Here is a 72,089-nt window from a genome sequence, read left to right on the forward strand (position 1 = left end):
TAACTATGCCTATCAGTAGTTTGTGCCTTCAGTAGTTTGAATCTTTTATTTAACTGGCAGTATTGGCGCTCGCTGTATTGCAGTAGTTCGAGTAACGAAGATTTTTGTGAGGTAAGAACTCATGAAAGGTATAGGTTATTGTTAGTAGGGATTACTGAAAGTCAGACTGCGTTGCGCTAAAAATATTGTGTGTCACTTTAGTGAATGTCTGAGTACGTTCAGTTTTGCTCAGCTGTTAGAAAATCAAATAATGTAAGAGGTTTATCTGTATAGTAATTCATTAAGTTTTCTAAGTAGTTGCTGCTTTGTTTCCACTCAATAATTCCTTTTTTTATCCTTATGTTAGCGTAAAGACACCATTTCTCGTCGCCAGTAATGATACGGGATAGAAATTGTCGTTGTTGTTCACGACCAAAAGGATGACGAGCAAGCAGAGATGCATTAGTTTTTTGTGATTTTAGCGTAAAGCGTACGGTATCCACACGATCGATTTTGAACCTTCCCTACTGTCTGCAAATGTCGCACAGTAGTGGAACGATCACGCACCATCACATTTGCCAGTTCGTGAATACACTGACATCGAACATTGCAGAATAATGCGTTTAAACGATCTTCATCAAGCCCCGTACGTCTTCCTGAATGTAGAGTTACGAATGTCAAAAAGATCTTCCTTAAAACGAGACAACCATTTCCTTGTCATGCTTTGTGCAATGGCACTATCCCAATACATGGCGCAAATGTATGTGGCTGCCTCCACTGCTGTAATCCCTCTATTTAACTCAAAGAAAAATATGTTGGAAATGTTCCGAGTTTTCCACTTCGCATTCCATTTTCTATCGTCCACAGCTACACTCACTACCTCCAAAGGACAAAATGTAAAGTCAATTCTCCCCATTCAGCAGAGCTCACAATTCTTCATAATGTAAAGTCGTTTCTCCCCATTCAGCAGAGTCACAATTCCCAATTGTTTTACACCTTTGTGCGAAACTATCCTGTTTGGCTTCAATCCTGTAGCTACACCCATTTCATCTAAGTTCCAGATACTGGAAGGGGGGAGGAGAGTGCTGAGAATCAACATATAACTACTGGAAAAACAACATTTTTTGTATTAAATGTTGTCATTCTTCCGAGACTTGTGCTTTCAGATTGTGTGATGGAAAGATCATAGTTCTCTCCAAAAACCCTAAATGCCAATCGGCCCCAGCGATTTCCTTTTGTGGCCAAGATGATGGCATTTTCAAGTTAAAGTATTTTGCACAAAGACACCCCAGTTTTCGTACTTCCTCTTTGGTCAAACCGGACATAATCTCGCTGAATCTCACGATATAATGCCCAAGTATTTATTCCTGACTGACTGAAAACACTTTCATGTGTTTATACTACCCACAAGTAAGGTTTCCGTCTGTTTTCTTTTTCTTTTTGATGAAGGTACAGTAGCAAATAATAAGTTCTTTTTCAGTGTTTCTAATAGAATACTAGCCCTTTTCTCCATCTTCCAGAACCAAAGTGACTGCTCTCTGAATCACGTCTAAAGATATCAAACCTTTTTCTGATTTTCGTTTGGAATGATGCATTTTCTTTACCTGAAGGTAAAAATGTAGACTGAAAAAACGTAAAATACAAGAACAACTAAAAGGAAAGCATTACATTATCCACTAGTCAAACATTCGACGTAGTGAATGCCCCGCTTCGCACCGCAAAATAAATCGCAAATTAAGTCTGACAATGACGGAGCCATAATCAGTTATTACATTGTTTTATTACAAAAAGTAACAATTTATTACTTGTGAAATATAATGTTTGTCAGTGAACGTGTTGTTATATATACAACGTTTTTAAAATTATAAACAGTTACTGACAAATGATGATTTCGATTAAAGAAATCGACCACAAAGAAAAACGTCTCCTCGTGCCGACTCTGTCCGTCAAAGTGAGGATACTGTGCAGTTGAAAGTGCTTCCATACAATGGCAGCACTTGATGGGATACTTCATGAAAAAAATGCGGATGTTGCAATTTACCTCAGTTGCAACATGGCCCTCTTTCCCCTTCATCATATCTACCTATTTAAGTCCTATTCTGATGATTCCTTCGTGGTGCTCCTTATTTTCTTAGAGTGTATTTCACCTGTTTATCTAAGGAATTTCACCCTCGGTTTCGATTTCACTTACTTCTGTGTCTATGACGTCGTATCTGCTGAATATGTCGAGCAATGATATACTTTTGCAGGTACATTCAGTGGTGTTTGTGAAGACCATCTGCACAATGTGCATGAATACAGTTAGTAGTGAAGAAGTGATACAAACATCTGTACGCGTGATTTCCACACTCCGAAACATCCCTAGATCCAATGTTTCCGATGTGAGAGCGAAATGGAAACGTGAATGGATACGTACAGCATCAAGGCGCACAGGCCGACCTCGTCTGTTGACTGACAGAGACCGCCGACAATTGAAGAGGGTCGTAATTTGTAATAGGCAGGCATCTAACCAGACCATCACACAGGAATCCCAAACTGCATGAGGATCCACTTCAAGTACTAAGACAGTTACACAGGAGGTGAGAAAACTGATTTCATGGTCGAGCGGCTGCTCATAAGCATACATCACGCCGGTAAGTGGCAAACGAAGTCTCGCTTGGTGTAACGAGCGTAAACATTGAACAATTGAACAGTGGAAAAATGTTGTGTGGAGTGATGAATCATGGTACACAATGTGGCGATCCTATGACAGGATGTGGGTATGGCGACTGCCCGGTGAACGTCATCTGACAGCTTGTGTAGTGTCAACAGTAAAATTTGGAGGCGGTGATGTTGTCATGTTCTTCATGGAGGGGGCTTGCACCCCTTGTTGTTTTGCGTGTCACTAACACAGAACAGGCCTACGTTGATGTTTTAAGCACCTTCTTGCTTCCCACTGTTGAAGAGCAATTCGGGGATGGCGATTGCATCTTTCAACACGACCGAGAATTTTTTCATAATGAACGGCCTGTGACGGAGTGGTTGTATGACAATAACAGCCCTGTAATGGACTTGCCTGCACAGAGTCCTGACCTGAATCCTACAGAATACCTTTGGGATATTTTGGAACACTGACTTCTTGCCAGCCCTCACCGACCGACATCGATACCACTCCTCAGTGCAGCACTCCGTGAAGAATGGGCTGCCATTCACCAAGAAATCTTCCAGCACCTGATTGAATGTATGCCTATGAGAGTGGAACTGTCATCAAGAATAAGGATGTGCCAACACCATACTGAATTCTAGCATTACCGATGGAGGGCGCCACGAACTTGTAAGTCATTTTCAGTCAGGTGTCCGGATACTTTTGATCACTTAGTGTGCTGGAGGAACAGGATCTGCGAATTCGTGCGTTGTGTGCTACACCACTTTCTTCCCCCCACACCCAACCCTTTGACAGATATTTTGTTCTTACCCTCACAGCGATTCTCTCTTGATAGTGATGTGTGTTCCGAGATTACCTGAAATCAGTCCACTAGTTTAGAAGATGATGTGTAAGGTTCACGATAGACCCATTGGTAGAACCATAGATCGGCAGATATATCGATAGATAAATATACAGGTAGATCTGTGGGTATGTCGATACATATATCGATACGGTGATAGTTTTCTTGACCAAAGTATAGATGTATCGGTCGATATTACGTTCGGCAGATCTTTAGACCCGTGTATCTATTGGTCGATCGGTAGGACGAAAGACCACGTTGCCGATAGATCGATAGACTGACTGTATGGTCAGTGTATTCATCGATAGATAGTTCAGTGATGGGTGGATGGGTGGATTGCACAACGATGGACTGATCCATAGAGTGGTCGACGGATCGATCGACAAGTAGATCTACCGATATATCGTTAGATTGAATGATATACAGCGGGATCTATAAATCCTTAAAAAGAATCGATAGATCTGTAGACCAACGGGTAGATCAACATTTCGTTATATGGAGCAACAGTTTGTCGGCCGATTGCCGATTGATCTATTGGTCGATCAATAGATCGATGAAATGTAGACCGACAAACGTATCGACAGGCATGTAGGCCGATAGATCGATCTGTTGAACGACATACCTGTCGGTGCGTTTGTTGGTAAGTCAATCAATAGGTAGACATGTAGTTAAATAGGTCGCTATATCGATCGTTAGGTATTTCTATTGACTGGTCAATAAATCGTTCGATTAGTAGTTCGATAGATCGACTGATAGTTCTGCCAGTAAATCGAAGTATTGCAAGATCGACAGGAGAATAGATGGATAGATCATTGATCGGTAGATAGATTTTTATAATATGCATGGATCAAGTTTTGAAATTTGGATTATGAACACAGTGCCAAGTGCTGATGAGAGCAGCAAAATTATGAGTTATGGAGGAACACGTGTGTGTAGAACAAGAGGTCTTTTGAATATATACAATTATTAATTCGTCGTTATTTCCATACATCCTACAAACTAATGAGTAGGATATTAGTTCTGTAAATAAAACAGCCTTTTGTTTTCATATTCGATATTTGTCTATCAGCAATTGAAAGGAGTTTTATTTACAGAACGGATATTTCTGTCCTTGGTGCAGATGGTAGCCACACAAACAAACTTGTTGGTGAGTGGGAATTTGTTTTTCAGCCCATGCATGTTGAAATAACTGCAGATGGGCTGCAAATTGCGAGTCGCACGTTTAAGAAAATTCTCTAGTTGCTAGTTTAAGTATTTGGCAAACCCTTGTGGCGTGATTTAACTTCCAATTATAGAACTGACACACGAGTGAAAAAATTGAAACCTCTCTCCCCCCCCCCCCAGCTCCCCCCACCACAATTTCATTTCTTAACTGGGTCGACATACACCAGCCAGCTGTCAATCGTTAAATCTACCCGTGTGTTGCAAAACTTTCCCAGAAGTTGACTTCCCAATGCTGCTACTAATTGGTCATATTAACACTGAAACCTCCATGCTGTAAATGCCATCGGGCTTGGTGCCTAGAGGTCGAGTGTGAGCGTGGAAACTGCGAGGTCGTGGGATCGAACCTCTTTATGATGTGAAGATACAGCAGGAACGACACGCGGTTCGCATTCCACGTTGAACAGTAGGTTCTCTTTCCCCGATAGGATTATTGCCGTAGGTCAACGCACTGTGTGCGGATCCCGAGTACGACTCCGACAGTAGCAATAAGAGGAGAAGCCCGCTCGTGGTATGCGATAAACTCAGCCAGAGTCGTGCCTCCTGATCGTAGCTGTGCAGACTGCCCAAGGAAGTGTCCGCGCACTGTCCTGCGACGTAGTTTCCGAATTGTCGACTGTCTGTACTCCACAGAAGAGTGTTTCATACTTGTGCGCTGTGTTGAGACCCATGGCGCTTTAGGCTACAACCTATAGCTTGTTGTCCCACTGCTCACGCTCTACACAGAGAATATCTATGGTTTAGTCAGTGCCCTGGAGGAGGAGGAAGAGGAGGAGGAGGAGGAGGAGGAGGAGGAGGAGGAAGAAGAAAATCAGTAATTCCAATTCAGAGGGGGAAGTTTATGATACCCGTACTGATCTACATTTTGCGCCACCGAGTGCTGAGGTAAGTAATAAATGAAATAAATTGTAATGGAGCGTTTGAAATATTATCTCGCCTAAGTCAACTTTCGTATAACTGGGCGGCCCGAGTGGCCGTGCGGTTGTAGGCGCTACAGTCTGGAACCGAGCGACCGCTACGGTCGCAGGTTCGAATCCTGCCTCGGGCATGGGTGTGTGTGATGTCCTTAGGTTTAATTAGTTCTAAGTTCTAGGCGACTCATGACCTCAGAAGTTAAGTCGCATAGTGCTCAGAGCCATTTGAACCATTTTTTTCGTAAAACTGTTAGTAAAACGTGTCAAAAAACCGTACCCATCACGTCTCTGCAAAAGCGTGTTGCGGGGTTGGTACGATCCAGGAGGGGAAAAATTTGCTGGAAAAAAGACTTACTGGTGGTGTCAAAATGTGACGTAGCTCTTTATAATCTTTAATGTATCAGAACACCACATTCAGGGAAGACTTGTGTAAGAATGTTTTTAGAAGTTTCTCTTCGAAGTAAAACCATAGTTCAGTAACACTTATTTCCTGTTACAATGGCAACATTTCGTCGTAAGTGACGGAAAGTTGGCGAGTAAAACAGAAGTGGTATTTGGCGTTCCCGAAGTAAGTGTTATACTGCTCTTGATCTACACAAACGATATACGAGACAATCCGAGCAGACTTATTAGATAAATTGTAGAGGTGCTGTCATTTACCGTCTAACAAATTCATCAGAATAGCAAAAACAATTGCAAAATGATTTAGACAAGGTGTGGTGCGAAAAGGGGAAACTGACCGTACATAATGAAAAATGACAAGTCATTCAAACGAGTACTGAAATGAATCCGTTAAATTTCGATTACATCTTAAGGCTGTCAATTCAACTAAATACCTACGAATTACAATTAGGAACAACTTAAATTGGGAAGATCACATAGATAATGTTGTGTGGAAAGTTAAGACACTGCGTTTCATTTGCAGAATGCTCGGAAGATGCAACAGGTCTACTGAAGAGAGCGCCTACACAATGCTTGTCTGTCCTGGGCTGTAGTATTGCTTTGGAGTGTGGGATTCTTACCGGATAGGAGTGACAGAGCACATTTAAAAACTCCGTGAAGGGCAGCTCGTGCTGTACTATTGCAAAACAGGGGAGAGTTTCACGGATATGACTCGCGAGTTGAAGGGGAGGGGGGGGGGGGGGGGGGGGGAAGCGGTGGTAGCAATCATTAAAACAAAGGTGTTTGGCGTTGCGGCGACGAGATCTTTTCACGAAATTTGAATCTCCAACATTCTCCGAATGTGATAATACTTTGTTGAGACCGACTTACATAGAGAGAAATCATCATTGTAAATAAGTCTGAGCTCACACAGGAAGATTTACCATGTGTAAGAAGTTTGAAACCGGAATTTCCCTACAGATGGTGCTACCTGTCAGTGTAGGACCCGTGAGACCGCGTCTGCTGTGCCATGTTCTTCCTGTAACGGCTGACGAAGGGTGTCAGCGCTTAAGATCCATACATCGGCATCCGTTTCAAACCCATTAACATGTCTAGTTTTGTGCCTACGAACTACGATGTTTGCTGGACTTATGTTACGTAAGAATTGAAGGTTGGAGCACTTCCTTTAGAGAACTAATGGAGGAAATCACATTAGCTGAACAAGCCCCAAACGACGAAACATTCATTACATTACATTACATTACACAAAAAAAATGGGAAAAAGATTTTTCCATGTAGACGTTTACTCCATCAATTACGCTCTGTACAAAGATTAATCGAGACTTTAGTTCCAACGTACTTCGAGTGACATGTGGTCTATTTTCAGAGATCAGCTTAAACTTGGAAAATTCCACAAACGTCGCTTAAGCACTGAGGATGCAAAATTTAACCCCGCAGTTCTCGCAATTACATTCCGTGGACCTACTCTAGCGATAAACATATTCGCCGAACTGACCGTTTGGACCTCCAGCCATAACTAACGGTTTCCCCCGAATACACAAATGTCTGAGATAAAGATGGTTAAGCATTACATTGCATTCAAATACCTGTATCCGCCGGACTCTCAATAATCGCTCCTCATCGGAGAGGTCGCCCCCTGCCAACTTAACTGAGTACCTTTCAGATACCTGACCCACGGGAACTGTGAGCCCCTCTGTCTTGCCGCTCAAGCTATCAATATTGGCTTAACGGCACGTGCAGGCAACCGATACCGGCTGTCACGAAAATTCACATTCACTCATTCCAGCTGCGCACAGCGGATTAAGTAATTGTACAAAGATACAGGAAGAGAAGCTGCACAAATACGAAAGAAAATATTGAGAATAAGAGTACTCACTTCTTTCCGAGAGGCTTATTTTCGCAGTCATATAATAGGTGACAATGCAAGACAGAAGTAACTTAACATAGCGGAAAAATGCGAGATAAATTTGATAGATCTGACTCAACATTCGAGTTCTGAAACTCTTTAGTTACATTAAGAGCCTCTACATGATGTGAAATCAAATTTCTGGTGTGCAATTAGTGCAACAGGAATTGGTAACCGATCTTTTTCCACAGAAATTCAACAACAATGTCAGTGGTAAGAAGTTTGCCCGAGTGCAGTTTTGTACACGAGTGAAATTTGGACGATAAGCGACTCGGGCAAGGTATCAGCTTTCAAAAAGTGGTGCAAGAGAAGAACGAAGCCGGTAGATGAGATTAGTGAATAAGAGGTACTGACCTGAATCAAGGAAGACAGAACTTCATGGCACGCAGCACAAGAAGGTAAAGGGTGATAGAATCATCCTGAGACATGATTAAATCGTCAATTTGGAAACAGAAATGTGTAGCTGGTGAATCTTAATATTTTTGAGTGAGAAGGTTCAGCAGGATGTAAATTTTGAAAGTACACAGATATGAAGAGGTTTGCACACAGTGTATTAGTGTACGTGTGTGCATCAAAGCAGTTTTGCCACTGAACACGGTAGTACACGTTCTTTTGACGAACGAAGTGCAAAATAAAACAGAAATAGTTATCTTTCATCCGAAACAGTAGAGTTTTCATTAAGTGTTAAGAGACTTTATTCCACTTTGTCACTAGCAAACGCTTTCAGTCGTTTCATTTCAAAGCTTTGTATATGTAAACGCCGATTTCATAAAACAATCGGAGTGTTGTACTAAGTTGTGTCTGCAGATTCCAATAGCATGATTTTAAGCCTTTCTGATAAGTCATGAAACCTTAATTTTATGATACTTGACTCCTGAAGACTTCTGAACTTTATTTCACAGTATTATTCTCTATACACCTTGGCGCGTCATCAAAAGAGTGTGTTCGCATAACACAACATGTAATGTCAGCAATGTTAGTGCTAAGTTTTATAAACACGTTACCTAAATCACATGACATAGTATCCACTTCCAACCAACAATAAGCGACAAAGTCCGGCACTGTCTTACGCCTCAATGTTTCTCCATTCGCAGTGTTGAGTTCAGAGTATGATTACGTTACGGAAGACATGTGCATGTGTGTGTAAGCAGTGGAGTGCAGAATTCAAGGGTTGATTTAGTAAATTGGGCTAGGTGCTAATTTTGTCGGCGTTTTATCTTACAAGTTTTAAGAGAGCTATTTCACAAATTGTATATGAAACCGTTTATTTTTTGCACTTGGTATCTAAACACTTGCAATTTGGAACTTCATTGGGCGTCTAATACATTATTACGTGCAAGTATAATTTCGTACAAGGTATGACGACACACGGTGTCTTTAAAGTTCTTCTCTGATGATTAATCTCAACAGTAGCGTCCAAAGATTCAAGCAAGACTGCAACTGTGATCTCTTCACATTTGTCTGTCACTTAGCACCGTGTCGTATTAGGTTGGCCACTTCTAAAATTCTATGAGAAGACACTTTTCGAAGCACTTTAGTTTATTGGTGGAGTCAAATTTTTAAAGAGGTATGAAAGTATAAATTATACTCATTTTACAGTGCAGTCACTAAAATTTATTATCATGGTAGATTTAAATTTCTTCAAACTATTAACACAGTTAAAACGTTTCACAGTAAAGCAAGTCTAAAATGCACGATATCATGCTGTCGCGACGAAGTTGCCACTAAAACAGGCCAAGTCTTGCAGTTATACAAATCCATTTTCACAGAAAGATGATGTATTTTTGTCAACGTTAAAGATATCCCGCCTGTCACTAAACGGGGCCACAACTTGATGGAATAGTGACGTGTCTTCTCGCGTAAAGTGGTTTGTCAGTGCTGTGAGGGAGCGCCTGCATAGGTGAACAGTTGTGGTGGTGGTGGTGGTGGTGGTGGTGGTGGTGGCTGCAGCTGCTACTCCGGGCCGCTACTGTCGGCGCAAGAAGCGCCTCTTGAGGATGGTGGAGAACCAGTCGAGGCCGAGGCGCCGGCGGCGGAGCGGGGGCGACGGTGGCAGCCGCACCATCGTGGGGGCGGGCGGCAGGGAGTCCGCGATGCGCTGCAGTGCCTCCTCGCTCCGCAACAGCAACGCCTGCGGCAAGCGGATCAGCCGTCACACAGTGGTAGCACCATTACTGTGGTCTCACACCTGTCTCACCTATTCACGTCCACCGAGTCACAAAATATGACCGTCTAAAATAATGTGTCGTTAGCTTACTTTTCTTCTCAGTGTTATATAATCTCAGTTATTACGTGTTACCATGATATGGTATGATCTTATCAGTTACTGTGTACTCTGCATGCACTTAAACTTTTTTCATAACCAAACGACCATAAAAAATAAACTATATAAATGAATAGAGCGACATTTATTTTCTGTGGAAACAAAGCTATGAAACACTACTGAACGTAAAGAGAGTGGCAAAGTCTTCTAGTAATTGCCTTTGCACAGAAATTATTTGAAAGTGGACATGATAGGGTTTAATCTGACAAAATAAGTATCTGCACTCTAATTGGTAGAACCCAACAAAAGTTTTGAAACACAGATTTGTGTCTACAGCCATTTATCGGGGTAATTTATTTGCGAAACTCTTATTCGTAAATCTAGGGAAGCCAGAGACGCTCAGCGTACAGTATCGTGTAACAGGGAAGCAGATTCAGCAGATACCTAACTAAGATATTTGGGAGAAAGGTAAGTATTTGCTTGAAAATTTACGTCGAAACTTCCAGCATTTACAGAGTCGTGTTTCCCGGAACAGAGGTGGGTGGTTGTGCGCTCTTCTCTTTTACGTTACTTGGGTTGTAGAGTTTTTGGTGAATAATTAAAGCAAAACGGAATGGAACAGCTTGTGGCAACGTCTGTAATGACGTCACCACTGACAGGGCAGACAGCACGAGAGCGCTGTGCTGGTCGCAAAAGCTTTGTCAAGTGAAACTTGAGCACAGCCTCGCGAAAGAACAAGGTATTTGACTGGAAGATATGAAGACACTAGCTGATGTTTCGTGTGACTAAGAAGTGGTAGAAATTAATATGTGCACCAGTAAAACATAACTGACAGTGGTTACTGTCTTAATGACACCTGCTATTGGGAACCATAAAATGAGGGTCCCAAATCAGCCTACTTCGATATTCTTTTTGTCAGTACGTATTCACAAGGTAGTATGACACTAAGAATTACCCGTACTCCAGCAGTGGCTGAGTAGCGCTGTGAACTGCACTCACTGCTCAGTTGCTTCTGAGGTACGGATAATTCTTAGTGTTTTACTATCTTGTGAACACCTTCTGATAAAAAGAATATCGAAGTAGGCTGATTTGGGACCATTATCAAATGGATACATAAAATTCCGTTTTGAAAATTATTTTGTTTGTATCAGAAACAAACCTGCGCTTGCTGTCGTCATGTCGCCACTGGGGGTCGGAAGCAAAACTTGAGGAGCACGGCTTGTTGGAGCTGACTGCAGTTGTAAGGTGTCAGGCAAATCTAACACCTTCCACGAAAACTCTACGTGATAGCAAATCCGATAGTATGTCACATAGCTCCGAATAAATCCAGACATTAAATCAACCAAAGTAATACGATCAACGAGTGAGCAAACGGAATTCCACAGACTAACATAAGAATGCCTAAATGCATGTCATACCTTCCCACTGTGAAAGAGACGCAGTTCCGAGGGGAGAAACGAGAACAGAAACAGAGCAGGACTGTGTAGGCTAGAATGCCCTACAATAAGGGACGGACACAGACACCGCCGGCCGATCGCCAAGAACAGCCCCCAGCCCATGTTAAAAGATAGAGCCCTCCAGAAGAACAGTATAGATCTTACGATAACACTAAAAGGGCTACACCAGCTGCAAGTTTTAGCGTGATACTATACACGTCTCTGTTACGTAGCAAAGATTAAAAACATTGCCCCACCACCAAAAGTATAACGTTTCTCATTGGATAGATAGACGTTTTTTGTAGGCGGAGCTTAAGGTTAACCTTTGATCTCTGATTGGTCAGTTGAAAGCACAGCCAGATACCTTTTTCTTAAACCCACTTCAGTAAATTGTAGTAAAGAGAAGTTAGAGAGTTGCTACCGAGACGGCGAGGTGTGTGGAGCTGCACTGCCCGCCGCCGCTGACGCTGCCACTGCCTAACCACCGACAAGGTAATGAACGCACGCGATGCTGCATAAGAGCGCATAAGGCTTCACTCAGAACTGCAGAAGTCTCATCTGTTACATCCCCTTTTTACGTAATACTCGTATCGATCAACAATTAAACTTCGTGGTATTCACATTTGCTACTGGAAGTCAAAATCTGAAACGCGATGATTTTTCTGTTATATAATTATTGAGAAGCCACATCAGCCACTGTAATTTACGAAAAGTTAAATAAGTAATTAAAGATAATTGAGGGTCACTGTAGACCATTTTTGGTAGTTTTCTCTTTTATGAAACTTAATTTAAACCTAGATTATAGATGTGATATGGCATAGGTCACCCCTCGATTCATTGTAGAACTTTGAAACCCATTCAAGGAATATTCGTTCACATTTTTTTTGAACACAGTTGGTTTTTATCATCCTGTATTAAAATATTTCCTTTTCACGATAGTGCAATTTATAAACAATGTTTTGCGAGTAGAATAAAAATTCCAAAGGTAAACTTAACTGCTTTTTCGACGTTATTTTACCAGCTAAATAAAAATAGGAAAGCCTTGAACCCCTTCCACTAAATTTAGTTAGTATTAAGATTCTTCTACAGCGAGTGCAGTGGAGCTGACGCTGAAATCATTAAGTATTTGATTATATCATCGCTAGTCTCACTGGACTCCTCTGAACTCTACAAGTCATGTGTGGTCTGGCGTCTCCTTACCAGCAACAGGTCCCAGGTTCAAACTAGTCAGTTCCCTAAAAACCACGCTCAGAGCGTCGTTGCGCGAAAGTGGTAGGGAGACACGACTTAGAACAGACAGACACCACGCAGAGTGTTAGACAATTACACAGTGCAGATACTTAATTGCACATATCTGCCGAAACATGACAAAGTTCGGATGACGACTGGTGATGGATAAAAGTATATTTTTGGAGTGTTATTTAAATGTTTTAAGGAGATCATTGGTTTCATGTAGTACAGACATTTTTGCCCATTACCTTTTTGTGGACTGCCAATTTAACTCATTCCACTGCACACTGAACCACATGGCAGTTTATTAGTATAGCTCCGTTTTCGTAAGTCTTACGTGTGCTTCCACAATACCGTAGTGACAGCCATTTCTCTAATCTATGTCATAACTAAGAAGTACAACCACTATCCCATATCAATCTTCCTTTCCATACTTCACCCTTGTGTTCTCTTGTGGGTACCATCACCAATTTAGTGTCAGTAGTATTTACTTTTTACTAATGCCAGTTTATTAAGCTCATGTTCCTTGTTGAATGGCACAAGATCAAAACACAGTATTTGAATTATCTACGCAGAAACTCTTATAGCGTTCTGCACCATTTTACTCTGTATACTACACCGTCGTGATAATACATAGTTTATAGGTTCTGATTGGAAACAATTATCAGAGGGCTGAACTGTCTGTTCTCAGCTCTTTGTACCACTCTAACCCTGAATTTACTTAATGATCCCCTTGTATGGTTTCTTGTAGATAACAGAATTGCTAAATGGCCAGGCTATCATTCCTCAGTGTCACGACCTATCGATAGTTAAGCACTGTCAGATCACTGTTGCAGAAACAAGGAAAAAGCATGTCAAATTTAAACGAACGCAAAATCTCCAAGATTGGCGATCTTTTACAGAAGTTCGTAACTTACCGCGGACATCGATGTGAGGTGCTTACAATGGTTTTCACAACTAAACAGTCTCGAAACCTGGCAGAAAATCCAAACAGATTCTGGTCATATTTAAAATATGTGAGTGGCAGGACACACTCAACGCCTTCTCTGTGCGATAGCAATTGAAATACTATCGATGAGATTGCTGCCAAAGCAGAGTTACTAAACACAGCCTTTGGAAATTCATTCACCAGAAAAGACGAAGTAAATATTCCAGATTTCGAATCAAGAACAGCTGCCGATATAAGCAACTAAAACATATCCTCGAAGTACGGAAGCAACCTAAATCACTTAATGAAATCAAGTCTTCTGGTTCCGACTGCATACCAATTGGGCTCGTTTCAGAGTATGCTGATGCAATTGTTCCGTACTTAATCACACAAAAATGCTCCCGCGACAAAAGATCACTTCCCAAAGACTGGAAAGTTGCGCAGGTCACACCAATATTCAAGAAAGGTAGTAATGCACTAAATTACAGGCCCATATCATTAACTTCGATATGCAGCAGGACTTTGCAACATGTGTGTTTGAAAGTCATGAATTGCATCTAACAAGGGAACCTTGTAACAACAACAACAACAACAACAACAACGCTGTACTATGGTACATATAAATTTTTTTTCCTCTTCTGAATTTTCGATAAATTAGTGTAATCGATGTTCTGATTTCATTTCTTTTTTTTCATGTCATTGTGTTAAGAATACTGTAAACAAATTTCGATGTGAAAATTAATGTTTATGTCAAATGTCAAACAATATTGTAACAGAATTGAAAGGTAAGAAACGTTGAAACTATAGTAAGATGTTTAAAATTGTGATTGTGCGTCTGGTCCATACGTAGGTAATGTGTTAGAATATGTAGAATGTAAAACCACGGGTGAATACCCGGCTTGTAAGGGAGCGGTAAAAGGTGGATGGCAGGCGAGCGCGGGAAAATGCACGCGGGCGCTGCACGGCATAACGGGCTCAGCAGTAGTAGTCGGAGTTGGGCATTGGTCTGAGCAACACGTTCTGGATCGAGGAGGCTCTTCTGGAAGACGTGGTTTCATTGAGCCTCGGATATGCCGTTCCAACGCCTATACAGCATGGCAAAATTCCACATGCACTAAATGGAGAAGTATTGCGACGCCAAGAAGAAGTAAAGTGCCGATACATCAAGAGCCACTGCTGTTATTGTATGTGTGCTCTGTGCCTCGCCATCTCGCCGCCTACCAACCGCCGCATCGGTACGAACAGGTTGAAACTGTTAGTACTGTATTCGTGTGGAACCGTGTTAATTTTGTTTCATTCTGTTCAATAACAACTTAAATTTCACCAGAACTGTCCTATCATTTAATTATCCTCACAACTAACCTAGACAGGGTCCTTTCCAAATGATGTGCAATCCGAGTGCCCCGAAATGAAGAATTAAAGTTTATGTTAATAATAATTGCCTGCAGACCTAGTTATGTTAGAATGATGTGTAAAGAACTATTTTGTTAATGAACCACTAGACGAATAACAAAGGTCTGACAAAGTTGGAAGATAATTTTGATATTGATTTAGTAATGAAGTTTAATTATTTTGAGACAGATATAATGGTATTTAAATGAGCAGGAAATAAGATGAAAAGAGTAGTAACTCATATATTGGAAATCTTGAGAACATAATGATTTCAGTAATCAAATTTTTTAATACAGTGATCATAACAGTTTCAGGGTCCCCCTTTTTTATTCATTTGAATTCTGAAGTGTTCTAAACTGATTTGACCAGCAAAGTTAAAGTCAATATAAAAACCAAAATTTATCATTGTTTTACCTTTATCAAAATTGACATTGTGTGTGTGTTTCGAAAGTGTTATTTCTAGGGTAACCTATGCCCGATTTTAATCAGATCAATAGGCAGTACGAAGTTTTGTAGTAAACATAGTGTAGTGTCACGTATCTATGGTTTATCCATATCAGTACAGAATGTGAAATTATCAGGCCGGCCGCGGTGGTCTCGCGGTTCTAGGCGCGCAGTCCGGAACCGCGCGACTGCTACGGTCGCAGGTTCGAATCCTGCCTCGGGCATGGATGTGTGTGATGTCCTTAGGTTAGTTAGGTTTAAGTAGTTCTAAATTCTAGGGGACTGATGACCACAGTTGTTAAGTCCCGTAGTGCTCAGAGCCGTTGTTTGAAATTATCAGTTCAGTAGATTTTCTGGTTCTAAAATTTACCATATTATGCAGTGTTCTTACGTGTTTTTTGCATGAACGTACATCTACTTGTACAGGGAAGAAACTCAGTTAATGCCTAATTAGGCTGGCGACCGTATTATTAACAATTGGTAGCATCTTCTGTGTTGTTTCTTGTCCGTCCTGACGTGTAGTTGCATTTCGGACTTGCTTGACGGATCATTGTTATTACAGAGTGGGTGTAAGTCTAATTTGCTACCATTCAGGTACACGCGGTCAATATCTATACAAAAATCCTTTCTCATAAGGTGAAGCCCGTCAGCTTACCATAGTACAGGCTTTAAGGAGTATCGTGTGCCCTACGCGCGCAGCGTTACAACCTCCCTATCGCACCCCCCTCAGATTTAGTTATAAGTTGCACAGTGGATAGGCCTTGAAAAACCGAACACAGATCAATCAAAAAAGCAGGAAGAAGTTGTGTGGAACTATGAAAAAATAAGCAAAATATACAAACTGAGTAGTCCATGTGCAAGATAAGCAACATAAGGAGTATGTGAGCTCAGGTGATGCGTGGCCCCGTGGTTAGCGTAAACAACTGTGGACGCAAAGGTCCTTCCTTCAAGTCTTCCCTCTACTAAAAATTGTAATTTTTTATTTTCAGACAGTTATCTGTCCGTCCGTTATGCTTTCATCACTTTTTGGGAGTGATCATCACATCCACACGAAATCCTAAATCGGACAAGATAGAGGAATCTTTTTACCCATTCGGCATTCGACAACATATTCCTGTCATGTGACGAACATTCCGTCACCAGTGTCGTATAGAATATATCAGACGTGTTTGCCTGTGGAGGAATCGGTTGACCTATGACCTTGCGATCAAATGTTTTCGCTTCCCATTGGAGAGGCAAGTCCTTTCGTCTACTAATCGCACGGTTTTGCGGTGCGGTCGCAAAACACAGACAGTAAATTTATTACAGTGAACAGAGACGTCAATGAATGAACGGACAGATCATAACTTTGCGAAAATAAATAAAGTTGTCGCTCGAGGGAAGACGTGAACGAAGGACCTCTTGTTCCGCAGCTGCTCACGCTAACCACGAGACCACGGCGTTCCTGGGCTCAGATTATCCTTAATGTTGCCTATCTTGCGCATGGGTTACTCAGTTTGTATATTTTGCTTATTTTTTCATAGTTCCACATAACGTCTTCCTGTTTTCTTGATTGATCTGTGTTCCGTTTTTCAAGGCCTATCCACAGTGCCAACTTATAACTAAATCTGAGGGGGGTGCGGTGGGGAGGTTACCTTGTAAGAAAAAGGTATACTGACAGTCAACACGGATTAAGAAAACATCGTTCTTATGAAACAACTAGCTCTTTCCTCGCACGAAGTGTTGAGTGCTATTGACGAGAGATTTCAAATTGATTCCGTATTTCTGGCAGACTTTCGACACTATCAAACAAGCGGCTTGTAGTGAAATTGCGTGGTTATGGAATATCGTCTCAGTTATGAGACTGGGTTCTGATTGCCTGTCAGAGAGGCAACAGTTCGTAGTAATTGATGTAATGTGTGATTTATGACGTTCCCGAAGGTAGCGTTATAGGCCCTTTGCTATTCATTATTATATAAACGATTTGGGAGACAGTCTGAGCAGACTGTCTTATGTTGTTTGGAGATGATGCTGTCGTTTATCGTCTAGTGAAGTCATCAGAAGATCAAAATAAATTGCAAAATGATTTAGAAAATATTCTGAATAGTGGAAGAATTGGCGATTGACATTAAATAATCAAAAATGTCAGATTATCCAAGTGAGTGCTAAAAGGAATCCGTTGAACTTCAGTCATACGATCAATCAGTCTAATCTAAGGGCCGAAACTTGAAGGAATAAGTAGGAATAACAAATACTAACAACTTTAATTGGAAAGAACACGCAGAAAATGTGGTGGGAAAGGCAAACCACAGACTGCCTTTTATTCGCAGAACACTTAGAAAATGTAACAGATCTACTAAAGAAACTGCCTGAACAACGCTTGTCCGTCCTCTTTTGGAGTACTCCTTCGCAAGTTGGGATCCTCACCAGATGGTATTAACGGAGCACATTGAGAAAGTTCAGAGAAGAGCAGCTCGTTTTGTGTTATCGAGAAATAGGGGGAGAGAAAATCACTGACATGATACAGGATTTGGGGTGGCCATCATTTAAGCAAAGGCGTTTCTCGTTTCGGCGGAATCTTCTCACGAAACATTGTATCGTCAATTTTCTCCTCCGAATGCGAAAATATTTTGTTGACACCGACCTAGATGGGGAGAAACTATCATCATAATAAAATAAAGGGAATCATAATTCGAACGGAAAGATGTAGGTGTTCGTTTCCTTCCGCACGGTGTTAGAGATTGAAATAATAGCGAATTATTATGAAGGTGGTTCGATAAAGCCTCTGCATGTTTGATTTGCATCCATGCAGATGCAGATGTAGAAAGCGTGCTGCTTTCCTGAAGTGTTAGTAAAAATTACGACATAATTATTTGTCAAGAACACCAGGTGTTTTCAGTAGCTCAGGTCGCTAACGCCCGTCAGTGCAGCGGAGTTCGTCTCTTAGCTAGAGGGTTCGAATCCATGTGGTTTACCACTAATATTTGACGAGTAAGGAAAGGTGGTGGCGCACGGCTGCTCACCGCTATACTTAGCGCCACTGTCTTGGGTTACATTCTAAAATCTCTCCAGAGTGTCATCTCGAGCACGCCCATGACACTGTCGATGGTGATCCGTCAGTTGGACGGGGACATTAAGCGCGCCGGTCTCCGCGGTGTGCGAGAGAGAGAGAGAGAGAGAGAGAGAGAGAGAGAGAGAGAGACTCTTACTCTGTGTCTGCGTGCGCGCGCGTCACCTACTCTGTCAGTACCTAAGACAAAACTGCATTTTTGTAAATGTCGGGAATCCGTTATAACAATATTTAAAAGGGTTTCATATCGGTTCTCGATATAGTGTATAATGTGTCGATGTATCGGCAGAAGACGTATCTACGTATCTTTGCACAAAAATATCGGCTGCATTTTGTAAATATAGTGCCGGTTTCAGAACTGTACATTTAAGTACTGATTTATTATTAAATATTCCGTACATCAGCAAGCAAGCAAACAGTATCCCTACGGCCCTTCGAACAAGAATTGAAAGGGAACCGAGGCACGTTCACGCTTTGCCGTAACCACTGTGCTAACCACGGTAACTGCAGTTAAGTGGCACAATAAAATGTCTGAGGGGTGTCAAAATTGCGTGGTGAAGCTGAACGTCGCAGTTCCTGTTAGTAGCCTCTAGCACCAATTACTTGAGCGTTCTCGCCCCCCCCCCCTCCCCGCCCCACTCTTCCCCCTCACGTATCCTGAATAAATAGCAAATTAGTTCCGTTAAAAATTGTCTTTCAGCGGAACTGGTGTGCTATTTCTTCACATTGAAAGCTTGTTATTCCATTCATACCGCCACCCCCTCCCCTTCAACACCCCGACCCCCTCCAGTGAAATCTGTATTTGTCTATTGTGGCACATATACTTGCTTCATAAAGGCAGCGAAAAAGATTGGACGTGATGCAAACTCAAAAAGTTGTAAGACGACTATACACAGTGAGGGTAAGATTACGTCCTACCACAATTTCAAAAGAATAATTTCAAATATGTTCCGAGAATTGTGAAAAATACATGAACTAAAAATATCGACAGTCGATATTGCCTTTTCGATATCGATATATCGTGGAATATTATCACCTACATATACAAGATGTATCAAAATCATGCGATTTAAGAAAAAACCTAACTATTATGTTATTTGAGATGTGTGCGAACATCGTACTGTTGGAAAGAGCAAACTTAAGTTTTTCATGTTTCCCGCTAGGTAGCAACAATGTGCGCTCACACCAGTTCTAATAAAAATGGTGTAGGGACAAAAAGCGTTTTGCGCAGTGAGGGTCAGTAGTAACTGTTCAGTGTGACTAAGAGGTATGGTGTGGATTTCGTACAGCACAGAGCATTAGACGACGGCATGAACAATTCCGGGAAACAGGTTGTTTCTGTAAAGGCAAATCGCCGCGCCGTCCACAAGTGTGACACAGACGTCGAATGCATTCGCCTTAGTTTCACAAGGCTGCCGTCCATTCCGTAAAGGGGGTGGGGGGGGGGGGTTTATATGACAAGGTATGAGTAACAGTCCTCCGTTCATCAAGAAAACTGAACTCACTGTGTACATTGTGGTGATACCCACGTGGCAAATCGAATGATTCTGTTTGACACACCCTGTACATCGCTACGTTTTTGGGAGAACCATCGATGTATGTATATTTTATCAGCGCTAGAAGCGACGTGCGTGTAGAGCGCGGCGTCATCGCGTCCCACCTGTGTGCGCTGCGTCTCGCAGTGCATGAGCGCCACCTCGTGCAGCAGCAGCTGCTGCTGCTGCGAGGGCGGCTGCCGCTCCTGGTCGCCCTCGGCCCCCGGCGCGCCGCCCCCGCACAGCTTCCACTGGCCGGCCTGCCGCAGCACGCCGTCCGCCACCAGTGCGTGCTGGCGCAGCGTGTCCGCCAGAGACTCGAACTGGCGCTGCAGCTCGCGGAACACCGCCGTGGCCGCGCACGACTCCGCCTCCTCCACAGCCTGCGGCGCGTCGACAGCGAACAGGTTAGTACTGCGCAGTAGAGCACGGCGGAGCAGGCAGCCAACTTCGGGAAGAATAACTGATTCCTGCGATGCTTTCATTCCGTTCAGTTTAGCACTTCACACCCAACTGCTTGCAAATATTTAAAGAACGTCAATTTATTAGCTGCTGCTTGCATCATAAGAACTTTAATGACAAACGCAGAGGATTTCAACTGACATTACCGCTAAGAAACTTGTTGCCAATTAAAGAACACCTCTGCAGCTATATGGTTACTTTATGTAAATGATTGATTGAGAGAGTACCAAACGGCGATGTTATCAGATCTGCGATTCTAAAATGAGTTACATAACAAAGTAGGTCTGCTAAAATTAGTTTTTAAATAAAGTACAACCGATATCTTAACGTTACCTGCATTATAAGATGACATCTGGAATAGAGAGAAACCGCGAAAGAATACCAGGAAGTGACAATCTTTGATAAAAAGACCGCCAGGTCCCTACCAAAAGTGACTGAATGGAATTAATATAAAATGTGTGAACGACCAGTTCTTACAGTTGCAACATAATACTCAAGCACAATTGATATTAAACTCCCCACTTTCCCTCCCCTCTCCTCCACCCCCACCTAAAATTTCATTCCATTCTGAAGATCATATCGCTGCCCATGATAGGCTGATTTTAGAAGGGGGCCAATAGCTGGAGCCCTGTGTGTTAAAATAATAATAATAATAATAATAATAATAATAATACATGACATGTTAAGGAAGCTCATTATGGAAGAATAAGAATGGCTACAAAATTGTAATATCTAGGTGAAATAATACAACCAAATGCTGTAGGCGAAGAAGCTAACCAGCAAGGCTTTTGGAAACCTTTATAACTAACAGTTATTTCCATAAATGCGAAAATTCGCCACTAAAAAACTGGCACTAAACCAGAATGTCTTTGTACATCAGTATGCCTTTTGTTGAAAACAGCCAATCAGCTGAAACAGCAACTAAGGAAAGGAAAATAATCAGGAAAATCTTGGGACCAAAATATGATAATGGGAAATGAAAATTAAGAATAATACAGCAGTTTATCAAAAAATAGAGCGAATATCAAACACTATGATGGAGAGAAGATTTACAATCTGCAGACAGAGAAGAGGAGAAGAGAAAAGGAGGAAAAGAGAGGAGAAGAGAAAAGGAGGAAAAGAGAGGAGAAGAGAAAAGGAGGAAAAGAGAGGAGAAGAGAAAAGGAGGAAAAGAGAGGAGAAGAGAAAAGGAGGAAAAGAGAGGAGAAGAGAAAAGGAGGAAAGAGAGGAGAAGAGAAAAGGAGGAAAGAGAGGAGAAGAGAAAAGGAGGAAAGAGAGGAGAAGAGAAAAGGAGGAAAGAGAGGAGAAGAGAAAAGGAGGAAAGAGAGGAGAAGAGAAAAGGAGGAAAGAGAGGAGAAGAGAAAAGGAGGAAAGAGAGGAGAAGAGAAAAGGAGGAAAGAGAGGAGAAGAGAAAAGGAGGAAAGAGAGGAGAAGAGAAAAGGAGGAAAGAGAGGAGAAGAGAAAAGGAGGAAAGAGAGGAGAAGAGAAAAGGAGGAAAGAGAGGAGAAGAGAAAAGGAGGAAAGAGAGGAGAAGAGAAAAGGAGGAAAGAGAGGAGAAGAGAAAAGGAGGAAAGAGAGGAGAAGAGAAAAGGAGGAAAGAGAGGAGAGGAGAAAAGGAGAAAAGGAGGAAAGAGAGGAGAGGAGAAAAGGAGGAAAGAGAGGAGAGGAGAAAAGGAGGAAAGAGAGGAGAGGAGAAAAGGAGGAAAGAGAGGAGAGGAGAAAAGGAGGAAAGAGAGGAGAGGAGAAAAGGAGGAAAGAGAGGAGAGGAGAAAAGGAGGAAAGAGAGGAGAGGAGAAAAGGAGGAAAGAGAGGAGAGGAGAAAAGGAGGAAAGAGAGGAGAGGAGAAAAGGAGGAAAGAGAGGAGAGGAGAAAAGGAGGAAAGAGAGGAGAGGAGAAAAGGAGGAAAGAGAGGAGAGGAGAAAAGGAGGAAAGAGAGGAGAGGAGAAAAGGAGGAAAGAGAGGAGAGGAGAAAAGGAGGAAAGAGAGGAGAGGAGAAGAGGAGGAAAGAGAGGAGAGGAGAAGAGGAGGAAAGAGAGGAGAGGAGAAGAGGAGGAAAGAGAGGAGAGGAGAAAAGGAGGAAAGAGAGGAGAGGAGAAAAGGAGGAAAGAGAGGAGAAAAGGAGGAAAGAGAAAAAAAGAGAGGAGAAAAGGAGGAAAGAGAAAAAAAGAGAGGAGAAAAGGAGGAAAGAGAAAAAAAGAGAGGAGAAAAGGAGGAAAGAGAAAAAAAGAGAGGAGAAAAGGAGGAAAGAGAAAAAAAGAGAGGAGAAAAGGAGGAAAGAGAAAAAAGAGGAGAAAAGGAGGAAATAGAAAAAAGAGAAGAGGAAAGGAGGAAATAGAAAAAAGAGAAGAGGAAAGGAGGAAAGAGAAAAAAGAGAAGAGGAAAGAGAGAAAAAAGAGAAGAGGAAAGAGAGAAAAAAGAGAAGAGGAAAGAGAGAAAAAAGAGAAGAGGAAAGAGAGAAAAAAGAGAAGAGGAAAGAGAGAAAAAAGAGAAGAGGAAAGAGAGAAAAAAGAGAAGAGGAAAGAGAGAAAAAAGAGAAGAGGAAAGAGAGAAAAAAGAGAAGAGGAAAGAGAGAAAAAAGAGAAGAGGAAAGAGAGAAAAAAGAGAAGAGGGGATTAGATTAGGAAATGAGACACTTAAAGTAGTAAAGGAGTTTTGCTATTTAGGGAGTAAAATAACTGATGATGGTCGAAGTAGAGAGGATATAAAATGTAGACTGGCAATGGCAAGGAAATGGTTTCTGAAGAAGAGAAATTTGTTAACATCGAGTATAGATTTAAGTGTCAGGAAGTCGTTTCTGAAAGTATTTGTATGTAGTGTACCCATGTATGGAAGTGAAACATGTACGATAACCCGTTTGGACAAGAAGAGAATAGAAGCTTTCGAAATATGGTGCTACAGAAGAATGCTGAAGATAAGGTGGGTAGATCACGTAACTAATGAGGAGGTATTGAATAGGATTGGGGAGAAGAGAAGTTTGTGGCACAACTTGACTAGAAGAAGGGATCGGTTGGTAGGACATGTTTTGAGGCATCAAGGGATCACAAATTTAGCATTGTAGGGCAGGGTGGAGGGTAAAAATCGTAGAGGGAGACCAAGAGATCAATACACTAAGCAGATTCAGAAGGATGTAGGTTGCAGTAGGTACTGGGAGATGAAGAAGCTTGCACAGCATAGAGTAGCATGGAGAGCTGCATCAAACCAGTCTCAGGACTGAAGACCACAACAACAAATAAGTTAAATAAAGGAAGGTTTCATTAACGTAGTGAGAAATGATAGGGTTGCTCTACCGATTAACAGAATGTAAGTTCCGTCCAAAATAACAATATGATTTATTAAGACCAAACACAAAATAATAAACAAAAACATGAAACATTTACAATACATCAAATTGGCTCAAATTGGATACTCGAATAAACGCTGTGAAGGTGAAGTTGTCCCTAAACTAGATTGTGACGCTTATGACGAAGCGGTATGTGGAGCCAATTCCTTGCAACTCAAATCTTAAGAGACACACACACACAGCTAACCCAACATTAATTGCTGCTACATTAGTGAGAACTCAGACAGTGAACACCCACGATAGAACGAAGTTAGAAAAGACGAACAGGCACGCTCTGCTGAGCTCTGATTACCGCCTAGCAAAAATGCCTGCTTTGCCGGTGCTGCGGACGTACATTACCAAGCTGTCTTCTTAGCTGCAAGGACACGATATGGCGTACTGGAAGCGATGGCTGGTTGCTTCTATGTCCCTTCATAGTGATGACAATGTCGCGAGTATAGCCCGAAACAAATTGACCTGGTCTGGTTGTTCCAGGCTAAAGACTTCCTATCAATACAAATGCGCCTCTGAGGGAGACGAAGAAGGCTCGCCACACAGTCACTGACGGTACAGTGATTGATTTTCACAAGCGAAGTCACACAGTAACTCCGATAGAGTCAACTTTAGCCAAAACTGCCCAAGACAGACAACATAGGCCGCTTGTACGCAGAACGCTCAATTGCCAACTGTACTCGGAAAGTTGCGTTGAAGTCGAAACTTCAGCAACTTCGTTAAACAGTTACAATCAAATAAAAGTGTATTAGACAGTCAACGGAAGGCAGGCTGTCCAGAGCAGCGAGAGCTCAGTCTTGTAACCTACTCTGACCGAAAGGCCAGAGCCGACTACTCACAAGAGCACCCGTACAAACCGAACAAAGAACATTTCCGCCCCCACGACAGTGGCCGTGGTTAACCGTTCCAATCAGCAACTCGAAAACCGGCGGAAAATTCCACTCTATTGCTGGAGCACTACCATTCCACCAATGGAGATTTTTGGCGCCAATTTCTGCGCCGATTTTGCTACGTCACGGAGCTATGCCCAGAGCAAGCCAATCACAGTTACGATTTTGCAGAAAGCGCGGGAATTTGCCCGCCACAACTGCCTGGGTACACGCCTCGCTGGTAGTCCGCCAGGAAGTGTTTCTGCGAAGTAACAGAACCTCTAGCCCAGCCGCTACTTCAGGGCGTGTCTCAGCCGCTATTCTACAATGTTGGCGTCTGGAAAGCATTCACTCGACTTCCTCACACCTTTGAAGATCAGCAGAGCCCGCCTGTCACCGGACCACCCGGGTGACGAGAGACGCTGCGTGGGAAGTCCGCGTGTGAAGGAATAGCAACTTTCCACCGCATGCAATTAGAGAGGAAAATCGTAAGATAGAAATATGAGAGGGGGCTCATGCCACCTCTCAAACTTAATTGCTACATGAAGCACTTATTTCAGTAAAAGTGCTATTAAAAGTTGTGTAAGGTCAGCCACGTCGACCAGTAGAGATCTTTCTACTCCTGATGATAAATGTCTTACTTATACCTGGCCTGAAAGTGTTGCTATGAAATTGGAATTTCAACTCGTGCACAAAATATTTATTGTTGATCTGCTTGTTATATTTTTGTGGAACACTTAAGTTACCTAAATTAGTTGAAACGTTTTTAAACAAAAATGCAGTTGCAAAATCTACAATATGAATAACATCCATATAGTAATTAAAGAACCGCTGAAAATACAAGAAAATTTATTGATTCAACATTTATTGATTCAGATGTGTGTTCTTGATGAAAGAGTACGTTATGTTAACTAAACGGAACATTTTTTGCCTTATTTCACAATTTTTTTTTCGTATGAGGGAGGTTTCAGGTTGTACATCCAGTTTCCAAGACGGAACAGTTTCGTACTGGAAAATGGGATTGCAATCAGAAACCAAGGTTTGAAGAACGACTTTCCCCGACTTTTTTTTTTTAATTTTCACTCTACTGGTTTTGGGCATCTTCCATTCTTAAGTTTATGTCAAGTAACATACCTTGCTACATTGTCATAAATTTAAAAGTCACGTGCCATGCATAATTGTGCAAAGGAAAGTAGTCAGACGTACTCTTATTGCAATATTTTCCACGACACGCACTGTTTACACTCACGCGACGCACTGTTACATGTGCAGTTTGCGTGCGAAATTTCCCACCCAAGTTACGCGTATGAGTTCCTCCTGTGAGTGTAAACAGTGTGTTTCGTAGGAAGTATTGCAAAGTGAAGACGTCTGACGAGTGTGCTTGCACAATTTTGCATGGCTTGTGACAAATTAATGACAACTGTGTAGCCACGTATGTTACTGGACACAAGTGTAAGAATGGACAATGCCTGAAACCAGTAGTGTGAAAAATGTATACGTGGTCTCAAGGAAAATTTCTTTTCTCAAATTTATTGAGGCTGTGGGGCTCATGCATGGTAACAAAATCTTGTGACAACGGGAAAAAGGTGTCGCTTAATAAATACGAAAGCTAGTTTGAGGTCCGATCGCTTGCGAAATGAAAACCAGTGAAAATCCGAAGAAGCTTTGCACACGTATGTTGCGCAGTGTATTGTACCCGTCGTTCACGTCATGTCACGGTTCTCAGTTCTGATCGCACGGTGAGCATGTGAAGATCGCTTGAACAACACAGTCTCCCCCCAAGCGTAAAGTGCGTGCTGTCATTCGAGTTCTTCACGGTGAGGGGATCCACCTGATTTCATGCAGCCCACGTAACTTAACTAATACATGCCAGCGAAGAGTGGCAATTGTACCGGAACTTTTAAGCAGGACGTTTAGACGTTCATGATGCAGGCGTTCAACGAAGGAGGCTAGTGTTAACCGATGATCTGGTCCAGCGAGTGGAACAGTTGATTGGAGAAAATCGTCCTTGAAGGGCGATCAGAACAAGTGAAGAGGGAAGTTATGAGATATTTTCGTTCATAACAATGCTCGTCCAACACACTATAACTGCAACAAAGACGCAGCTTCAGCGCTTTCAGTAGGAAGTTTGGGTATCCACCACACAGCCCTGACACTGCTCCCTCTGATTTTCATCTCAGATCATAGGAACGGGTTGCTGCGAGGACAGCATTTTAGCGCAGACAACGAGCTGCAGACCAGCGTAAAGAATTGGCGGAAAGCCTCTGAGGCTACCTTCTGTGACGAGAGTCTTGCAACGTTAGGACGACGCTTAGATGAATGTCCAAGTCGGAGCGACGACTATGTAGAGAATTAGCTGAAAGGTGTAGGTTAAATTTTGCGATTTTCACTGCTTCTATTCCCCGACCGACCGGACCTTGAAAGAAAAAAAGCATAGCCCTCTAACGAACTACTCGTTTACACGCACTGTTAGTGGACGCGCTTGCCGTGTACCTCGGTAACAGCTGTGGCGAAACTCGTGGCCTGAATGAGCTTGTCCACTGCGGCATCTTCTCTGGAGCCGGCGTTGACGTCCTGGAGGGCGCGCGCTGAGTCCAGAAGGCCGTCGACGTTGTTGCTGATGGAGTCTGAGTTGCCCTTGGTCCGTACCCTGCAGGCACACAAAGCTTCTGCTGTACGTCTATCAACAGCTCTCAAATATCCTAATAGCTCATCTCTGCTAGTATGCCAAGTGTACACGATCTCCGTACTCTAAAACAAGGCTGTTCTTCTTACTTTGGTCGCGCCACCAATTGCCTGCGCATGCGCGGCAGGACACCCTGTCTAAACACTAAACGGTAGACTTCAGTCTACTCGTCGGTGTGTGGTAAGTCGGGGTATAAGGTTTGTATCGTCAGCAGCAGCTGGTATATCTACAGCCATATCCGAACCAGTCTGGCGCACGTACGAAAAGATGACTCAGTTCTTAGTTTTCGACTTCTGCCTTTTGACCAACAATATCAAGAGAAGGCGTGTAGCAGGTAGGTGGGGGGAGGGGGGGGGGTCTGTGTGGGGGTATACATCGTCCAGTGATTATATGAACTGAGAAAATTAATCCCTTTCATGCAAGTATCGAGAAGCAATAGTGACAAAAATATGTACTCTAATGTAATACTGTGTTATTTAGCACTGTTAGCATCGTTATTTTATCATCTTGAGACAGTTTACCTTTCAATACAGAACCTGTACTTATTTTGTAGGAAGTTAATGTTGCGTCAATATTTGTTTTCTGTAAGATTTTGTGGGCAGCATGAAGCAGTGCCCGACAGCAAGAAAGCTGTAGCAAAGCGTACCATTTAACGAAGTAGTGGTTGGAATTTCCTTGGTCAAAAGAATCTAAGATGTTTCTGTCGCTACAGGCTGCCATTTGGAAAGTTACCCCTTTTTATATCTGAGGCCACTGCCATACTGCTCTTAAAATACTGTATGGTTCTGTTTAACTATGATAGAAGCGAACCAGAAGCAATAATCACAATAGCAGTTTTAGTGGTTTTAGGATGATATTCCTGCAGTAAAAGCTATTATTTGGCTAATTCAAGTACATTGTTATTCATAAATACCTCTGGAGTTTCAGAAGATACACCGCAAAACTACAAGACTCACAAAAATGACTTCTGTGCAGAGAGCTTAGCCGCAAGTTTCGATTGCAAACAGGCACTGTGGCGTTGCTGAAATTTGGATCAGGCGTGCCTGAAGATTTAGACTAGTCAGCAGCGCCTGCAGCTAGGCAAACCAATGAGTGGATTTCCAAAGCGGGTTCCTGTCATGCCTTTCCAGCAATTGGTATCCGTTTTCCAAAGACGTATTTACGTTTGATGTGTATCAAACTGTGTCCATGGCTAGAATCTATATTGTGTGATAAAAACAAGGAGGCAGCATGGCAATCTTGCTTCTACAATTGTTTAGTATTTATATGGATGAAATTCAAAACCCAAATACAAATCTCACAAAGCTCTTCGATTCAACTCTCAAATATTCTCGAGGAAATCAATTTTTAAGTTTTCCAACTGTTCTTAATATCGTAAAGTACGGTTGAGTTTTCGCCAGGCACCTTGCTTCTGTAGTAGAATCCGTGTTTCCTAACGCACGCTAATTTTTAAACAAAGGTTCATGTTCAACAGTTTCCGTGAAGCGTAAATAAAGATGACTGAATATTCCCCTGTCGAAAACTTAGGAGCGATCTATGCTCTACTTAGGAAAGTAACATTCAATAGCGAAGATGGCGTAAATAAGTATTGTTAGCAACCAGTTTCGACAGTAGTAGCTATCATCGTCTGGTCTTAAAAAAATTGTTACGAAACGTGTTAAATTATAAGTTAGTACCTCATGCTATGTTATTATGGTGGATAAAATTCAGTACATTATTTTCAGGTTTTTCTACACTAAAACCATGTACAGTTAAAAAGCATCTTGTGCAAATGGGCATGTTCACATACCTAAGACGCTTGTTAATTCTTAAAAAGCGTGATATACAGTAAAATGACCATTTATTCATCTGTCTATGTTTGCGAGGTATGTTATATGCATCGTGCGTCCATTTTGCACGAAGTATAGCAGTTGCACCACATACTTCGTCTAAGGTGGATCCACGATTAACGCGTCACACAAATAGATGTATAAATGTGCATTTTACTGTACATCTTACGTTTTAAGAAGTAACAAACCTGTAAGTGCTACCTATACGAACTTGTCCCGGCGCACAAGGTGCTTTTAACTGAATGGTTTTACTGTCGACAAACCTAAAAAATAACTTAGTGAATTTTATCGACCATAATGACAACTCGGCATGAGGTACTAACTCATAACGGAACGTGTTTAACAATTTTTTGAAGACCGAAGATAACAGCTGCAATTGTCTATACCGTTAGTTTACGATAAAGACTAATTTATGTCATCTGGGCTATTTAAAATCCCCCCCCCCCCCATAGTGTAGATGAACTTATCGACAGCGCTCGAGGCTAGTCGCTGGATCTAATATGTTTCCGCTCGTTTGTTTTCCGTTGAGTTCGAATGCCTACGTCGTTTGAAGGAAGATATGCTACTCAAGAAATCTGTCATTTTAATGAAAAATGCGCGGGCGTCTCATTTCTAACTCCATCTTGCACACAAAAATCCAGTTTTCATTGTAAATAAAGATTTTTGGTTATGGTACTGACATTTTGTAAAAGACAGTTAATAAATATCATTGTATTTAAAAACCGTGACAAATTGCCCTTTTTAATATGCAGGTATTTTTGCTCCTCACAGAAATTAGCGTAGAACGTGTACTTTTTAAATTTTTTTACACCGCCAGGAATCGAGCCCAGACCGCCCACATTGCAAGCAAGCATTCTACCATGGAGCCACACTGCCCGTCGAAAAATCTGCCTTCTTTTACAGTATTAAAGGTTCTCTGAAGCTATGTTGGTTTCCTCGAAAACTGTCCAGAGTTGTATGGAACCGATTTGTGCGATTGACATTCCAGTGCTGAAATTCACATGCCTTAAACATAAAAAACTACAGAAATCCGACTGGCGCGGGGTCTGCAAGTAAGAGATGGATGCTCTATATACTTATGTGTCATTTTGGCCAGCTTAAGCTTCGCAGTCTTCTGAGACCCTAGAGGTACTTTTGAGTATTATGTATTTCTATTCAGAATTAACCTGCGCCACAGGTATGGAAAGACATTGCGAGCAACGACAGAACCGTTGGCCGTTTGACCAGGTGCGCGGAGAGTCAGTGGGTGCGGAGGCGACCTACGTGTCAAAGCGGTCGCGGCTCCACTGCACGGGCGAGAAGCGGCAAGCGTCGTCGTCATCGTCGTCCCCCGCAGCGCGGCCCCTGGCGGCGGTCGCCATGGCAGCGGCCACCTCCGTCGCCGCCCACGCGCTCTCACCACTGCTTGCCAATGCGGACGGCTCTTCCGCCTCCGATACGCGATGGTGGTCTTCGTCCGCCGTCGCAGTAGAACAGGACGACAGGCCGCCGCTCCTTCCGCGTCGCCTGCTGGCAGTAAACACGCTTTCTACACTCACAGTCTGTTCGTGCCGAACATCCTCGATCGAGAAACCTAGCGCAGCTGACCAGGGAATGAGTCAGCGAGGCTCCACATCCATGCCGGTACCTTGCAGAACATCTTTGACCTGCATTCTGCACGTCTCGCAGCAGTCCGCTAAAGTTTATTATTCAACTTTGACAGGGGGTCAATCTGACTTTTTTGTTATGGTTTGAGGGCGCAAAACTGCTGCGGTCATAAGCGCCCAATCAGTGGCTTAGGGAAGGGTAAAAAATCTTATGTTAAATTAGCAGCAATGGAAAACTAAAATCGGAAGGAAATCTTAGAAAACTACTATTGAAGGGAAGGAGTTGTTTTCCAAATAAAAGAGCTTCAAGTGACCGATGTCATCTCACTGACACAAACTCAAGGACGCGATAGGCTGAGCGCGTGTCACCTGCTAAAAGGGAACATAGGACGAGGCGACAGTTGTAAACGGGCACGTATCGGATTACAATAGAAGCACTAAAGTAAAAGGTGTCTCACCGTCCACGGTGGAGAGCATTGGGGACAAAGCGGGGGAGGATCGCCACTTAAAAGATGTCGACGGCTAAAAAGACAGTGCATTACTCAGCCTAGTTAAGATTACCTCCTCCCCACGACGAGGCCGGGAGGAAGAGGTCCAAGCACAGAGAATGTGGTTTTACGTCCCGTAATTTATTGTCGGGACGTGCAGACCGATGTGTGTGCCATAGAAGAGCAACACGACGACATAAAACGCTCTGTAGATCGGCAAAGGGAACCATGAAAACAGCGGGCCGAGGAAGAGAGACTGCAGCCTTGGCCGCTATATCGGCTGCCTCGTTTCAGCGGATTCCAACGTGCCCTAGGATCCAGAGGAATGACACAGAGGCGCCCACTACGTGGAGCAAGTGGAGGCAGTCCTGAATCCAGTGGACCAGGCGGTGGACGGGATGAACAACTGGACGGATGAGAAGAGGGCTGAATGAATCCGAGCATGTAATATACTGTAGCCGCTTATTGCGACGGATGCATTGGACAGCTTGGAAAACAGTGTAAAGCTAAGCAGTAAAAGCCAAACACTGCTCGGGAAGCCGAAACCTAATACGGGGTGTCGCTAACAATATAGGCACTCTCAAAACCAAATGTGGTTTTTGAGCCGTCAGTGTAAATAAATGTGGCATCCTCCATTTGTGCTCATGGAGAAGCAAATGCTCGACCATAAACTGTAAAGGGGGGAGGGGTTACCATCCTTATGAAGATGACAAAGGTCACGGAGAAGGCAAGTCCGGGGACGAAGCCTAGGTGGCGTGTACCCCCATTCGTCAAGAATGTTTTAGCTGAGTGGAAGGAAAGAGAAGGCAGCAGTTGACGGAAGCCGACTCCAGGTGGTGGTAGAGAAGAAGGGCAGCCTGCATACCCTAAATCCAAGGAGGCGTCGATAAACGAGCATGGGTCGGATGAGCAGGCATGGAAGACATGACTAGCGTAACGACTCAGGACAGCTTGCCGATTGGACAGCGGAGGTTCAGCAGTCTCAACGTAAAGCCTCTCCATGGGGCTGGTGTAGAAAGCTCCAGACCCTGAACGCTATCCACGGTGGTGGACATACTAGAGACGTCGAAGAATAGACGGCCGTGCAGAGGAGTATACTATGCTTCCACAGTCCAATTTCGAGCGCACTAAGGCGCGATATAGGCAGAGGAGGACCACTCTGTCCGCTCTCCAGGAGGTACTACTCAGGACGCAGAGTGTTGAGCGACTGCAGACAGCGAGCTGAAAGATATGAAACGTGGGAAGTTTTCTGTCAAACATAAGTCCCAAGAATTTGGTGACGTCCTCGAACGGAAGATTGACAGGGCGTAGATGTAGGGAAGGCCAGGAAACTCCATACGATGCCAAATATTTACACAAACGGCCTTACTGGGAGCAAATCGGAAGCTGGTTTCAATGCTCCACGAGTGAAGGCGATCGAGACATCCTTGAAGACGTCGTTCAAGAAGGCTGGTCCTTTGAGAGCTGTAGAAGATTGTAAAATCGTCGACAAAGAGGGAGCCTGAGACATCTGGAATGAGACAATCCATAATTGGATTTATGGCGATGGCAAACAGTACAGCTCAACACTTAGAACGGAGCCCTGAGGCACCCCGTTTTCTTGGGAGAAAGTTCGGGAGAGAGAGTAGTGTTCACCCGCACCGTAAATGTGTGTTCTGTCAAATTCACGAATGAAAAGGGGTAGCTGAACTCGAAAGGCCCAAGAAAACAGTGTGCGGAGGATGCCTGTCCTCCAACAGGTATCGTATGCTCTCTCCATATCAGAAAATATTGCTACCGCTTTGCGTTCCCTGAGAAAATTGTTCATGATATAAGTTGACAGAGCGACAAGATGGTTAAATGCGGAACGATGCTTTCGGAAACCGCACTGCGCAGGTGTTAAAAGGTTTCCAGACTCCAGCCACCAGCCTAAACGGCAAGCCAACATACGCTCCAAAATACATACAATACTCCTGAGGGATATGGGGCGATAGCTAGAGGGAAGATGTTTGTTTGTCCTTTCCAGGTTTCGGAACAGGAATGGTGATAGCTTTCGCCATCTTCTGGGAAAGGTACTGTAGGCCCAAATTCGATTATGAAGGCGATGGAGGTAACGCAGACTAAGGTATGATAAATGTAGCAACATTTGGAAGTGGATGGTATCCGGACACGGGGCGGAAGAGCGAGAGGAAGAGAGTGCGTGTTTGTGTTCCTGCATAGAGGAAACAGTATTATAGCTTTCGCGATTTTTAGAGGAGAAAGCAAGAGGTCGCACTTCGGCTGCTCGTTTCTTCAGGAGAAAGGCTGGCGGCTAATTTGAAAAGCTCGAAATCTGCGCGAAGTGTTGACCCAGTGAGTTAGAAATGGTGACTGGGTCCACTAAGGTATCATGGGCGATAATTAGCCCAGAGATTGGGGAGAAGCTAGACGTACCAGATAACCGTCGAATACGACTCCCAACTACAGATGAGGGAGTGGGGGTGTTGAAGTAGCTGGTAAAGAAGTTCCAAATTGCGTTCTTGCCATCGCACATGATGCGACGGCATCGCACACGTGACTGCTTACACCGGTTTAAAAGAGGAGGTGGGGGGAGGACTAATCTGCGAGTTCATCGGTCCTTTGTTCCCGGTACAATAATTACACAACGGAAGGAAGAAAAGAAAGGAAACGTACAGCACAGTAACAGGAGGAAGGAAGAACCAGCAGAACGACAGGAGGACAACCAAAATTACTATGGACAAAACCGGAAAAGAAAACCACAGAGAGAAGCAGGAAACAGGTAGAAGGGGTAAAAACAAGAGAGCAGATGGCCGTGGCTGGCAAACCACGAGAATAAAAAGAAAAGCCAGCCACAGCACATTAAAACATCCACAAAGGCATTAGAGTGGGAGAACACAAAGGGACAAAGGACACGCGCTAAAACTTATATGGAATGATAACACCCACCGTCACGCATAAAACGTAAAACTCAATCAGCCGATGAGACGTTGTCAGATAAAATTAATGGCAACGAGTCCGGTAACTTAAGAGTTCGTCCCATGGCAGCCAAAGGACAGCTTGCCAAGATATGGGCCACCGTCAGCCGGGCGCCGCATCGACACTGAGGTGGGTCATCACGGGGCAGGAGGTCGCCGTGTGTCACCCAAGCGTGGCCAATGCGGAGCCAGCAGATAACCACAGAGTCCCCACATGGAGGACTGCAACACATTCGTAGTCTCCTTAATGGCACACAGCTTGTTGTGCGTACTGAGACTATGTCATTCCGTTTCCCAAAGCCGCAAAACCTTGCGGTGTAGTACTGAATGCAGATCAGTTGCAGAGAAGCCAATCTCCATAAGCGGTTTCCGAGTGGCCTGTTTGGCCAACCTGTCGGCAAGTTCGCTGCCTGGTATTCCGACGTCACTTGGGGTCCAGAGAAACACCACTGAACGACTGGACCGTTCCAGGGTATAGATGGACTCCTGGATGATAGCTACCAAAGGATGACGAAGGTATCACTGGTCGATAGCTTGTAAGCTGCTCCAGGAGGCAGTACACAGAAGAAACGACTCGCCAGGGCATGAACGGATGTGCTCAAGATCACGAGATATGGCCACCAGCTCAGCAGTGAAAACCCTGCAGCCATCAGGCAAGGAATGCTGTTCAGTATATCTTCCATGGACACACGCTAAACCAACATGAGCATCAGCCATCGAGCCCTCGGTTTAAACCACTTCGTGGCCTCGGTACATGTCAAGAATCGAGAGGAAGAGGAAGCAGAGAGCTGAACGGTTAACTGAGTCCTTAGGGCCTTGTGAAAGGTCCAGGGGAAACCGCAGGCTAGGTGTACACCATGGAGGTGTACGTGAATTGACCTCAAGTATAATTGGTAAATCTAAGGACTCCAGTTTGGAAAGAAGGGATTGGACACGAACTTCAATTGGAAACCCTGACCTGGGCTACCGATGCAGGAGATGAACTGCCGTGGGTGGGAAAATGAGAGGGTGATTCGGATGCACAGGAGAACTACGAACATGTGCAACTTAACTGGTCTGCAGTTGTGCACCGCTAACCTGCAATGGAGGGACTTCAGCCTCCACAAGGACGCTCGTCACCAGACTCGTCCTGAAAGCTCCTGTCACTAGGCGAAAGCCACCACAGTGGTACACATGGTCGTGTAAACGCATCGCTGAGGGCGCCGCCGAACCATAAACCAGACGCCCATAGTCATGGCGGGATTGAACAAGGGCTCTGTAGAGCTGCAGCAGCGTAGAACTATGTGCACCCCAGTTGGTGTGGCTAAGGCCGCAGAGGGCATTGAGGTGCTGCCGGCACTTCCGCTTAAGCTGATGAAGTTGAAGATGCCAAGTCAATCGGACGTCTAAAACCAGTCCTAAGAATCGATACATCATTAAAGTACGATACTGGTTCTGAATGAACGGTACGACGCCGACGGAAGTGCATACCACACGACTTTGCGGCTGAAAACTGGAATCCATGGGCTAGAGCCCATGACTGCGCCTTGTGGATGGTTCCCTATAGGCGCCGATCATTAACACCCGTGCTGGTGGAGCAGTACGAAATGAAGAAGTCGTCTGCATACAGAGAGGGTGATACGGACGGCCCTACAGCTGCTGCTATACCGTTAATTGCCACTAAAAATGGTGGCACACCGAGCGAGGTGGCGCAGTGGTTAGACACTGGACTCGAATTCGGGAGGACGACGGTTCAATCCCGCGTCCGGCCATCCTGATTTAGGTTTTCCGTGATTTCCCTAAATCGCTCCAGGCAAATGCCGGGATGGTTCCTTTCAAAGGGCACGGCCGACTTCCTTCCCTGTCCTTCCCTAATCCGATGAGACCGATGACCTCGCTGTCTGGTCTCCTTCCCCAACACAACCAACCAACCAATGGTGGCACAATCAATACAGAGCCCTGCGTGACCCCATCCTCCTTGATATGGGAGGGAACTATGGGAGGCACCAACTTGGACACGTGAGGTACAGAGCGACAGGAAATTCTGGATAAAAACCTGGAGCATCCTCGGAGACCCCACCCATATAATGTGGCAAGGATATGATGTCACCAGGTGGTGTCATACGCTTTGCGTAGATCAAGAAAGGTGGCAAAAAGATGTTGGCGTCTGGAAAAGGCTGTTCGGATGGCAGACTCTAGAGACAAGATTATAAGTGGAAGAGTGCCTCTGGCGGAAGCCACCCGACATGGAGCCAGTAGGCCACAATACTCCAGGACCCAGCCCAACTGCCGACACACCATAGGTTCCAGCAGCTTACAAAGAACGTTGCCGAGGCTGATGGGCCGATAGCTATCCACATCAAGCGGGTTTATACGGGGTTTGAGCACTGGAATGATGGTGCTCTCCCGCATTGCGATGGAAAGACGCCATCACACCAGATCCGGTTAAGATGACGAGGAGATGTCGCTTGCAGCCAGGTGAGAGATGTTTAATCATCTGGCTGTGGATCCGATCAGTCTCAGGAGCTTTGTCGTGGCAATGTGCAAAGGCACTGGGAGCTCCCACTCTGTAAATGGGGCGTTATAGGATTCACTGTAGCGTGTAGTGATTGAGAGGACTTTACCTTCCAGCCACCATTTGAGAGTGCGAAACGCTGGAGGTATTTCTCCGACACAGAGGCTCGAGCATAGTGCTCAGCAAAGTGCTCGGCAATCACATACCAGAAAACATGTTTGATCTTTGCCCAGTCTTGGGAAGGTGACATATGGCACTCAATGGTCGAGACTTATCTCTCCCAACACTCGTCGTTTGTTAAGGTGGCGAGCGAGGGCATGGAGCCATTTAAAGGCTGTGAGGTACTCCAGGGATGGGAGCCGCTTATGCCACTGTAGAGCTCTCTGACGATCTGTAAATGCTTCAGCGACTTCCGGCGACCACCAAGGGACTGCCTTACGCCAAGGGCACCCTAAAGAGAAAGGGATCGTGTTTTCTGACACACCTAGGGTGGTTGTAGTCAGCTGCTAAACCATCACATCGATGTTACAGTGAAGGGGAGATTCAACGGTGAAAGGAGAGGTGAAAGTTTCCCAGTCCGCCTCGTTTAAAGCTCATCTGGGCAGGTGTTCGTGGGTCTGACGCCAGGACTGTGACAGGAAGAGGGGGAAGTGGTCACTACCACACAGGTCGTCATGTACTCTCCAGGGGATAGATGGGAGAAGGCCTTGTCTACAGATTGATATAGCAATCGTCGAGTAACCATCATGAGCCACACTGAAATGTGTGGCAGCCCCAGTATTTAAGAGACAGAGATCGAGTTGTGACGCAAGTTTCGACATCTCTGCCTCCACCAATAAGCACAGTGCCACCACACAAGGGGCTATGAGCATTAAAATCTCCCAAAGTAGGAAAGGTTCAGGGAGTTTATCAGTCAGTGCAGTCAATACAGTCATGGATACTACACCATCTGGAGGTAGATATACATTACAGACAGCTATTGCCTGCTTCGTCATTCTGACAGCCACATCTTCAAGAGAGGTTTGAAGGGTCTCAGGTTCCCTACAGACTGAGTTTAGGACAAACGCAAACTCCATCTGACACGTTTATAATCGCTACAGTTCCTTTAGTAACCCTTATAGGCACAGAGGGCAGGTGTGCGCATTGCTGGGAACCAGGTTTCCTGGAGAGCAATGCATGAAGTAGGTGTAGAGCTTAACAGTTGCCGTAGCTCAACCAGGCGGTAGAAAAAACCACCGCAATTCCACTGGAGGATGACGTAATCGTGAGACTCAGAAGGCATGGAACATACAATGAGGCAGTTTACACCTCAAGGTTACATGCTGCCACGGACTTTTTGCCTGAGCAGTCAATATCCATTGTGTCTGAGGGTTTGGCGAAATCAAGGTCCTCAGTAGTCGCCAGTACCTCCGCCTCATCTGCAAACGCAGAGCTTGTCGGTAGCGGTGGTGTGGGTGCCACCGCTATTCCCTTGGTCTTTGAGACCTTCTTTTTGGATTTCTCTCACTGCACCTTCGGTTTCTCTGGCTGGGAGGACTTCACTGATCCAGCCTCCAGGACTGAGGATGAATGTGAAGCCCTATGACCAATCACTGGTGGGTGTCATCTTTCCCACTAGCAGACACCCGGGAAGGAAGTGACGCTTCTCTGGATCAGAAGTGGTGACTGATATCGCCGATGTTTGTGGGGGTAGGGGGTGTGGATCCCAAAGTATGTGGTGCGGTAACCACAGGGAGGAAATTACCCCCCCCCACCATCAAGGGGGCAGGTGCAGTCTCCTGGTTCTGAGGGGCGACGGGAATTCGAGGAACTGATGCGGGTGAAAACTGTTCTCGTAGCAGTGGCATAAGAGGTGGCCATAGCCACATGATGTAGGTGCTCAAATTTCCTCTTAGCCTCAATGTAGGTCAGTCGGTCCAGGGTCTTATATTCCACGATTTTCGTCTCTTTCTATAAAACCTTGCTATCTGGCGAGAAACGTGAATGATGCTCTCCACAGTTGACAGATGGAAGGTGGGGCACATGGAGTATTGGGATGCGATGGACGTCCACTATCTTATCATGTGATGCTGGAAGTACAGCGAGAAGACACTGCTTCCAGCACTTAAAACACAACATTGGGCGAGGGATATATGGCCTGATGTAACATCAGTAGACCATCACCGTGACCCTCTCAGGCAATGTGACATCCTCTAATGCGAAGATGAAGGCACTGGTGGCAACCCGATTATCCCTCGGATCCTGATGGACACACAGGACGAAATAAATACCTCAGCCCTCTAAATTGGCGCGCATTTCATCGTCAGACAGCAAAACAAGGTCCCTGTGGAATATAGTAACCTGGATCATATTTAAGCTCTTATGAGGTTTGATGGTAACAGAAATATCCCCCAACTTTCCACAAGTGAGTCATGCCCATGACTGGGCAGAGGATGCTGTTTTTATCAAAACTGACCCAGAGCGCATTTTGGACAAGTCCTCCATCTCCCAAAACTTGTCCTCCAAATGCTCCACAAAAAACTGAGGCTTCACAGACAGAAAAGATTCCCCATCAACTCTCGTACATACAAGGCACCAAGGCAAATCAGCTTCACTGCCCTCCTTAGCCTGGCATTCCTCCCATGGTGTGGCTGGGAAGAGGAACGACTTGCCATCGTATTTCTTAGCATTAAAGTTGGACTTTCCCCGCTTATAGACTGCTGGCGGTGGACCACCACCAAGAAATGACGTACTACACTTCATGGCGTGTCATCCGGCCTAATGCCACCCTCTCCTACCAGGAGCTCTCACACAGGTGCCACCAAGCTTCAGCAAGAGCCACCTGTCTTTATGGCCATTGATGGGTGTCCCGATGCTCCAGGGCCATGGGCACCTTCTCCATGGCATACTTAGGGAGTTGACGGTGCAGGAATCAGCAGAGTGATCCCTGTGTTGTCAGGGGACTACAACAAACAGGGTACGTGATGGCCCCACCTCAACAGACTGGCAACTGTGCTGGATATGACGTGCAAAGAATTCCATGGTCATCGTCGGCGCAGAAAGCTACACTGCATAGTGCACCATGGAATACGCATCCAGAAGGTGTCCTCGCTCAAGTGATGGTACTGCAATGCGACGACGAGAAAGTGGGCTAAAGTTCTCAATGCATGATGGACCACGTAAGGTGCTCTACCGCAATTGGCTCGGTCGTCGGGGAAATTTAGAAAGATGGTCAAACCTGACAGGGGACCGTCATACAAAGGCTGAAATGTGTGAGACTCCTCTTAGTCGCCTCCTTACGACAGGCGGGAAAACCTTGGCCCCATTCTAAACCTCTGACCCACATGGGGAGGTTTCACAGTTGGCCAACGTAGGATGGTGGCGGAAAACGCTAAGTCTCCACTCGCGTATTGCGGCAGGGCATGCCTCATTCCGTCAAGGAACTAGGATGTAGCTTTGTCTACTGCAGACAGATGACGACCGGGTAGTAGGATGGTAAGTGGATCCACAATTCATCCCGATTGGAGCGAATTCCGCGGATGTTCCAGTGGATAATTGACATTGGATGGACAGGAAAGGGAAAAACTGGACACAGTTGACAATAACTCCACGACCGCTGAGAGCCGGCAGCCGACGGCATGGAACGACATTCAGCCAAAGGCAGAAGATCCTGATTCATAGGTTATTAGGGGGTAGCTCCTGCCGCCAGTGATCGGCTGGTTGATCGGCTGCCAGCGGTGCGTCTAGGCGTCACTGAAGACGGCCGAAGGCGGCTACCGCTGGGTGGCGCTGTGGGTGAGAGACTCCTTGGTGGAGAAGGAGAGAATGTTTGTTTCTTGTGAGCCTACTTGGAAGCCGTACGTTGAGATGAGGGGGGAATCAATGGTTGCGAGGTCAGGGCACGTAAAATATCTTAGCGAGTAATCTCGCTTTTGGAAGTCCAGGCGTCCGATTTTGGGGCCTATGATTTTACAGGAGCAGATGAAGCATGCGCCGCAGAGTGAGAAAGTAATAGCGGGGAGGTTGAACGGGCGATCTTTGGGCTGACCGATCTGACGACCGTGGCGCTGAAGGTGAGATCGCAAGTCTACGTGGCTACCTCCTTAGTAGCCCAAGGAGACGCAAGGACAATGCTGTATTTACCCGCTGGGAACACAGTGGGCTTTCTACTGGCGAATAGCTTACAAGCAGCAAAGGTAGACACCTTTTCCTTCACTCGGATTTCCTGAATAATTCGTTCATCTTTGAAAATAGTGTAATCTCTAGAGGAAGAAGCTTGGCCCCCATGAAGTTGATGCAACGAGGGGATCCCTGCCACAAGTAACGCATTTGGCCAGCTTGGAACACGACTGGCTGGTATGATTAAACCGCTTACACTAATAACAACACGATGGTTTGGGGACATGAGATCGAACTGAAATATCTGATATCCCAGTTTAATGTTCGATGGGAGTTGAACTCTGCCAGGTATCAAGAGGAGAGTATGGGTCGATACCAAGTTCTTGTCAACCCTTTTGATGACTATTTACGGCAGTTACGCCCTGGTCAGACAGGTAATTTTGAATATCCTCGTTGGATAATCCGTCGTGTGAGCGTGTATAAACCACCCCGCATGATTAATTTGAAGTACAGTGCGCTTCCACCCGCACAGGGAAGGTGTGTATCAGTGCAGTTCACAGCAGTTTTTGTGCCTGGAGGGCACCGACTGTTTCTAACAAGGTGCCATTTCGTAATAGAGAACAAGACTTTACAGGACTTGCAATTGCGTTGACACCTTTCTGCATAATGAAAGGGTTGACCTTCGTCAGACCGAGAAACAACTGGGAAGTTTGGAACTGATGGAAGAATTGTCCGTGGCTGAGACTCCTCTAGCTTTCTCTTGTGGGCAGAAGCATTGGAAACCATTGCGAAAGTATCCCCCATGATTACCAGCGTCTCCGATGGCGCGCTCCCTCCTCGTAGGGGCCCTCTCTGAGGGCACTCCAACCTTATGTGATTGCCCATACCTCAGGTCACATCTCCCGAGAAACTGACGGAAGGACCAGTCGGCACGTTCGGAAGGTACCAGCTCGGGTAATCACCCCTCCCTGTCCCTGGTCATTAGCAGGGGGTACGTACGTGCCCTGCTTGTCTGCCTGGGGTGGGGAATTACGCGTTACCCTATCACCAGCTACGCGTGGGAACGCATGGGTCGACCTTCAGGCACGCACAGGGAGGAAAGAGGAGTGGAGTAACAAAGAAAAGGAAAGAGGAGAGGTCTCAAACGTCGCAGTGGAGAAGAGGGTAAAGACAAGAGGCAAGGAAAAGGACAAAAGAAGGACAGAGACTATCCAGCATAGAGAGCAAAGAAGAGAAACTACATCTTACAGTCAGAAGCGTCCGTCTCCGGACGTAGGCACAAAATACACTCTCAGAGAGAGGGAGAAGGAAGGGCAGGGGCGGGAGGATGGGGAGGCGGAGGGATCGGGGACAGGGAGGGCTGTGGAAAAGGTAGGTACGCAGGAGTTGTGGATCCCCTGGGGATCAATGTGACTGGATGGTGTATATACAAAGTAGTCAGAAACAGTCTGAAAAGCTTGTAAGGGTATTAGAGGGTAGGTTATACTGAGAAATAATCATTTTCTAGTTAATTAGCATTGAAATTTGACAATAGGGCCATTGAACAGGCTGTCACAGAGAGTGTCGCCGAACGTGTTGTTCATGTGGTTTTTCTCCAACCGAACAAACGCAGCTTTTGCTCAGCTAGCTTAAATTTATCACAACCGAAAGAGGCACATTAACTTGTAAACAGCATTTGAACAAGTGGTAACTCACAGACCCAGTCATGCCTACGCATTAGCGCATTTTATGGCGTGTAAGTGCTTTAATTTTAATGCACAGTGATCTGGTTGGGTAAGTTCAATGCTAATTAAGCAGTAAACTATATAGCGTATCTAACTTACTTTATTATTTTTCAGCACAGCCTACCCTACAACACCTTAGAAATTTTTCAGATTTTCTGATCTCGCCATGTATCCGTTAGCATATGACTTACTTGGAGGGTGTCTCTGCCAGTAGGTACGGATCTACCAGACTAGAGGTTGGTTGGTTGATTGATTGGGGGGGGGGGGGGGGCGGCAAACAGCGAGGTCATCGGTCCCGTCGAAGTAGGTAAGGAAGTCGGCCGTGTCCTTTCAAAGGAACCGTCCAGGCATTTGCCTGAAGCTGTTTAGGGAAATCACGGAAGACCTGAATCAGGATGACCGGACCCGGGTTGGACCCGTTGTGCTCCCGAATGCGACTCCAGAGTGATGATCACTGCAAGAGCCCCCTCGGTATAGGAGCAGAGTGTGTAAGGATGATTTTCTGATGCTAAACGTACCCGCTAACTTCCGTTAACGTCCACTCTTTGAGTAACGAAAACTCATGTTGTGAGTTACTAAGTTACGTTTCATTTTGCGTCACCGTACGACCATTGCAATGTAACATCACTGCCGCTCCGCTGTTCGTACTCACACGAAGGTCATCCCAATTTTTTCGTTTTCGTGTGTGGTAAATTCCAGTGGTAACCTTCTGTACAATAGTTAATTTGTTTATATTTTCTTTCTCCTATGCGTGGACTTTTGACAGGTCTATAATTTATTCTCGTCGTGGCAGAGGAGCTCAGAGCTATTTTCAACTACGTAAGAAAAGCGACTAAAAGTCACGAGTGTCACACTCTTACAATCTTAAAAGTCTACGTATAGATTCAGTAGCTGTACCTAAAAAGTGAACTGACTATACTGATGGATGCAAGTAGTTACATCCTGTGAATCTGCTGGCAATCTCTTCTGCATCGTTAAACGAAGTGACGCTAAACCATGATAGATCCAGGTCTTCGCAAACGCACACAAAACGTTGTCACAGCAACGCCGGCTGACTGGCCTGTTTGGTAAGCAACCCGCCGGGCAGCAGAGCGGCCTGCGTGCAGCACCGGGCAGATTCTGCTCACTACCCAGTTCCACAACTTTGCATCTACCATTACCTGTATCAACCACTTTGCAGACCTCATTCAAATTATCATATGTAAGTTGCTGGAGCCGCTAGTCTGAAAGAAACATCCGAGAAACGACGGTAAGCACTAACTCAAGTTGGTGAGTGCAGGTCGAATGCTCCCCTGGATGGCTCAATAAGCTGCTCTGTTGGTGAAAGCCAGGATTCCGGGTCACAGTCCTAGTTTGGCGCACAGAATTTATCTGTCGAAGTCTCAAATCCAACTGAACTGCTTTCTAATGTTTAGGCTGAAATTTATCTGTGGAGTAGGCAGGTATATTTCCATTAGCGTCGTAGTCGAGACGTATTTACAGAAGTTGTGAATGGTAATATACGTGATACATGTGGCAACTTAAGTAATTTCATTCAGTGTATACTGTACCTAATAAAATCATTTCTTTCGTGCTATAGCCAAGTAAAACACGCATGTTTAAAATATAGCAAAAATGGTTCCTTAGCACGTTTAAGAAATAAAGGAGCTAATTAAAAATAAAAGGTGAACTAATGGACTAAATATTTCATCATTTTAGGAGCTGGTCAACAGCACGTACGAATTTTACAAAATGTATTACACTGTGCTGTCTGATGATTTTTGTTTCTGGTACCAGTTTAGTCTTAAACCATCTTCAATTGCACAAAACTTATCGCTTTGTGAGTGAGCCATCATATTGTAATCTTGCTATGATTTTTCCATTTATATAGGCAGTTACAGACTTTAGAAGTAACGCATGTCAATACATTCATGGCATGTGATAAATCTGCGATAAGTTTTCTGTCGCTGAAGATGGTTTAAGATCGAAACCGGTAGAGTAAATATCATTGTCACAGACAGCACAGTCTAATACATTTTGTAAAAAAAGATCTAAAAAGCACTTGTTCTCTCAAATACGTAATGTGTAATCAATATGTTCCACATACTGTCCAAAATTATTAAAGCTGTTCCACATCAAGCTTTATTACGCAGTATTTAGTTATCACGCCACTGATAGTAATTCGGTTAGTTTTATTAACCTTCTGCGGTCCGGCGACACCACAGTAGTGTCGTGTGCATAGTATCGCTCAGTGGCCAACGACAGCCCTTTAGTATCTTTTACGTTCTGTTGTTGTTTTCTTTAGGTAACAGTAAGTTACACACGTCAACAAGTTTTTTTGTTTTTATGTGTACTTGTGCCCTTAAATCATGGCGACGAAAAAGACGATACGATTATTTACGATGAATGCGCGGAGCCAAACTTGGAGGTGCCACTACATCATGATCCGGCTGACAGACTTTCCGGTCACATAAAAACAACTAATAGGGCTACGTATTTCCGAAACGATAAACTGCCATGTATGTTCCAAAAACAAAGAAAAGAACAAAAAACAATGTGCAAATCTTGTGGAGTTGCGTTACATCTTTGACACTGTTTTGCTGCATATCATCTGGAAGAGAAATACCAAGTACCAAAAACAAGGCAAATATGAAAATTTTTTATTTATTTACATATGTAAATCTTCGAAACTTCATGAAAGTAGGGGAACAGGTTTGAGAAATTATGAGAACAAACTATGAGATTTGTAAAACTTAACAGTTTCTAAGCTCTCTGTCAAGAACGGCCGGGGACAAGCGAAGTAATCAGACTTAGCGCTGTCGGCGCCAAGCGAATAAATCTGTACGAGACGTGCGGACAGCAAAGTGTTAAAATAGGTTATTGAAAGAAATATGAAATTAGTATACCTACAAAGCATGCATTACCTGCACGAGAAAAAGTTATGTATATTCGACTTCACATACCGAAACTGAAACCATATTTCCTCTACTTTCTGAAGAATTTCACGTTCCTAAAATGTTTGAAAAGTTAGTGATGACTGAATTTGCATTCTAGAATATCTTTTCGGAAATGGAATAATATTCGAATAACCAACATTATATTCCTTTAATTCTAAATCTCATATTTATAAAGATATGTAATTTTCGTCAAAGTTAAGTATGAAAAACAAAATTATTGAAACAAAATTTTTTTCGCGAATACTTTCGCGGGAGATGGGACAAATACGGGCGTTGCGCCCCAGTTTTGCATGTCTGCGCCCTTGTTTTAAATAATGCCGCCACAATTCGCATATGATACCTGTAGCACTCTGTCCTCGTTCGCGATAATACGAAACGAGGTGCTCTTTGAAGTTTTTCTATATCCTCCGTCAGTCCTATGCGATGCGGATTCCACATTCCGCAACCATACTCGAGTTGAGGATCAAGGATAGTGTAGGCAGTCGCTTAAGTAGACCTTTTGCAGCTTGTAGGTGTTCTGACAGTAAAACTCAGTGTTTGGTTCCCTTCGCCACAACATTTTTGTGTTATGGTTCCAGTTTAAGTTATTCGTGACCGTAATCTTACGTATTTAGTTGAATGGATAACTTTCAAATTTGTGTCATTTATCGTGCAACCAAAATTTGATGACTCCTTTTAGCAACCATGTGGAGGAAATCACTCGCTCACACGCTCTCACTTTATATGTATCCAGCAAAGTCGTAGGGAAATGATTCTCACACCAAAACAAGGAAAGTCTAGTAAACATGGGCTCTAAAATGCATACCTTAAGAGCTATGGGCACTTGTTCAGTAGTTGAGGTGTTTCAGTCTAGCAAAGATGAACAAGTGATCATAGCTCTTGAGGTATGCATTGTAGGACAAATGTCTGCTAGACTTTCTTATTTTTGATGCAAGGAACCTCTCTTCCCCAGAGGCTGTCCGTGTTTTCGGGACATCCTATATACATACCCGTACGGTTAAAGGCGCTTCAGTCTGGAACCGCGTGACCGCTCCGGTCGCAGGTTCGAATCCTGCTTCGGGCATGGATGTGTGTGATGTCCTTAGGTTAGTTAGGTTTAAGTAGTTCTAAGTTCTAGGGGACTGATGACCACAGATGTTAAGTCCCATAGTGCTCAGAGGCATTTGAACCATTTGCAGAACGCTAATGCCTTGTCGACACAACGTGGTTGATGTCAGAACTGAGCAGGTGAAACGATTTCGTTTCTTGATCAGTGTAATCACAGATGAGAATAGATCGGTGATGTAAGTGGAGAGTAGGTTAGCATTGGCAAAGCAGGAATTTGTGTCTAAGAACATTTTAACCAGCAACCAGCATGTTAGGAAGACTTCTGCGAAATCGTTTGTACGGAGTACACTGCTCTATGGAAGCGTAAGTTGGACTCTGGTTAAATTGGAAAGGAATCGGCTTGAAGCTGCTGAAACGCAGAAAATGACAACGAGCTACACGCACAGAAAAACCAAATCGGAAGTCTTTCGGGAAGGTAACGAAGAGAGGATTAGTAAAGGAAATGTAAAATTATCGAAGTTATCATCAGTATTCTTGAAGGGAAAGTGCTGGGGAAAAAAAGGAAATACTTCGAAGACATCCAGAAGAGTGACACTTACATGGAACTGAAACGAACAGTAAGACTAGTTGCATCGACAAGGCACGCTATTGTTTGGGGCAATTTCCCAGTTTTCGCAGCATACAGATGTGTTTTTCAAATTATTTTTTAATTCGCATCGCCCTTCTGATTACTGAACTCTAAAGCATCATCTGTAAACTAGTGTTTACAGTAAATTAGTGTTATTCATACTGTCTCACAAAGACGCGTTGTTAATACCTTAATAAATGACGAAAAAAGCTAATAAATGCCTATTTCCTTGAAACAGGGTCTCAGTTGGAAAATCTTTTTAGATTAACAGGAAATGACGCTTTACTCCCTTTTGGCTTACCACCAGATTGATTTTTACACCAATGTGGAAACAACATTTGTACATTGATGGACATTTGGCATTAAAATAAAATGTAATGTTTGTTTTCCACATTAATTTTTACGCCAATCTGATGCCGAAGATAGTGAAACGCGTCATTTCCTGTTAATCAAAAAAGATTTTTCAACTGAGACTGTCTTATTTCAAGAAATTCATAACCGGTTGCTGTACTGGGTGCCCAGTATGCAATGGAACCAACTTCATTTGAGTAAGAAATGTGTGCGATTAACACCCGACCTTATACAACATTACTTAAGCAGCCCATAATGGGTCAGTACTTTCACATGAAACGCACTCCGATTTTGTTGCATAGCGATTGAAATCAAAGTAGTGATGCGCACGCTACGGATTAACCGTTTCCCGGCATGGAGCCGTGAAGTAGTACAGGAACATCAGAGCTGAGCTGGCAGTGTGTGGTGCCTTACCTGGCTCCCAGTGCGGGGCGGATGCCGGCGGCGGGCAGCGCCTGTACGCCAGACCCAGAGAAGCGGCTGGAGGAGCCCGAGGAATCGTGGAGCAGGTGCAGCGCGGGGCTGCCGACGCTGAGGGCGACGGCCCGCGCGTCGAACTGGTGGTGCGCCTCTCGCAGCAGGTGCATCTCGCGGAACACCAGCGAGAGGTGGTGGCGCACGCGGCGCTCCAGGCCGCGCTCCAGCAGCCACAGCCGCACCGCGTCCAGCGCGCTCGCCCCCGTCGCAGACTCCACCTCCTCCTGCAAGCACCGCGGCAGCGCGCCGCGCCGTCTGCACTCTGCTGTAGCTCTGTCGTCGCCAGCTTTAGATACGACGGGCGTTCAGTAAGTAATGCAACACATTTTCTTCCCGCGTAGTTTCGGTTGAAAACTTGCTGAATTTGTTGTGGGACATCATGGAATATTCCCACTTCAGCCCCTATAGTTACAATAGGTGGCGGTGCCATAAGTAACCTTCAAAATGGTGTCAAAGTAGAGAGCTGTCATTGAGTTTCTTTCCTCGGAAAACAAGAACATTGCAGATAGCCCTAGGTGCTCGCAGACAGCCTACGGAAACCTGGTAGGGAACAAAGGGACGTTGAGTCGTTGGACAAGGTGTCTGTCGTCATCGCAACAAGTCACGCAATCATGACACAGTTGTGACTCCTGCCATGTTAGAACGTCCGGACACTCATTCGAGGTGATCGTCCGGTCAAACATCTCGCAGCACAACTGGACGCATCTGTTGGTAGTGCGAACACACTCATCCATCATCTGAGATACTCAAAGGTGTGTGCTTGCTGGGTTACTCTCCACCTAACAGAAACCCATAAGGAGAAAAGGAAAATCTTCGTGCAATATTTTGGGCGTCACTAGGCTGATCGGGACAATTTTCTGTCGATTATTGTCACAGGCAGTGGAACATGGATTTATCATTTCTAAGAGGAAATAATGCTGCAATCCATGGAGTCCTGCCACACCACCTCTCCTCAAAAGAAAAAATTCACACCATCAGCCAATAACATCACGGTGGCGGTCTTCTGAGACTGAAAGCGTTATTCTGTTTGATGTCCTCCCTCTTCATGCGACATGAAAACGACTTTAATGTGTTCATCACCACAAAACGCAAAGGCTCAATTATGTCTACTCAACAGAAGCCCGCAAAACTTAATTGGACTGTTCTTCCTCATCCTCCTTGCAGCCCTGATTAAAAGGTTGGATTAAAAAGAGGGAGAAAGGGGCCAGAATATGAGGTCATCATCAGTCCCTTGTTCCAAATAAAACAATGCCACAAGTGTGAGAATAAAAAACATGAGACTCAACTCAACACGGAATGAAAGGAAAAGTCAGAAGAATGATGAATGGCAACAAACATGTAAATAGACAGAAGGGAACAAAACCACATAAATGCAAGAAACGGGATGAAGAGACTAAAACGACAAAGCAACATAGCTAGAAGCACTAGGGTGTAGGACACAGAGGGATGAAGGACATGCGCTAAAACTTAGATCACATGATAAAACCCAACCTCACGAATAAAACATAAAATCATATCTGCCGTTGAGACGTTGTCAGATAAAATTAGCGGCAACGAGTCCAGTAACCCAAGATTTCATCACTGCGCAGTCAAATTGGGACAGTGCACCAGAATATGGGTCACTGTCAACTTGGCACCGTCCCGACACTCAGGCGGGTCTTCACGCCGCAAGAGGTAACTGTGGGCCGCCCAAGTGTGGCCAATGCGAAACCGGCAGAGGACAACTGACTCCCTGTGAGAGGTCCGCGTGGAAGGCTTCCACACATTCGTAGTCTCCTTGAAGACACGCAGTTTGTTTTGTGTACTGTTATGCCATTCTGTCTCTCAAAGCTGAACACCCTACGGCGAATGAATGTAGGTCAGCTTCAGAGATGCCCATCTGCAGAAGAGGTTTCTGCATAGCCCGTTTGGCCAGCCTGTCGGCAAGTTCGTTGCCTGGGATGCCGACGTGTCCTGGGTCGACACAAACACCATTGAACAATGGGACTGGTCAAGGGCATAGATGGACTCCTGGATGGTCGCTACCAAAGGATGGCGAGGGTAGCACTGGTCGATAGCTTGTAGGCTGCTCAAAGAGTCAGTACACAGAAGAAACTATTCCCTGGGGCATGAACGGATATACTGAAGTGCACAAGAGATGGCCACCAGTGAATACACTGCAGCCATTGGGCAAGGAATGCTGTTCAAAATGGCCTCTGTGGACGTTGGCAAAGCTAACATGACCATCAGCCATCGAGCCGTCGCTGCAGACCACTGCACAGCCCCAGAACACGTCATGAATCGAGAGTAATTGACAGCGGAGAGCGGTAGGAGCAACGGAGCCCTTAGGGTCATGCCAAGGGTCCAGACGAATCTGCGGCCTAGGTGTATACCATGGAGGTGTATGAGGATGGACCTGTATAGGAGGTGGTAAAGGGAAGGACTCCAGTTCGGACAGATGGGATAGCACACGATCGTTAGCCCTGACCTTGGCCGCCGATGCAGGAGATGAACTGCCATGGGTGAAAAAAGGAGACAGTAATTCGGATGCTCAAGAGAACTATGAATGTATGCAACGTAACTGACAAGCAGTTGTGCACATCAGATCTGCAATGCTGGGACTCTGACTCCACCAGGATGCTGGCCACTGGCCTCGTCCTAAAAGCTCCCGTCGCTAGGCGAACGCCAGTGGGGCACTGAGTCGAGTAAACGCAATGCTGAGGGAGCCGTCGAACCGTAAACCATACTCCCATAGTCAAGGCGGTATTGAACAAGGGCTATGAAGAGCTGCTGTAGAGTAGAGCGATCTGCACCCCAGTTCATGTTGCTCAGGCAGTGGAGGGCATTGAGGTGCTGCCAGCACTTTCGCTTAGGCTGATGAAGGTGAGGAATCCAAGTCAATCGGGCGTCGAAAGCCACTCCTAAGAATCGATGTCTCCACTACAGTGAGTGGATCGTCATGAAGGTAAAGTTCTTGTTCCTGATGAATGGTACGATGCCTACAGAAGTGCATGGCACACGACTTTCTGACCAAAAACTGGAAACCTTGGGAAAAAGACCAGGTCTGCGCCTTGTGGATGGCTCTCTGTAGGCGCCACTCAGCAACACCAGTGCTGGTGGAGCAGTACGAAATGCAGAAGTCATCTTCATACAGAGAGGGTGAGACAGATGGCCCTACAGCTGCTGCTAGACCGTTAATGGCCACAAAAAATAGTGATACACTCAATACAGAGTCCTGTGTGACCCCATCCTGCTGGATATGGGAGGGAACTGTGGGATGCACCAACTTGAACGCAGAAAATACGGAGCGACAGGAAATTCTAGATAAAAACCGGGAGCGCCCTCTGAGACCCCACCCACGTAATGTTGCAAGGATATGGTGTGGCAAGGATATGATGTCGCCAGAGGTGTGATATGCTTTGCGTAGATCAAGAAAGATGGCAAGGTGTTGGCGTCTGGAAAAGGCTGTTCGGATGGCAGACTCTAGAGACACAAGATTATAAGTGGAAGAGTGCCTCTGGCGGAAGCCACCCGACATGGAGCCAGTAGGCCACGTGACTCCACGACACGACCCAACCCAACCGCCAACACACCATAGCTTCCTGCAGCTTACAAAGAACGTTGCTGAGGCTGATGGGTCGATAGCTATTCACATCAAGCGGGGTTTCACCAGGTTTGAGCACTGTAATGATGATGACGTCCCGCTATTGCGTTGGAAAGACGCCATCGCACCAGATCCGGTTGACGATGACGAGGAGATGTTGCTTGTAGCCAGATGAGAGATGTTTAATCATCTGGCTGTGGATCCGACCAGGAGTTGTGTCGTGGCAATATGCAAGGGCACTGAGGAGCTCCCTCTCTGTAAATGGGGCGTTATAGGATTCACTGTAGCGTGTAGTGAACGAGTGGACTCTCTCTTCCAGCCGCCGTTCGAGAGTGCGAAAGGCTGGGGGTAATTTTCCGATGCAGAGGCTCGAGCAAAGTGCTCAGGAAAGTTTTCGACAATCTTGTTTGCGTCGGTAGATAGCACGCCATTTCTGGTGACACCGGTTAGACCTGTTGGGTTCTGGTACCCGAAAAGAGGTTTGATCTTTGCCCAGACTTGGGAAGGGGACGTATGGAACCAAATGGTCGAGATGTATCTCGACCGACACTCCTACATCCGTCGTTTGATAATTGGCGAACGCGGGCACAGAGCTGTTTAGAGGCTGTGAGGTGCTCCAAGGAACCATGCCACTTATGCCAATGTAGAGAGTGCTGACGTTCTGTAATTGCTTCAGCGACTTCCGGCGACCACCAAGGGCACCCTGAAGAGCGAGGGATCGCGTTTTCTGCCGCAGAAACAATTGTTGTAGTCACCTGCTCAACCACGACACCGAAATTAGCGTGTGGGGGAGATTCATCTGCGACAGCAGAGGGGAAAGTTTCCCATTCCGCCATGTTCAAAGACGATCAGGCCAGGCGTCGCTGGGCCTGATGCTGGGGCAGTGAGAGGAATATGGGGAAATGGTTACAACCACACAGGTCGTCATGCGCTATCCAGTGGATGGGAGCAGCCATGGACTGCAAATTGATACATCAATGGCCGAGTAACTACCATGAGCCACACTGAAATGTGTGGCGGCACCAGTAATTAAGAGACAGTAAAATTTCGACGTCTTTGCCCTGGCCAGTAAGCTTGATGTCACCCCACAAGGGGTTATGGGCGTTAAATTCTCTCTGAAGTAGGAAAGGTTTACGGAGTTGACCCGTCACTGCAGCTGATACATTCAGAGGTACTGCACCATCTGGAGGAAGATATACATTGCACACAGTTATTTCCTGCGTCTTCCATATTCTGACAGCAACAGCTTCAACAAGGGTTTAAAGGGGCACAGATTCCCTACAGACTGAGTTTAGGAAACATACGCAAACTCCACCTGACACTATTATAATCGCTACAGTTCCTGTAATATCCCTTATAGGTACAGAGGGCAGGAGTCCGCATTGCCAGAAACCACGTTTACTGGAGAGCAATGAAGAAAGCAAGTGTAAAGCTTAAGAGTTGCTGTAGCTCAGCCAGGCGTTGGAAAAAACCGTCGCAATTCCACTGGAGGAAGACATGATCGTGTGAGTGGGAAGGCATGGAACATTCAATGAGGCAGTTTACGCCTCGGGGACACCTGCTGCCACCGACTTTTTTCCTGTGCAGTCAGTATCCATTGTGTCCAAGGGTCCGCCGAGATCCAGGTCCTAGGTGGACGGCAGAATCTCCATCCGATCCTCAGATGCAGAACTTGAAGGTAGCGGTGGTGTGGGTGCCACCGCAAGTTCCTTATTCTTAGGGGTCTTCTTTTTCGATTTCCCGCGCCATTCTTTGGCTTTCCCTGGCTGGGAGGACTTCACTGAATCAGTCTCCAGGTCTGAGGATGAGCGTGAAGCCCTACGACCACCTGCTTTTGGGCTCTTCAGCTGCTGGCGGTGTTGCTCCCTAAGTGCTGGAGCAAATGTGAGGGAAGTGCCTCCCACCATCAAGGGGCAGTTTTAGTCTCTTGGTTCTGAGAGGTGACAACTGTTGTCATAGCAGCAGCGTATGAGTTCAAAGCCACATGATTTAGGCATTCGAATTTCCTCTTAGCCTGAGTGTAGGTCAGTCGGTCCAGTGTCTTATATTCCATGATTTTCCTCTCTTTCTATAAAATCCTGCAGTCTGGTGAGCAATATGAGTGATGCTCTCTGCATGGACCAAATGGGAGTCAGGGCACAGGGAGTATTGGGATGTGATGAACATCCACTATCTCGACATGTGATGATGGAAGTGCAGCAGGAAGACATGGCCAAACCTCCAGCACTTACAGCACCACATTGGGGGAGGGATGTATGGCTTGATGTCACAGCGGTAGACCATCACCTTGAATTTCTTGGGCAATGTGTCACCCTCAAAGGGCAAGATGAAGGCACTGTTGGCAACCTGGTTATCCCTTGGACCCCGATGGACGCGCCAGACAAAATGAACACCTCGTCGATATAAATTGGCGCGCAGGTCGTCGTCAGACAGCAAAAGTTCCTGTGGAATATAAAGCCCAGACCTTATTTAAGCTCTTATGGGCAGTGATGGTAACAGCAATATCCACCCACTTGCCACAAGGGAGTAATGCCGATGACAGAGCAGAGGATGCTGTTTTTATCGAAACTGACTAAGAGCGCATTTTGGACAAGCCCTCCACCTCACCAAACTTCTCCAAATGCTCCACAAAAAACTGAGGCTTCGTGGACATGAAGGATTCCCCATCAACTCTCGTACATACGAGGTACTGGGCGAATGAGCTTCACTGCATCCTTAGCCTAGCGTTCCTCCCATGGTGTGACCAGGGAATGGAACGACTTGGGGTCGTATTTCTTAGCATTTAAGTTAGACTTTTGCCTGCTTAGAGACTGCTGGCGGCGGACCACCAGCAAGAGATGACGTACTATGCTTCATGGCATGTCATCCTCCCAGATGCCACCAACTCCGACCAGGAGACCTCCCCACAGGTGCCACCCAGCCACAGCAAAAGCCACCTGGCAGGATGGCCGTTGTTGCGAGTCCTGACGCCCCAGGGTGATGGGCATCTACTCGTTCGCAGAAGTGGGGAGTTGACAGTGCAGGCATCAGTAGAGCGATTCCTGTGTTGTCAGGGGCTACAACCAACAGGGTATATTGGTTGTTCCCATCGCAACGGGTTGGCTACCGTGCTGGATATGAGGTACAATGAAGTCCATTGTCATCGTTGGTACCGAAAGCGACACTGCATAGTGCATGTTGGAAAAAGGCACCCAGGAAGGTCGTTTCCAAGAGATGGAGAATGGGGGGGGGGGGGGGGGGGGGCTGCAGTGGGTTGATGAGAAATTGGGCTGAAGATCTTAATGCGCGATGGACACGATGCATCATGTAATGCGTCCTTCCCCAATTGGCTCGCTCTTCGGGAAAATTTTGAAAAATGGAGGTCAAACCCTACAGAGGACCATCACGTAAAGGCCAAAACGTGCGAGACTCCTTTTAGTCACCTCTTAGAAGAGGCAGAAATACCTCAGGCCTTTTCCTACCCCTAGACCCGCAGGGGGGCAGCACTCGTCTACCATATTCCGACGTCCATCTGTTTGGCCCAATGAAGGATGCACTCCATGGGAAGCAAAGTGTGGATGCCGGGAATATTACTGATGCAGCAACACATTGGCTCCTACGTCGATTAGAAGAGTCACACCATTCTGGGATATGGAGCCTTCCAGTAAGGTGGTGTAAGGCTGTCGCAGCGAATAAAGATTATGTCGAAATACAGAGTTTTTATAGGAAATAGAGTATATAAGAATATGGTGTATTGAAATACTGAATGAAATCAACATGCTTTCAAAAAAAATAGAATGTGTTTCATTACTTATTAAACGACCTGCATACACTGTCACATACACTACACTTTCAACATTTACGTGAATCATCATCTGAGAGTTAAAAGCGGTTGCCAATGCCTGTTTCTGAACAAGAATTTCGGGAGGATTCCCTGGGCTGTAGAACAGATACCAGATCAGACAATTCCCTCTCCTCTGTTTCCAACTTCTACCTCTCTAGCAGCTATCCAGTGACAAGACTCACTCAACAACGGGTCATCACTCTGTCTGCTCTACCAAGAACTAGACGTAACTCCAGTGCGACGACTGTTGGGTGTCGTAACAATAGTTTAGAGGTAACTGGGTGCTGCCTTTATGAAGACCTCAAATTCTCCTGCATTTAAAATTCTTTATTACGGCTTGTATGAAAATTAGAGTGCAGTTGTAGGAGTAAGAACGTGTAAGGAAAAAGTAGTCTGAATAGTGTGGCCTATATCCTATATTCTGCTACTTTTACAATGAGCAGCCCTTAAGCCTGATCTGTTACAACAATTAAGTCAATTTTTTATCTATTTGCAAGCTCTGTAGCCGAATGGTTAAAATGGTTCAAATGGGTCTGAGCACTATGGGACTTAACTTCTAAGGTCATCAGTCCCCTAGTCTTAGAACTACTTAAACCTAACCAACTTAAGGGCACCATACACATCCATGCCTCAGGCAGGATTCGAACCTGCGACCGTAGCAGCGCAGTTCCGGACTGAACGCCTAGAACCGCTCGGCCACAATGGCCGGCGCCGAATGGTCAGCGTTACTGCCTGCTCTGGGGAATGGCCCAGGTTCAATTCCCAGTGTATCATTTTCTGATTTTGGGAGGCCTCGTACGGGCTCCACACAGGCCTAGTGACGGTCTGTGAGGGGCTGCTTGAATGAAGAAGCACCGGCATCAGGTTTCATCTATTTGCTATAACGGCTGGAGGAATTAGTGACATGTTTTGTTTTGCTGTAGGGCGCAAAAAACAACAGGGTTCACACGCGCCCAAGTCAAAACTATGGAACACGAACAAAGAGCAGTTAAACTGACTATACGTCAGTTCCAATTGACAACATAGAAGACAGCTAAAAAAGACACGTGGAAGTAGGGCTAAAAAGCCACCATACAGAACCGGAGGCCCAAAACAATAAAAATCAAATGGCCTTCGGCATATTGTTTCGTTGGATAAAACGGAATACGTGGTCGACAGACCACGCGTCATTCCCTAAAATGGCTGATGAATTAGACGGAAAACCCAAGATGCAACGTAAATGGTTAAAAAAGGCATTCCATCAGGAAGTGGCTGACAGTTAAAATTTAGACGCAGCGGGTACAAAGTGTTGTTCCACTTAGCAAGTGACGATGACTGGAAAGCCAGTGCCCAATACGCAACCGAGTTAAAAAAATCCCCTCCCCGCGGGACGGCCGAGACGAGGTCGTCCAAGGCACTGGGAGAGGGTTAATAAAGCCTAAGCTTATTCCCTTGAAGGGAGGACCGTTGGTGATCCCAAAGGGACACAACCTTCTGACAGACGGCAACGCAGGAATTATCTGAGCGAATATAGGTTCAAAAATGGTTCAAATGGCTCTGAGCGCTATGGGACTAAACTGCTGAGGTCATTAGTCCCCTAGAACTTAGAACTAGTTAAACCTAACTAACCTAAGGACATCACAAACATCCATGCCCGAGGCAGGATTCGAACCTGCGACCGTAGCGGTCTTGCGGTTCCAGACTGCAGCGCCTTTAACCGCACGGCCACTTCGGCCGGCGCGAATATAGGTACTTGTGGGCTGAGGTTCATGGATTGCAGCCTTGGCAGCAGCGTCGGCAGCCTTGTTTCCTTGCAGACTGACATGTTCAGAAGCCCACTAAGAGTAAGAAAGTGACAGTTTTCCTGGACTCACTTCAGTAAGGGATGAGTAGTGCACAGCGCACAGACTTTGAAGGGTACTGAGGGAGTCTGAGCGGAGAACACAGATAAAAAGGTTGTGTCGTCTGATGTACTGCATGGCCTGATGCAAGGAGAAGAGCTTGGCTGTAAATACTGACGAGTGTGCCAGAAGCCGATCTTGAAACACACTGATGTCAATGACGAATGCGCACCTGACCCCATGGTCAGTCCTAGATTTATCAGTGTAGACAAAGGTACTATCGTGAAGTTCCACGTGAAGATCGTAAAACTGAGCGCGATACACCGAGGCTGGAGTAATGTCCTTAGGAAGCGAAAGAAGTTCAAGGTTAACAAGGGCCGCTTCATGAAGCCTAGGTGATGAAGGGTTCACACCCACCAGTGAAGTTGTCTAGTGCCGAAAGTGGACTCCAGGAGGTAGCAGAAGAGGGACGAGCCCCACACTGACAATCAAAGGAATCATCATCAAAGAAGGAGCCTTAGGAGGAGCCTTAGGAGGAGTGGCAAAGCATGGCAGACGAACGGCGTGCATACCTGATCAGGAGGAAGTCACGGCGTTAGGACAGTGGTAGTTCAGCAACTTCAGCACACAGACTCAACTTAGCTATTGTAAAAGGCGCCCGTGGCTGAACGGATGCCACGATGGTGGATACTGTTGAGACGGCGCAAGAGGAATGGGCATGCAGATGCATAAACAAAGCACACGTAGTCGAGTTTCGAACAGACAAGGGACCGGTAGAAACGGAGGAGAGTGGTTCGATCGGCATCCCAGGAAGTATCATTGAGGATACATAGGACACTGAGGGAACACGTTCTGCGGGCTGCCAGTTAAAGGTACAAGGGAGGACCAAGGGAGTTTCCTATCGAGCACGAGCCTCAGAAATTTTGTAGTTTCAACGAATGGAAGGGCAGCAGGCCCAAGATGTAGAGATGGTGGGAAAAAGCATTTGTGCCGCCAGAAATTCTCACAGACGGTTTTGTCAGTGGAAAAGCGAAAGCCATTTTCGATGCTCCAGGAATAAAGACTATCAAGACAACGATGAAGACGCTGCTCAATGAGACAAGTCTGTGGATAACTGCAATATGAGATGGCAAAATCGTCAACAAAAAGGGAGCCAGATATGCCCAGCGGGAGACATGCCTTTATAGGGTTAATGGCGAAAGCATATAGGACGAGACGGAACCCTCAGAAACACCATTTTTCTGGATAAAGGTGTCCGATAAAGCAGAACACACACGCACATTGAAAACTCGACCTTGTAAAAATGCCCAAAGAAAACAGGACAGGCGCCCACGGAAGCCCACGTGTAAAGAGTATGGAGAATACCAGTTCTCCAGCAGGGGTCGTAGGCCTTCTCCAAATCGAAAAGCACGGCCACAGTCTGGGATTTCCGCAGAAAATCATTCATGTGATGGATTAACAAAGTAAGGAGATGGTCAACTGCAGAACGCTGCGCGTGAAATCCACACAGTGGATTCGTTAGTAAACGGCGAGACTCTAGACACCACACCAGCTGGGCATGTATCATACGTTCCACCACCTTGCAAACGCAGCTGGTAAGAGATGGGGCGGTAGCTAGAAGCAAGGTTTTTGTCCTTACCAGGTTTAGGTATAGGTATGACGGTGGCTTCACGCCAGCGTCCATGACATTTGCTATCCTCCCAGATACAGTTGTATGTGTTAAGCAGGAAGTGCTTGCCCGCAAGAGAAAGGTGCTGCAACATCTGAATGTGGATGGCATCTGGCCCTGGGGCGGACGATCGGGATGAACACAGCATGATCTCTCTCATAGTAAAGGTGGCACTGTAGCACGATTCGGAGAAGAGAAGCATATCGCCTCCGCTCGTTTCCGATGGAGGAAAGCAGGGTAATAGTGGGAAGAGCTCGAAACTTCCGCAAAATAGTGGCCCAAGGTGTTGGAGACAGCAACAGGGTCCACGATGACAATGTCAGTTACTGCCAGGCCGGAAATTGGGGAATGGAGCTTTGTCCCACAGAGCTGTCGGAGGTTGGTCCATATGACAAAGTGTGGAACTATTAAAGGAACTAGTGAATGAAATCCAGCTAGCTCGTTTGCTATCACGAAGACCGCAACGACACTTTGCACGCATCTGTTTATAATTAATGCAGTTGGCCATCGTAGGATGACTGTTAAAAACGTGGAGAGCACGTCTCCACGCGCCAATGGCATCGAGGCATGCCTCAGTCAACCAAGGGACTGGGACACGACGTGGTGAAGAGTAAGTGAGAGGAATGGATCGTTCTGCAGGATTACGTTCGTGACAGTCCACCTGGCCATCACAACTGGCGAAATATTGTTCTTCAAAGGTCTCCAGGGAGGCGTAGAGCTGCCAGTCAACCTTTGTAAGCGGTCATTTGGGTGCACACAGATTTTTTAGGAGTCAGCCAACAGATAGCACACGCGAAAACGTCGCTCGAGTAGGTGTCACAAATAACAGACCACTCAGTACGATGGGCAGGCTGGGCATTACAGAAGGATAGATCCAAATGGGAATAGGTCTGCAAGGAGTCAGAAAGGAAAGTGGGTGCTCCAGCGTTAAGGCAGAAGAGGTTAAGTTGGTTAAGAAGGTCAACCAAAAGGCCATCTCTCTGACAGGTCCTGGGAGAACCCCAAAGGGGATGATGCGCATTAAAGTCACTGAGTAGCAAAAATCAGGGAGGTAGCTGCCCAATAAACTGAAGGAATTCTGCCCTGATGACATTGAATGATTAAGGTACATAAATGGTACAGAGTGAAAAAGTCAGGTGGGGAAGGGAAAGGTGAACTGCAACAGCTTGAAGACTTGTAGCCATGGAGATGGGTTGACTATGAAGGTCATCCCGTAAGAGCAGCATGACGCCCCCCGACCTCAGCAGGGACAGTCAAAACAAATCGGTAAGAAATGTGAACGCTCAAAGCGGTCGTGAGGGCGCAATTTCGTTTCCTGGAGGCAGAGTACATCCTGCACAAGCAGCCATAAATCCTCTTTGTGAGACTGAAGGCCGCGAACTTTCCATTGGAGGACAGTCATGAGGAGGAAGAGATGCAGGGGTGTCAACTCGGCGGCCGCTGAGTGTCAGCCGGTTTAGAGTCGCTACTACAGGGCACAGAAGCAGGACGATCCTGCTCTATTTGAGTCCACAGAAGCATCAGCTTGCTTGTGCGGTCGGTCCGTGGAGTCCAAGGCTGAAAAACGGTTGAAGGTTGGTGGTGCGTTGTGCGCACCGGCAATAGAGAGGCCGGCCGTGCTAAGGTACCACGTGGCGACACCGTCGAACAGGATCTTCGAGTTGGCGAAGGAGAAGACCGTTTGCCTTTGGTGGACTTTTTTGAGCATTTCCCATTGGAGGAAGACTCTGGAGTTGTTTGGTTGGAGGGATGGAGAAAGTCTTCTTGGGAGTACTACTACTGTCCTTTTCTGTCTACTGATTGTGTAGCTGGTGGCTTCGTCCCTCTATGCGAGAGTTTGATGGTTTGTTACACAGCAGGACGGGGGGATGATATGCTACCTTGACACTTTGCTATTTCACAACCGCAGTGAGCTTCAGGTAGCATGTCTGCATGGCCATGTCCTTCATGGAGCGAGGAGTAACAAGAACAGAACTACAGGTGCCAGATGGGAGAACACAGGGTTTCCGACTAACCAGTAACTTGCGAGCTACAGGGTAAGGCACTTTTTCCTTGACCCAAATCTCTTTGACAGCCCACTCATCAAGTTACACGGGACAATCCCGAGAGGAGACGGCATTGCCGCCATTGCAGCAGGGAGAAGGATGCGGAAATTCGCCCTTGTGTGCATCCCTACCACTGGTTACACATTTGGGTCGATGGCGACAGGATGTTCTAGGGTGGCTGCAACGGTGACACTGGTAGCAGAGCATCGGGTTCGGAATTTGCGGCCGGACTGTGGTAATTTCATAGCCTGCTTTGATCTTGGACAGCAGCAACACTATCAAAGGTGAGGAAAAGAGTGCAGGTGGGCATTGAGGAGGAATGTACCACATTCATTACACGATGGACGACAATGACACCCTGATGAGAGACGTAATATTGGATTTCGGCCTCAGACCGTCGAGTAGCCTGGTGTCAATTACACCATGGGACGAATTCAAAGTTCTATAGACCTCGACATGAACAGGGTAACTGTGGAGAAGCGATGCAGACAGCAGTAGTTGTGCTTTAGAATCAGAAGCAGTCTCCAAAAGCGAAGTGCCATTCTGTAAACGAGAGCAGGAGATCACTGAGCCAGCAATTGCATCTACATCTTTCTGAATAATAAACGGATTCACTGTGGTGATGGACTGACAGTCTTCAGTACGTGAGACCACGAGGAACGTTTCGTTGACGTTGATTGGGAAGATAATTGACTCATTGCGATAAAATCCCCACGATTGCCATCATCTCCGATGGCACGCTTCTTCCAACTGGGGGCTCTCTTCACAAGGGGCATACCCCGCCTTAGGTGATAGTTCACATCTAAGGTCACGCCTCTCTAACGTGGGACAGAGGGACCAATCGGCAATTTGGGAAGACTGCAACTTAGGCAATCGCCCCTCCTTGGGCCTGGCCTGTATCAGGGGGTTCACGCGAACCCTACCTGTCGACTCGGGGCTGGGAATTATGCATTACCCAGTCACCTGTTACGCGTCAGGTGAGTGGGCCAGCCTTCAGGAGCACACAGGAAGAAAGAAGAGAGAGAGAAGTCTAACTCAAAACTACTTAATTTTCATAGAAACACAGAATTGTGTAAAATGTAGTTACAGGAGAAACTTTAGAATATTTTTGAACAGGACGGACAGGGTAAATTAACTTTCATCGCAATTAAATTGCGTCTTGTAAAAGCAATCCAACTCATATCTGATCTTAAACTGAGAAATCGAATTGCGGAAAGTAGTAACACGGCAGACTACTGACACTTTTCTGACGACTGGCCATCCTGATTCTGGAAAGTCAAGCAGCACAGAAACACACAAAACTTTGAAACGTCAGGAAGACTAGCTCTCCAATAATTATTGAAAAATTACATGTCTAGCAGCAATGTGCTTCAGCTAATGCTAGAAACTGAAGTCTCTCAACAAGAAATTGAGGCGGAACAATTCAAAGACTGAGTTATGAGATTTTTTGTTTCCATCGCTTTCACACAGCAAAAATGCAGCTCATAACACTTATGAAACCATACTCTCTTCACTGGCCTAAAACAGGTTTTAAAAATAAAATCTGAAGAAATTAACTTAATGAACGTAAAATAATAAGAAAATGTTAAGTTCCGAAATTCCCTATGGAAGATCGCACAGCCTAAGAGCAAATAACTCCAAAGTAAAGCAGCGTTTGGATATAAGAGTATGGGCGCATGAGAATTTAACGAACTGAATTAACTTGAAAAGTTGAGAAATTCTTTGAAACTATCTGTGAACGTAAAACAGAGACAAAATGAATTGCACTAGAAGTGAAAACAACAAAAAACATTTTCCGACAGGAAGCTAAAGAGTAGATAGTTGTCCAGAAAAAAGAAACAAAAACATAAGCCACTTTGAGGGAAAGACATTCTTCTAGAGAATGAAAGCAATATGTCTCCAATGACAGACTAAACGAAAAATTATCAAATTAAGAAAATAATCAAATCATCTTGTTTTGACGCTTAGTAGAGCCCAAACATGAATGAAAAATTTAATGTATTTAGTGCACAAGAGTAATACTTATAAGAAAAGAGATTTAAGAACTTTTTCAGAATGTCTTAAGACAACGCTGTGATACCCGTATGACAGTCTACTAAACGAAAATGCAAACCAACTTCTCCATGACAACCCACAGCCTCCAGTCTGCACACCCTAGTAGATATCACAGGAGTTCGTTGTACCGTTCTGCCTCATTCACCTTCCAGCTGGGATCTCGCACCTTGCGACGCCCACCTGTTCCAATGAAGGACGCACTCCGCAGAAAGCAAGAGTGCTACCTAAGGATGAGAACCAAAGCCTTGACAAATTTGAAGAACATCTTTTACACTAGGCTTATTTTAAAATAGTACACAATAGTACCAGCTAGTTTCATTGCTGCTCGCTGCTATTCGTTTTAGAAGCAGCATTCACTTTGTAAAATCGGCCGAAAAAACATTTAAGATCATTGCAAGTTACTAATCAATTCATGAACACCAGCGCTATGCTAACGCCCTTAAAAGTCACACTTCACTCTACCACCAAATGTTTAGATATGGGCTCTCGCAAAAGAGTATTCGCACATTTTACGGTAATACTGCGCTCAGCATCTTGGCTAAGTTGTTATTACGGTAAGGCTACCCTCTAAACTAAAGTTTTCAACATCAGTCAAGTAGCTACGTTTGGGGATGGTAAGCCTTCACCTTCACTGGCCGGAACTGGCTTTTTATGGATGACAGTGACGGAGTCCGATCCACCGAGCAGCTTGTCTTTTAACATTAAAAAGTCATTGCTAGAGATGAAACAAATGAAAATATTCAAAATTCTAGGACCCATTCGGTACTACATCTCAGACTATTAGGTTTGTAATCCTGCATCCAGCCGCACACATTGTGATTATGGAAGAAATCTTTTGGAACAACGGTGAGTGGGGCATTTAAATGCACTTATTATTTGTGGAAGTTGGTTTGATCGCTGAACAATCCACCGGATTTGTAGATATGCTGTGTACGCTACAATAGAGTTCCGTATAAATATCTCACTTTTTTACTCCACTTTCAAAATTATGTTCATTGAACATGTTTAAAGGAATTGCCACTTTGCCCCTTTATATTTAAGTTATAAATAAATTTATCGTTTCTCGTCTTTGCGGAGTAAAAGAAATAATGTCTACAATAAATCATTAATTAAAGCGAGTAATTTAATCTTTCATTTTACTAATTAAACTGAGCAGTTAATTAACGAAACTAAGTTGCTTTTCACTTGAAGGTGAAAATAACCAACGAAACAGACTATAATCAGCAGCTGTTTACTTCCGCTGCTAGAAAAAATATTATTTCGTAGTCATAATCGCTATCTTCGCCCTGGACAACCAAAACGTTACTATGGAATCTAATCTAGGCCTCGAGCTACGGTTCGAATATTTTTGTTATATTGTGAACAGTCTTCTACGAACTGAGATACTAAAGCAGTACTACACATTAACAGCATTCTTATCCTCTTGGAAAGAGTAGTGCAGTGATAAGATTGTCAATGTTCTCGGTGAAAGTACTGACAAAACTATCTTGGGAATGTGCTGAAATTTAAAGGCAAGTCTGTCAGAGTCAGCTGCTGTGCGTGTGAACAACAGGAATGCGGGTTCTCATGCAACGCTCCGCCGATGTACATGACAGGGAGCTTGTAAGTGTTTACCCGTTAGCGAAAAGATTCTACTCCATATTAAGAGACTCTGTATCACTGCTTCAGTTTTACCAAGAACTGCGCAATGTCGCTGAAACTACACCGTTCCGCAAAACGCAATTCTATATCCGACTAACGATTTGGCTGCTATTTCAAGTAACTCATCTGGGTGGTTTTTTCACATTTTAACGTGCTAACAGGCCCAGAAGAATTTTATTGAAATTAAGTCCGGCTATGAAATCCCATGTAAAAGAATTATAGTTACGACATGACTTGACATTTCTTCGTTTCGCCAACTCATACTAACTTCCCATTCAAACTTAGACCTTGGGCTACGTTACTAATCTGTGTGTCACGAAATCTACATTGCCAAAATTACAGAAATTTTAAATATTGTCGACGTTCCTTTCCCTCTTTGTGGAAAAAGTATGAAGTCACATGTCAAGGGTGAAAGACAATAACTGGTATCGACAAGCAGAAACCCTGTTTCATATTTTGTATGTGGAGCCAATGTATCAATCTGTTTCATTACGAGATCAGATCAATCTTTTTAAAGTTTGTCATTCATATTAGTTTTATTCGATGATTAACGAAACATAGTTTTACAGTAACAACTCAATCTTTTTGCGTGGTTATAAAATAATGTAGCGCAATCTGTACGACCATTCCCTATTTAACGCACGGTTGTTGCAACCAACAAACTACAAACCTTCCACCAGTAGTTTGGTGCATACTGCATATCTACGTTGTATGATCAGCCATGAAAAATCTAAGTGATGGAGGGGGTGCTATTTAACTTACTGTCGTAGCATCAGCAATAGTGAAAGAAGTAGTACAAGCAACTTACTTGTCTGACGATTAACATAGCTAAGACCGTTATTTCTGTCGCTTCCGATAATGTTCTAGTTTCGGGTACTATTAACTTCATCTTTAACACCTGCTGTAAGCGTGACTCCTTTCAAGTAGTATGTTTGACCACTGTATGCACATGTCTGGGATGCTTGGGGAGTTTATCCACGCTCATCAACTTCAGCATAAAAACGAAAACGGTTCAAGTTGGCCATTTGTGGAAAAACTGCAGTTTGTGTCGCGAATGTCATTTCAGGAATACCCATAGGACCTTTAAATGACTTTTCTACTTTTGGCTGTAATTTAATTATCCTATTGTAATTTTGGTTTATGTGCCATTATCAAACAATCTATGAATATAATAAAACCCACTAAGGAAGACATTACAGAAGAACTGTGTAGAACAAATGTGCTGTCTGTAAACATTTATATTGTCACAAGATTAGATGCCATAACGCCACAGAAACAGGTTAAGAACAACATCCTTGTAGCACAGTGTCACCGTAGATACTCTAAATAATTCATAGCTACGAATACGTGCGCTATAGGTGCCACGAATTGTAATTACACGAGAGGAGAGCGCGCCACAGCAGCGAGAGTACTTACAACAGTCATCTGCTGTTAATGATGCGAATAACATAGTAGGTAGATTTGTGTTATTTACATATACATTACCTAGTATACAGTACCCTCAAAGATCCCCCGTGCCACTGGCGTTATGACTGTATTTTCGCAGATGTGCACTAGATGAGGATTTACAATTCTCGTTTGTCTGCGACCTGAATCTTGTGGAGGAACACCTACCCGCTCGCCCCCATAAACTCACACCCACAACATTTGATTTTACAACTTCGTTATTGTTCAAATGATTTCGTTTTGTGAGTATTTTCTCCTTTTTGTTGTCCGTGTCCTATAGCACTCTTATGTTACGAGAATTACAGGTTAACAGGCTATTCTGTCTGTTACAACAGCGTTATAATGGAAGGCAACGTACGTCTTTTTCTTCCAGATCCACTTCTCGCGTCAGTGCGATTTTCCTATGCATTATGGAACTCTTATTCGGTAGTTTTGCAGCATACGTTTTACCTACCGTATGAGCAGTAACTGGGTTTACAGAAGCGTCCGATTCCACCAGTCTACTTTCACCAATGACGTCACCAATATGGTGGAAACGACCATTCACGACTCCAACAAGGTGCCTATGACGTCATTACGTAAACATAAATTGAAAAAACACACACACACACACACACACACACACACACACACACACACACACACACACACACACACAAAAGAAAACAACCAATACTAACTCCCCACCCCCCCAACCTTCACCCTCCCCCCAGATTCAAAGATCCATCAACAAACGAGCACTATATTATTTAGGCCTGTCATATCCATACCTAACAAATGACAAATTAAACTACCTACCACGCGACATACAGCAAACAACACTACAATAACTTAAAACAGAAACTTAATTCTTAACTCACTGAAACCAATGTCTGCAGAATTTCTGTTTAACAGTCACACTCGACAACTGAACACTTCAAGCAGCGATACAAAAACGAATCCAATACACCACGTAACAGGCGAACCATGACCACCACCAGAAGATATCACCGACCGCAACGAAACATCTACAAACACCACACACACACAAACTAAACTCCGCGCCGTCGTGACGTCACACACCACGACACCCTTACGTCGCGGGTCAAAGCCGACGGGTCGGCTCAGATGCCTCCGTTGACCCTTATTTATTTAAAGCGGAGCAAGAGCGGGACGGTCGTAGGAGGACATTTTATTTTTAAAATGTCTACATGCCGTTATGACCCCGAATCCACTGAGGGTGTGAATTTTAACAGACTAAGTTTGTTGCGCTGGCTTATGCAGTATTATGTTTTTCTCGTTGCGTTGATTTTGTTTGTAGATGCGCACATAAACTGCAGTGGTACAAGAAAAGCGTTTACATGGAAAACCGGAAAATGACGCCATTTAAAGACCCGCTGGAAACCCGCGTCACAAGGAGCGGTTGAGGCCCCTACACACGTACCAATTTATTGGTCGACTGACCAACCAACCGACCGACCAATTTCGTGGCAGCCTACACTCGTCCCGATCGACAGCACACGGCGATTACTGCGCCAGCATGTTGTTTACGTTGACCGATTATATATTCTATGAAATACCACATGGTTCTACACAGCGGGGCTTTGCTTTGGCTGTTTTAGAGGTAACAAGACCAAAAAGAACTAAGAAAGCTGTGGGCAAAGAAGAGGCAAATGTAAGGAAAGAAGTCACGCCATATTTTTTAAGGAGTTGGGAGTCGATTTTCGTAATTACCTAAGAGTATATGAATCTTACATTTCGGATGTGCTGACCATCAAACCATTCACAACGACAAGTACAGTGATGAGAGTAGAGCAGCATTTAATCCCACGCGCAGTGACAAAACTTTAGTCGAGCGGTTGGCACGACAGCTCTACACAAGGCTCAGTTTGTTTGTGGGAGTGGTGGTGGTGATGGTGATGGAGGGGGGGGAGGGGAAGTCGGCTGTCTGGTGGCGCTACCTGCTCCGATATCCCGACAAGGAATATTCGTCAGCGGGTCGGTCGGTCAAAACACTTACACATGTGCAGTTTATCGGTCGGACGATGCGTGTGTAGGGCAGCGACCGTACCTGCAGCCTGAGCAGCTGGTGCGCCTCTGTGGTGACGCGCTCGCGCATGCGCTCCACGACTCCCTGCAGAGTGTGCGTCCTGGCCAGATTGCTCTTGGCCGGCTCCGTCTCGAGCTGGGCGCGCCGCCCGTCCGCGATCACCCAGTTAACGGCTCTGGGCTGGGCGACCGGCTTCTGCACCGGCGCCGCCTCCGCCTTGTCGGACGCCGCCCCCGCTTCCTCCTGCGCCTCCACACACTCTTCTACCTCGATGGTGGTCGTCGCGGTGGCCGTAGCCTTCCGGGTGTCCCCGGGCGAGCGTGTCTTCGCGGCCCGCGGCTGCTGCTGCTCCGGCGCCTGTTGTCCGGCCATCGCCAGCTCTTCAGGCGCTCCCCACTGCGTCGGCGCGGACAGGGAGGCGTCCTTTCCTCTGCGCGCTGCACCGCTGCTCGACCACCGGTCCCGTCTGGCTGCTCGTGTTGACACTCACCCGTGACGTCACAGGCAGCGCACGACATTTGTCTCGTACCAGCTGCCAACCTTAACCCGTCCCGACCCGAATTTCCCTACTTGACACGTAAGATTACTTTTCACCTAGATTTCCGACTGGCCGATACGCCGCAGACACGAAACAGGCTTATATTCACCACTTTTACAGACGTCGCATCTTGCGGGAGAAAAAAACCGAATTTCGGAAAAAGATTGGCATTTCTCGTTTGAACCAACGTTCCAATGAAATATCAATTTTCGGAGATTCCCGTAACCTTCTCACACCCTCACCCCCTCACGAAGGTGTCAACTGTGTGGTTTTATCTGCACTATGAAGTTAACAGTGCTTTCTGATCTTTTCATTAAAGAGACTGTACTATTTTCTTATACACTTCAAGAACTTGTAACAAAGGGAGAAGGAGTTTGTAGAAGAGAAGATGTTTAGAAGTTTTACCTTCTCCAGTTAACGCGTACGTAGCTGCTTCATTGACCCAGCTAAAAAATGTGAAGTGATCACTGGTGGAAGTTTCTAATACCCTAGCGTTTTGCAGACATCGAATGGCTAGCAAAGTTCCTAAATGCATACAGGGGCAATCATGCTCCTTTGTAGAAAATAACTGATAATTCTGTCACTTGTCATTCGTTGTGTACGCGAAATTGAGCAGCGTGTGTGTAGCGTACTACAAATTAACAAAGTATGCAGAAAACTGGCTTGTTCCAGATCGTTTCGATTCTTCTAACCCGTCATACGTATCACCATTTTTAACATTTACGTCTAATAAAGATAAAGTGTCGCAAGAGCAGGCATTGTCTGCAGGGGAAGCGACGATTAAAACTCAATTCATCAAAACAGCCGCAAGTCAAACTTCGTATTTTTTATTTGCTTGTTTCACTCTTCAAACGAACAAGAGCATCGTCAGAATATACAGCAAAAACTTGACTGACAGCATTAAACACCGTAAACTTTTGTGCATGGCTGTACGTTCAGAGACCGTGAATAGTTACAATTGAAAGAAAACAGCCCTCGGTCACTATTTTTAACGAATTAACCGGGTTTCATGCTAGGAGTGTCTTCTTCAGAATTTAAATCAAAGAATGGTCTATAACATGGTCAGAATTATGACTACAATCGTATTATACAGAGTATAAGTACGGAATCATCGTGAAAGGCTGGAAGTCCTGTCATTTATAAAATAATAAATACGCCAAAAGGGCATTAGTCACAAAGATATTTAAGATAAAGGAAACTGTGATAGCGAGCCACTAAGGGCTGCTCGTTACTTGAATGGTGCAGGTTGCAAAACGGACTTAGCCTGCACCACGCAAGTAACGAAAAGCCCTTAGAGGCTCGCCATCACAGTTTCCTTTATCTAAAATATCTTTGTGACTAATGCCCTTTTGGCATGTTTATTATTTTATAAATGACATAAGTACTGGCAGTCTTTCACGATGATTTCGTACTTATACTCGGTATCATACGTTTTTAGTCATAATTCTGTGACCATTTTATAGACCATTCTTTGATTTAAATTCTGAGGAAGACACTCCTAGCAGTGTTGAAACCAGGTTAATTCGTTAAAAATAGTGACCGAGGGCTGTTTACTTTCAATTGTAATTAAAAACCGTGTTTAAAGTAGCGTGACAGCTCTGAAGATTAAACTAGTTGTACTATAGCACTCAAACTTACTTTTAAAGTACGTTCAAAATACAGTAGTAAATGATGAGATTAACAACGCCAGTCCTACTTTAAACCTAAGTTTAAGTGCTACGGTACAGCCAGTTTAGTCTTTAGAGCCATCAACCAACGATCACTCTGTATTAACAAATATTTTAAAAAGCAACGGTAGAGCGTCTACCTGGGACTCAACACCAAATGTGGAAACTGAAATCCGATAGCTAGAACCGCCTTATTAGAATCGATATTGGAGTGTATACGTGATCAGCCAGAAGCTTTGTTAGTAAATCGGTTTATGAACTGTTTTAGAGCCCTATGCATTCGTAGAAATTGCGCAGACGCATACTAGGAAACAGCGTATTAAGTTTCACGCACATTTTCGCATTTTAAGTGCATAACTCTGCGCTGTTTGATCGACTGCGAACGTCAGTATCTATGTACGCAAAAATGATTGTAACTGCGTGTGTGTGTGTGTTGTATGGATGGGGTGGGGGTGGAGAGGGAGAGTAGGAAGAGGCTTTGTCACTGTTTTCCTGTTTCTTAATTCTAAAAAAAGTACTAGAAGCCCTCAGTACTGAACCCACAACGTAATTTGGCGCTTGGAACGGGAGTTGTTGTGATCGAAGACTGTAAACCTATTTCTCTCCCACGTTAAGTACCAAGTTACTTTGCGTGTAGTGGTACATTTTGCTTTAATCTCAAACATTCGCAAAAAGTAAATACTTGTCTCTTATCATAACTACGTTGGCGCTAGTTTACGTTACCCAGGCAATCAAGCACGGTATCAAATGCAGACCTCGAATGCTCAAACTAATATACATATCAAACAAATTTTAATTCGTAATAAAATTCAAGTTCTTTTGCCACTCTCTTTTCAAGCTCGTCACGGTGATTGTATGCTGGCTGGCCTTGTACCAGATCTCATGAGGGCCTGATATTCCTAATGGGAAATGCTATTCCAAATTTATGGCTGCTTCCTGCTAGTGGTGAAATCCACTGCCTGCAGTGATTCTACCAATATGATAGATTTCCTAGCTCATCACAAGTGTTGGCACATCAGAGGTGACAGTGAGCTGGGGAATTTTAATCAAATTTTCATACTGCTTAAGAGGCCTGGTAGCGCAATATGGCTTAGAGGCGGTAACCAATGAAGAGAAGTAGATCTGATGCAACCTGCTATTGTCCTCATTGCTGCATTTAGCTGAACATCGATTTTTCTCATTTTTGAACTATTAAGACGCTCTGGAGCACAGTATTCGGCAGCAGAGTAGACGAGTTCTAAGGAGGAACATTATTGTGTTCCTCTTGTGCCCCATGAGGAATCGCTAGGGTTCTGTACAATGCTATTGCGCGGTCTCAGATTTGCTGCTGTTTTCTACATGTTTCTTCCAGGACAATGTTCTATCAAGACTTACTGCTAAATATTTTGGAATGGTGACGAACTTGACCATAAAAGTGGCACTTAGCTTTGCATTGGTCATTTTAAGATGAAAGCAGGTAAACTCGTTCGACCTTCTTTGGATTTGGTGTTAATTTCCACCTTTTAAGGTATTAATGCATTGAAATTAAATCTGCAAAGAGTATCTCTTCCCCCACTTCAGGCCAGGTAGTCTGCATGCCTGCATAAGTGTACTTCTTCGACTCTGTTTCAGGGAGATCAGATATGCACT

At 44.9% G+C, this 72,089-nt stretch overlaps 2 protein-coding genes across 2 annotated transcripts; one reads left to right on the forward strand and one right to left on the reverse strand.

Moving 5' to 3' along the window:
- Positions 1-9,552: 9,552 nt before the first annotated feature.
- LOC124593955 (SKI/DACH domain-containing protein 1-like) lies at positions 9,553-20,669 on the reverse strand. Its single transcript, XM_047132302.1, has 3 exons — positions 20,513-20,669; positions 20,310-20,444; positions 9,553-10,038 (listed from the first exon to the last, which is right to left on the reverse strand). The coding sequence occupies exons 1-3, from the start codon at positions 20,667-20,669 to the stop codon at positions 9,722-9,724; spliced, it is 609 nt and encodes a 202-aa protein (XP_046988258.1). The 3' UTR covers positions 9,553-9,721.
- A 1,092-nt stretch (positions 20,670-21,761) lies between these two features.
- LOC124593956 (trichohyalin-like) lies at positions 21,762-23,267 on the forward strand (the record flags this gene model as incomplete). The annotated part of the gene is given in 2 exon segments (XM_047132303.1): positions 21,762-21,830; positions 21,948-23,267. Coding segments are annotated over 2 exon segments (1,389 nt in total), but the record flags the coding sequence as incomplete, so codon positions are not given.
- Between the last annotated feature and the right edge of the window lie 48,822 nt (positions 23,268-72,089).

The sequence above is a fragment of the Schistocerca americana genome, chromosome 2 (assembly GCF_021461395.2).
Source record: "Schistocerca americana isolate TAMUIC-IGC-003095 chromosome 2, iqSchAmer2.1, whole genome shotgun sequence".
NCBI classification, from domain to species: domain Eukaryota; kingdom Metazoa; phylum Arthropoda; class Insecta; order Orthoptera; family Acrididae; genus Schistocerca; species Schistocerca americana.

What these genes read in the sequence shown, in the direction of transcription:
- LOC124593955 (XM_047132302.1), bottom strand. Translation starts at nt 20,669, where the DNA reads ATGAAAGCATCGCAGGAATCAGTTATTCTTCCCGAAGTTGGCTGCCTG. An exon ending in GGTGTTCCGCGAGCTGCAGC is followed by an intron (nt 20,445 to 20,512) that starts GCCAGTTCGAGT and finishes GTGCTGCGGCAG; the next exon opens with GCCGGCCAGTGGAAGCTGTG. An exon ending in GCGAGACGCAGCGCACACAG is followed by an intron (nt 10,039 to 20,309) that starts GTGGGACGCGAT and finishes CGCTTGCCGCAG; the next exon opens with GCGTTGCTGTTGCGGAGCGA.